General features: G+C 37.7%; 1 long non-coding RNA gene across 5 annotated transcripts; it reads right to left on the bottom strand.

The window, feature by feature from the left end:
* Nucleotides 1-28101: 28101 nt before the first annotated feature.
* LOC141504075 (uncharacterized) lies at nt 28102-60743 on the bottom strand. 5 transcript variants are annotated; one of them, XR_012473199.1, is made up of 8 exons: nt 60437-60743; nt 59122-59243; nt 51673-51808; nt 47936-50284; nt 46720-46769; nt 35159-35372; nt 30000-30113; nt 28102-28748 (listed from the first exon to the last, which is right to left on the bottom strand). It is a non-coding gene; the product is annotated as an uncharacterized LOC141504075 (long non-coding RNA). The 5 variants fall into 5 exon arrangements; XR_012473200.1 differs by lacking the exons at nt 59122-59243; nt 60437-60743 and adding an exon at nt 58954-59052; XR_012473201.1 differs by lacking the exons at nt 59122-59243; nt 60437-60743 and having other exon boundaries at nt 47936-48034; nt 49842-50284; nt 51673-53645.
* Nucleotides 60744-72089: the final 11346 nt, after the last annotated feature.

Below are 72089 nucleotides of genomic sequence, written 5' to 3'. Positions count from 1 at the left end.
TAATTATTGGAAATTTTTTGCCCAACTCTAGGCCAATAAATTTGATAATCTAAGTGAAATGGATGAATATTTACAAAAATATCAGTTGCCCAGGTTAAATGAAGAAGAGATTAAATACCTAAACAAACCTATCTCATCAAACGAAATTCAACAAGCCATTATTGAACTCCCTAAAAAAATCTCCAGGGCCTGATGGATTCACAAGTGAATTCTACCAAACATTTAAGTAACAATTGGTTCCAATCCTATATAAACTCTTTGGAAAAATATGGAAAGATGGAACTCTGCCTAACTCTTTCTATGAAACCAATATGGTACTGTTACCTAAACGAGGAAGAGTTAAAACAGAGAAAGAAAATTATACACCTATTTCCCTGATGAATATAGATGCAAAAATCCTAAATAAAATCTTAGTAAAATGATTGCAGCTAGTCATTACTAGGATAATACATTATGATCAAGAATGCCAGGTTGGTTCAATATTAGGAAAACTGTTAGTATACTCAATTATATCAACAACAAACCTATCAGAATCCATATGATCATATCAATAGATGCTGAAAAAGCTTTTGACAAAATACAGCATCCTTTCCCAGTAAAAACACTAGAGAGTATAGGAATAAATGGACTGTTCTTTAAAATAATTAGTAGCATCTATTTGAAACCATCAACAAGCATTATATTCAATGGGGAGAGGCTAGAGGCAAGCAAAGCAAATAATCCCAATAAGATCAGGGGTGAAACAAGGGTGCCCATTATCACCACTACTATTCAATATCGTATTAGAAATGTTAGCATCAGCAATTACAGAAGAAAAATAAATTGAAGGAATTAGAATTGGGAAGGAAGTGACAAAATTCTCACTCTTTGCAGATGACTTCATGGTCTACCTAGAGAATCCCAAGAAATCATCCAAACAACTACTGGAAACAATTAGCAATTTTAGCAAAGTTTCAGGTTATAAAATAAACCCTCACAAATCCTCAACTTTGCTATATATGTCTAGCAAGAAACAGCAGGAAGAGCTAGAAAGAGAATTCTCATTCAAAGTAACCTCAGACAATATAAAATATTTGTGAATCTATTTGCCAAGACAGAGTCAGAAACTTATGGAAAACAATTATAAAACACTTCTCACGCAAATTAAATCTGTTTTAAATAACTGGGCAAATATCAACTGCTTATGGATAGGTACAGCTAATATAATAAAAATGACAATTCTACCAAAACTAAACTATCTGTTTAGTGCCCTACCAATCAAAATTCCAAAAAATTACTTTAACGAGTTAGAAAAAATTGGAAGTAAATTCATATGGAGAAATAAAAAGTCAAGAATTGCCAGGAGCTTAATGAAACAAGTGCAAAAGATGGTGGCTTAGTCCTACCTGATCTAAAATTATATTATAAAGCATCAGTCATCAAAACTGTTTGGTATTGGCTAAGAAATAGAGTGGTGGACCAGTGGAATAGACTAGGTGTAAAAGCAGGAGATGATTATAGTAATCTGATGTTTGATAAAGCCAAAGAGTCCAGCCATTGGGATAAAAACTCCCTCTTTGATAAAAATTGCTGGGATAATTGGAAGTTAGTATGGAAGAAACTTAGATTAGACCAACACCTCACACCCTTTACCAAGATAAGATCCAAATGGTTACAGGACATAGATATAAAAAAACAATACTATAAGCAAATTAGAAGATCAAGAGTAGTCTACCTGTCAGATCTATGGAAAGGGGAGCAGTTTATGACTAAGGAAGAGTTGGAGAACATCACCAAAAACCAATTAGATGATTTTGATTACATTAAATTAAAAAGCTTTTGTACAAATATAACCAATGTAACCAAGATCAAAAGAAATGTAGTAAATTGGGAAACAATCTTTACAACTAATGATTCTGACAAAAGACTCATTTATACAACATGCAGAGAACTGAGTCATATTTCTAAAACAAAAAGCCATTCCCCAATTGACAAATAGTCAAAGGATATGCAAAGGCATACAGATGCGGACATCAAAGCTATCCATAGCCATATGAAAAATTGCTCTAACTTATTAATTATTAGAGAAATGCAAAATACAGCTTCTCTGAGGTACCACCTCATATCTCTCAGATTGGCCAATATGACCAGGAAGGATAATGATCATTGTTGGAAGGGTTGTGGGAAATCTGGGAAACTACCACACTGTTGTTGGATCTGTGAACTCATCTAACACTTCTGGAAAGCTATTTGGAACTATGCCCAAAGAGCAACAAAAATGTGCATCCCCTTTGACACAGCAATACCACTACTGGGTCTATTCTGAAGAGATGATGAAAAAAGGTAAAAACATTACTTGTACAAAAATATTTATAGTAGGCCTGTTTGTGGTGGCAAAGAATTGGAAATCCATTAAATGTCCTTCAATTGGGGAATGGCTTAGCAAACTGTGGTATATGTATGTCATGGAACACTATTGTTCTATTAGAAACCTGGAGGGATGGGATTTCAGGGAAGCCTGGAGGGATTTGCATGAACTGATTCTGAGTGAGATGATCAGAACCAGAAAAACACTGTACTCCCTAACAGCAACATGGGGGTGATGTTCAACCTTGAAGGACTTGCTCATTCCATTAGTGCAACAATCGGGAACAATATTGGGCTGTCTGCAAAGGAGAATGCCATCTATATCCAGATAAGGAGCTGTGGAGTTTGAACAAAGTGCAAGGAATATTCCCTTTATATTAGGAAAAAAACCATATATCTTATTGTCTGATCTTGTTACCTCTTAGACTTCTCTTCTCTTCTTTAAGGATATGATTTCTTTCTCATCATACCGAATTTGGATCAAGGTACAACATGGAAACAAAGTAAAGACTGACAGAGTGCTTTCTGTGGGGGTTGGGGGAGGGAAGCAAGATTGGGGGGAAATTTGAAAAACTCATATAATATCTTAAATAAAAATATATTTAACTAAAAAGAAAATGTTCTCCATTGAAAGAGAAAGGGGGAGATTATTGGGTGGCATTATATCTACATGAATCTGTATAGCCTATCTAGGGAGGGAGTACTATCTTTGATTTAGACAGCAGGGTGTTAGTAAAGGTAGGAGGAGAGTCTAACTGGCAAAAGTCAATGCCCAGTCTTTTGCTGTGACTGTTGGACTTGCCATAGATCACAGCAGTTTGAGAATTGGCCTTGGGTACCCCTGGGTCTGGCCCAGATTCTCAGTCCCAGTTCAGAGGTGCACTGTGGAACAGGATTATGATCCAGAGGAGAGAGACACCAGTGGCATATGAGTGAGTGAGTTTGGGGTGACTATTGTTTATAACTGACCAGGATATTTGCCTGTGTATTAGCAAATGTCTTGGCATGTCCAGAAGCAGGGTACGTATATTCAGTACTGTACAACTTAGAGATAGGTGACCTCGGACTCATGTGAGATGAATGATGGTAACTGGATCCCTTGTAAAGATGTACAAACTGGGGCATTTGTTAAGGGAAACTAATTATGAGTTAGTATGGACTTGCAAGGAAATTGTGGAAATAGCCATTTGCAAGAAAGATAATTTAAGAAACATCACTAAGCATATTAGCTATTCTTAGGGTTGATCCAATCGCACAAAATCAGTAATTTAGTTTGGATTTTGTAGCCAAGAAGACCCTTCTAAAGACATTAGCATAAAAACTTGCAGTGGAAGGAATTACAACAACTTTGGAAATGTACCTATTACGATGATTATATGACCTATTTAAGAGGGCCCATTGGATGTAAAGAACAACAGTATTATACATTTGTTGGAAACTATATTCCTGGAAGACCAACTAGCACTAGAGGGACATTATTGGATTTGTAGGACTACTGCCTAGACCCAGTTGTCCAAAGAGTTGGTCAGGGAGTTATCTAGACTTAAGGGCCTACTACCTGGGCACAGGATGGGAGTTGGGTCTATAGAACCCCAATTTATATCCCAAATAGGCTAATAAGACTCCAAGCTATAGTTGAAATAATTACCAATCAAACAGTTAGGGCCTTATATTTGCTGGCTGATCAAGCCACACAAACAAGAGAAGTGATTATCCAACACAGACTGGTACTAGACTACCTGATGGCTGAAGAAGGAGGAGTCTGGGGTGAAGTGAACTTGTCAAGCTGCTGCCTAAAGATAAATGACAATGGGCAGGTGGTAAAGAAGATAACCAGGGATATTACAAAGTTGGCACATGTTCCAGTCCAAACCTGGACAAACCTATTTAGTGCCTCTAGGATGAATTGGTTTAATGGTGGAAACAGTGGGATAATCCTATCAGCCATATGTGTGTCTCCCATGTATGATCCAGTTAATAAGTCAAATAGTACAAGATGCTATCAGCAAATTAGTACAGGTGTACAGTTTTAATAAGGAAGAGATAAAGATATGGATAGGGAAAGTCAGTAGTCCTATCAAGTATGAGGATTGTGAATTAATTTGAGGAAGACACTGCTGGTGAAGTGTGAAGACAAAGTTGTTATTAAAAAGAAAAGGGGGGAAGTTGTGAGTAATGTAGGGTGTTGGTCTTCACAGGGTGTGGAGGGGAGACCTTAGGGAATCCATTACAAAGGAGCAAATGGCCCAGCCAATCACAAGACTGGGAGAGTTTTCCTAATCCCATTACAGGGATAGCAAACCAAAAACCGGTTCTCAACCTGTCATGAGTGACCTAGAGATCTTGACCTAATGCAACCTAGTTTGCCAGTTATGTAATTGAATATTAACCCCCACACACACTGTGAATATTGGGATTCATTAGCACATCCTGCATCCTATGATGTGTGTGGGGGGAATCATATTTCGGGGCATGTCATGGAATGGGTAGACCCCTTAGATTGTAACTCAAACTCTGAGAGCCTATGAACATTCAAGAGGGAGGGGAATGAGTTTCTGAAGACCATAAATTACCGAGGTTCCAGGACTAATTAGTGCTTCACGCCTAGTGGTGAGGTACCTGTATCTTGTAAGGTGTATCAAGGTTCGTGAATAAAATGTACAATTTTCTCTCACTCTAGCAGGTTTTTCTTTTCATTCATTTATAACATAACTGCATGCTTGAGAATCTCTTAGGGTCTTCTAGAATACCATCAAGAGATTGAATGGTTTCAAAATTCAGGTTCATTGCAAATGTCCTGTTGGAAAAGTCTACTCCTGGAAAATCCACCTTGGAGCTTCCCAGTCACTTGCTCCCTGATCTTCCCCTTTGGGAACATCACCAGCAATATGCATTTCAAAAAAAACTCAGAGGATTGCTGATCATTGACTCAAATAACAATCATTAACAACCATCCTGGGAAATAGATTCAGCTACAAGGTTGATTTACATTTCCAAAAGGTCTTTAAATAGCAAATTCTAAAATTCAAAAATCAGGACATTCAGCTTAAAATGAGCAAATATTGCCTCTAAACTCACAGTGGTAACAGCAAGAGATTTTCACAGGAAAATCACAGCTCATTTTATCATTGATGTTCTGCTTCAAAGTGTTTTATAACTACAAAATATTTTGGATGTATCAAGATAAAAACCCCAAATAATTCAGATTCTGTAACACATTGTCTCTGGTTAAATGTGTTCAGTTATTAATCATGTTCATAAAGAGAATGTTGTGTTCAGAGTTCATTTAGAGTTTGAGAACAATTTAGAAAAACCTTTATTTCTACAAGTGTTATATTTTCAGATGAAACAAACATAAGACAAATGTTCCTTCAAGAAATATAATGAATATAGCAATTCGACATGGAAATTCCATTTCTTAGAGCAATAGCAAAAGTCAGAAAAAGATTTAACCATAATTCTATAACTTGATGGATTGCCCATTTCACTTTCACCAACTTGTATTCTTTTGTAAAAATCTACTCAATATGGATCTTAAGAAGAAAACAATGAGATTCTTCAGGAATTTAATAGTATTCATGTGATTTAACTATTAGTTTCTATAATAATTTGGATACTTCATGATGTTAACCATATGGATAATTGATGCAACACTGCAATAGCAAGAGGAACTTAAGCCTCCTGAGGCCAGGATTTGTTTCAATATCCAGGCTCTTCTGTCCCTGACTGTCAGGGGTTGACCGGCTATTAGAATCCATGCCATCTATAGCAACAGTGTCCCTGTCTGTCTGTGACTCTCCCTAGGGCTTTCACTTGGGAGTGTTCCCTAATGTAGGGGAAGGAAGCCTTACCCATAGCAAAACTGACCTCTGGCCATCCACATCTGGATTGGGGGAGAGGACAGAAATGTCTACTTGACTAAGAATCAAGAAAATTGTTCATTTGTCCAAGAAGCATCCTCCTTAGTCAGATCAGTAGCCACTTTGGTTGCCTGGTAACCAAAGGACCACAGACTATTGTGGACCTTAGGTAGGCCTCCCTAGGGTGTGCCCTGGGCTTGTCCTTGGCTTCTGCGGGCTCAGTTAGGGGACTCAGATCTTACTGAGGCATGAAGACAATCCATTTTCAGTTGGTTCCCATACAGGTCTCCCAAATTTATAAGGGTTGGCACCTCCGAAATGTTGGGATTCTGTGTTCGATTCTGAGAAAGAATTTGCAAGACCTGGGCTCTCTCCCTGGCATTTTATTGGACACTGTGATGGCAAAGTGGGAAAAGAGTTGGAAGATACTCTAGCACTGAGGGATCTGACATGTTCTCATTCATATAGGGAATCAAGAGGGAAGAAGAGACAACAAATACTTCAGAAAAATAATTACATCTGTTTGAGTTGGGGCTGGACACCACCAAGTGACAGTCAGAAGGGACAGAACTTCTAATTCAGTTATAAACATCGATGTAAAAGAATACTTTTGTATATGAAAGAACTCAAGTATTGCTAATAAATGATTGTCTCTGGGCAGACCAAAGCCCAATTTTCATATAAAAGGTTAAAGGGCAAAGATGACCCTAAGCAGTGGGCACTGATAATAGGAAATGAGAAGGCAAAAATGCTTTTGGAAAAAGACAGAAGGAGGGACTGATGGGCTAGTAATGAAGGCATACTTAGAACTCCTGATGTTAGCTTAGAAAGGGCACTCAGAGTACAATGGAACAATGGGCAGAGGCTCATTGATTCACAGCCCTCACCACTGCCACAGTGGACAGAACACTGGGCTTAGAATCAGGAAGACACATGTTCAAGTGTTCAGATATGACCTCTGATGCTTAGTAGCTATGTGATCCTTAGGTAAGTCACTTAGTTCCATTTGTCTCAGTTGCCCCATTTGTACAAAGAGCTGGAGAAAGACATGGCAAAACACTCCAGGGCCTTTGCGAAGGAAACATCAAAAAGGGTCTGAAAACAAAACATCAACAATTTGAAGGATTTTGTTTAAAACTGAAAAAATCTGTATTCATTAATCATATTGATCTCAGGTTCTTCTCACTTATTTGAATTTTTCAGACGGCTTCATCAAAATATTTTGCCAGAGTGTATAGTTTTTCAAATTTTTGAGAGTAACAGGTATAATAAAGCACTAATTTTTTAAAAAACTTGAAAGAAATTTTCTGGAAATCCATCAAGACCCAGATATTTCTTTCTTTCACATTTTCTTTACAAGCTTTTTTTTTCCTTTTCTGAGTAAAGACAATTTAAGATCAATTCTTGGCCTTCCCTCAGTATGGGTGTTTTGTATTTATGAAGGCATTATTGTATTTATATATTATTCTCAGGATTTTTGGCACAAGATCACTGTACAGAATTTGTTCTGGTTTTTCAATTTTTCACTTTGTCTGCTTTGAGGTTGATTTCACCTTGTTCATTTACCATTTTACTGACTTCAATTTCTTATCTCTTTTTATTCAGATCATCTAAAATTTTATCAATCTATTTTCTATTTTACTAAAGGAGCTTTCATCTATAGCTCTATTTTTTAATTTGGAAATGGTTCCACTTGTCATTTTAATCTCTAATTTTTACACTTTTAATAGGAATATGATTTTCCTGAAGATTGCCTTAACTGAATCCCAGAATGTTCTACTTACGTTTGACTACTGAGATTTACCTGCATTTCTCTCGCAGTTTTACAAGTTATTATTATCTCCTCTTCCATTATAAACACAGGATTATGATTCTTCAATTACTTCAATTTAATATTTCTAAAGGTGGCTATATTCCCAATATTCTCCTCCCTTTTCCCTCAAATTCTGATCCCTTTTTGTGTCTTCTTCCAACCTCTTAAATTTTTCTTATTATTTTCCTTTCTAGCAATTATCTAGTTTCTTACTTTTCTCCCTTTTTTCCTACCACTTAGTCAAATGCAATTCTCTTTTCTCTCCTTTCAATGTGTCCCATTTCTTATTTTTAATATCATTTTCTTCTGTACATCTTTTCGATAGGATTTCTTTTCCTCATTCTTTGCACTAGCCTTCCTCTTCTAATTACCCTAGACTATTATTCTCTCATTCACGACTCCCATACTTCTCTAGTTCCCCTTTCTCTTTGGGTTCATCGTTCCTGAGTTTCTGTACTAAGGAGCAAATTTCATATGGTCTACCTCAGAGGAGATGTGTGTACATATTGCAATGATAGGTGTGCAATTTATGCTTGAGAAAAGCAAAAAATGGTGAATTAAAAGTGACGGAGAAGACACTGCTGGTTGTCGTCAATATCTGACTAGTTTTCTTGGGGTTTTTTAATTTAACTATTTTATTTTTTTTTGTACAACTATGAACAACAGTAGATTTCTACTATCATTTTTTGCAAGTTGTGAATTTAAAATTTTTCTCTCCCTCCCTCCATTCCTTCCTTCTCCCCTGCCCCTGACAGAAAGCAATCTTATATGGGCTTTACATGTAAAATCATACTAAACATAGATTCAAGTTACTTATATTGTGAGAAAAGAATCTAATCAAAATGAAGAAAAAAATAATATTGAAGGAAAAATACAAGAAACACTTTGAAAAATAGAAGATAGAGTTGGTCTGCATTGAAATTCCTCAGATTCTTCTCTGGATTTGAATGGTATTTTGCATTGCAAGTCTATGATTATTATTTTTTTTTTGCAAGGCAAATGGGGTTAAGTGGCTTGCCCAAGGCCACACAGCTAGGTAATTATTAAGTGTCTGAGACTGGATTTGAACCCAGGTACTCCTGACTCCAAGGCCGGTGCTTTGTCCACTACGCCACCTAGCTGCCCCTAAGTCTATGATTATTGTACTGCTGAAATGAAATGTTTATTATTGTTGCTCATTATACAGTATCAGTTTTTTTTCCAAATATTTCCAGGCTATTCTAAATTTCCATCCTTCATGAATTCTTACAGAACAGTAGTATTTCATCATCACATTCATATATATCTAACAATACCATTTCTCAATTTATGAGCATTCCATCAATTTCCAATTATTTGCCACCTTAAAAAGACCTGAAATAGGTATTTTTGCACACAAAGGATTTTTCCACTTTTTTTGTTCTCTTAGTGGTACTGATAGTGATGCAGAGAACCATGGGCATGGGAAATACTGAAATCAATTGGAAACAGATTTTGTAACTCTTTTGTTTGCATTGTTAAAACAATCTTCCTTCTTCCTTTATCTCTCTGTTAAAATGCCCCTACATTCTAATCTAGATTCTGCAATTCAGGTGGCTATTCCTTATGTCTTCTTAACTTGCCTATTACTTTCTTTACTGTTGTAACTTCGTTTAATAAATCTCTATTTTCTTTTTCCACTTGCATTTCCAGGTAAAAAAGAGTGATTCTTCACTGGCAGATAATGGAACAGTGAGCAACAACAGAAGAAAGGGCAGGCCCAATTTTATTACCCTTTGGCCATAATTCCAAATTGCTCTCCAGAAAGGTAGGATCCTTTTACAACTCTATCAATAACGAATCAGTGTCCCAGTCTTCCCAAATCCCCTCCAATATTGATTATTTCTTTTTTAGTCATAGTGGTCAATCTGGTAACTATGAAGTTGTCCCTCAGTGTCCTTTTGATTAGCATTTCTCTAATCATGATGTTTAGAGTATTTTGTCATATGAATAGATACTTTTAATTTCCTAATCAGACCTTTTCAAACTCTTTGAAAATTTATCAGTTGGGGAATGACTTGTATACTTGTAAAATTGACTCAGTTGCTGGGGAAAATGCAGGCTGGTAAAGGTTTCAGCACAAAGTTCCACATTTTCCAGGGAAAATGAAAGAATTCATTTAGTAGACTGTGACCTGGAAGAATTTAGGGAAAAAAAAATGTTTATTTCAGAAGCAGAAGCTAGAGGAGAGGAAAGATAAAAGCATTTGGAAACTGTGGAACCCCTGAGGGGAGGAGCAGTAGGACAGCAAAGGATTTAGGAGGGGGAGAGAGCAAGGGACAGCAGTAGCAGCAGTTGCTCAGGTAGGATGGGGGAGGGGGTGGAAGCATGAGGAGGAGGAGAAGTCAGCAGGAACAGTAGCTCAGAATCACTTGAGGTTCAATTTCTATACATGTATTCAGAGCTGGCTGGGAAAAGGTGGAGGAAAGTGATGGAGGCCAATACACATCAGGAAGGACTGACAGGTTTCCCCTTACCTAGACCCAGTTTCTGTGGGAAAGCCTCAGGAGTGTGTTTGGGAAAGATTAAGACAGTTAAATTTTACCAGGGTCTTTGAGTTTACTGTGAATGACTAGTTTAATTAATGCTTTAGGGGAGCCTTTCTATAAGTTTTCTTGAAAATGATTCCAGGGCTGTTTCCAGGATTGTACCCCTCCTCACATGGCATATCCTGATTTCCACTGTTTGGCTTTCACAACACGGGGTGTTGTTGACCTTCATAGGGTGGAGGGGGCCCTTAGGGAATCTATCACAAAGGGGGAATGGCCCAGCCAATCACAAGACTAGGAGAGTTTTCCTAATCCCATTCCAGGGATAGCAAACCCAAAACTGGTTCTCAACTGGTCAAGAGTGATTTAGAGATCTTGACCTAATGCAACTTAATTTATGCAATTAGGCAATTGAATATCAACCCACACACCCCCTGTGAATTTGGGGGTTGATTAGCATATCATGCATAATTTGATGGGAGGGGAATCATATTAGGGGAATTTAACTCAAAATCTGAGAGCCTATGAAAATCCAAGAGGGAGGGAAAAGAGTTTCTGAAGACTATAAATTACCTGATGTTCCAAGACCACACTTGTGCCTCATGCCAGGTGCGGTACCAGTATCTTGCAAGGTTTGTGAATAAAATGTACAATTTTTTTTCTCACTCTACCAGGGTTTTCTTTTCATTCATTTATAACAATTTGGGTTCTTGTTGTTGCGATCTGCAGAACTCCTTGAAGAAGCCCCAGAAGAGACTGGAGGAAGGAGTGCTCATAGCTTGATTTCAAGCCAGATCCCCGTTTCTTTTCCGGGGTTCCCTCAGGTGGATCTCTGAATGGACCTGTAACCCTGCCATTGATGGGGAGAGTGTCAGAAAGGACCAGAAAGGGAGGGAAACTTCAATTTTTATCTTTCAAGGCTAAGAAGTCCTCATTCTAGACAATTCCAGGGAAAGGAAATCCTACATGGGAGGCCAGGGATCAAAAAAGGTGCCTCAGGGAGGAGAGGAAGAGACCCCCCCATCAAACATCCACGGAGAGTCCTTTGGGTAGAAAATGAGGTAGCTGGGACAGCAAGGATGCTATCCAGGATAAAGAGAAGATTAATTTATTTTATTTAATTTAATCAGATTCTGCTATTTTGAATGGCTACAAATCCCCATCCAAGGACAGTCTGTCTGGAGGCCAAGGTTTGGGTCTGATGAACAGTGGGTATGTGAAGTTTTAAAGATTTTTTGCAAACAATAAGGGACCTTTAAATAAAGAGGAGGTGGAATATGCAGCATGCTGGATCATTGGGGAGGCCCAATTATTTCTAAGTTTGAAAAAGATAAAAAAAATTAGATGGTATGCTCTGGCAATAATGCCTCTGCCCTGTACCTCACCACCTGATTCCCTGTCTACTTCAAGTTCTCAGACTGCTCCTAGAGAGGAGGAGGCTAACAGTGGGGCCCAAGAGGAAAGGGAAACTCTGGAGAGAGGAGAAAAAGAAATGTTTTCTAAATTAAGGAAGGCGATTGGATCCAGTGCTGTGTGAGTGAGTTTGAATGTTTCCGAGGGAGTGTGTGTATTTGATCTATGTCCAGTCTGCTGTGTCTGTTTTAGGCATTTCTGGGTCTGAGGACTCAGCTTAAGTTTTAAAAGTGATAGCTGGGAGTTGAGCCCAGGAGTTTCAGAAGGTGAGGGAGAAGGAAGAAGTGTGCAGTGGCCCCCAGGTGAAAATCAGCCCTTCCCTAAAAGCCAGTGGTAGCTGTGCTAGGTGTGTAGAATTAAAGAGAAGGGAGGGAGATTCTTAAAGACAAAATGCTGTGGTTTGGGAAGAGTTTAGAAGAGTTTAAGAGAAGAAAGAACCTTTAAGGGAAAGATTGAGAAATTATAGGAGGGAAAATTTTTTTTATTCTTAGGAGTGTCTGGAAAACATTCCATGCTTTCTGCCTGGGTTGGGGTAAATACAGGGGTTAAGAGACTCCTTTATAGAAAGGAAATCATATTTAGTGACTATCTGCTGGCCACATGGCCTGAGTGAGGACTCATTGTTTTTAAAGTTTATGAACCAGAGTTTTGGAAAGCACACTGAGGGTTTTAAAAGAGGGATACTAGCATTGCAATATTTTGACAAAATTTGTACAGAATGGGAGGAATTAAATAACCTAGATTGTTAAATTAGTTTGGGATTATAAGCTATTCTAACAGTATTGTAACTTTTGCAAGGGGTTAAGTGGTTTGGGATTTTAAACTTTAATGTAGACTTTATTATAACAACTTTGGGTTAAAGAAAAGTGGTATTGTGTTACTAGAAAGAGAAATACTTATGTTATCAGGGATGTTTACTGATGACTTTTGGGGAAAAGCTCTAATTGGTTTTAATGTTAAGCTTAATAATACTAACAATTGTATTTTTATTTTGGATAGAGCTTTTGGAATGTGAGTGCTGGATTCTCTGTTTACGGTACTCTAAAGTTTTTATCACACTAAACTGTTGGGAAATTTAGTTGTAATTGCATTGGTTTAAATGTATCATGTATGGGGTTGGATTCTGAGAATTCGGGTAAAGAGACAAAAGTGTAAAGATCATGGGACATTCATTTGGCTCTTGTTTGAAGGGAAATGAGATGGTTAAATAGGAATCTTATGATTAACGTATATTAACAATGTATGTTTAATTTTAAAGAAGTCAAATATGTGGACTTCTCTCTTGGTAACTGCAGACAGCTGATGGGGGGGCTCTGAACAAATTGCAATTATGGACCCTATTGTAAGGTAACGTATTGATGAATAAGATGTATCTATCAGTTATGTGATACTCTTTTGTAAATGCAAAGAGATTATATTTGCAATATTTAGTTATCTCTTGTGAATATGTTATTTAAATACTGTATTGTTAAAGCCTAGGATTAATGTGTGATTGCTTTGAAGGGAAATAAGAAAAATATGAAAAAGTATGACCCTTTCTTGGATACATCTATGGGTTCATAAATGATGTAATAATGGAAGGATTGTTTAGTTCAGTATAGTAATCTGCGTGTTACTTTTATTGCTGTTCTGTTATATTGAATTGCATAATGCATGTTGGAAAGTTAAAGCTATCTAAGATGTTCTAAAGGTTTTAAAGAATTCTGAAGAGTAATTTGTATCGGGGCTGCTAGGTGGCGTAGTGGATAGAGCACTGGCCTTGGAGTCAGGAGTACCTGAGTTCAAATCCGACTTCAGACACTTAATAATTACCTAGCTGCGTGGCCTTGGGCAAGCCACTTAACCCCATTGCCTTGCAAAAAACTAAAAAAGAAAAAAGATTAATTTGTATCTTAGGGGGTGGCTAGGTGGTGCAAAGGATAGAGCACTAAGCCCTGGAGTCAGGAGACCTGAGTTCAAATTAAGCCTCAGACACTTGGTGATTGCCTAGCTGTGTGACCTTGGACAAGTCAATTAACCTCAATTGCCTTGCCCAAAATATACATTTGTATGTTTAGGATGGCTAGTAGATAAAAAAGTTAAGCTATAGAAGTTTCTAACCATATATTTGAATTGGAAATATTTTAGATCTATATGTATATTCATAAGCAGTGGTTATTTGCTCTGAAGCAAAAGCATGTAATATGAGAAAGATAAACACAAGATAATTTGAGATTTTTCTGTGCAATCTCCTGGACAAAGGAGGCATTTGTGGTAATATACAAGAGGCTAGAAAGAGGTTTCTCTAGCCAAGGTGCTAGAGAAGATATATAACGATATGCCATCTCTATATAGAGATGGAATACATATGATTTCAGACAATGGGATAGCTCTAGTAAAAAAGTAGGAAATGAGGCCTGTAGGGCCAGTCATAGTTAGAAAGACTCAGGAAGGATACTCAGAACTTCAGGAAGGGGTTTCATTAATTGGGACTCAATTAAGATTATAATTGGAAATTAGTGAATTGTATTCACTGGAAGTTCTAATTAGATAAAACACCTGTTTCAGATCGTGGACCTTTGAATTAATTTTCCTTTATGTCAGATACCAGGATGATCAACAAAGAAAATGCTACTGGGGAAATGTCATGTTCTTGAAGCCAAGGAAGCCAGTGGTCCAAAAATGTTAGGTGGTGGGGATGTGCAGGAAAAGGAGTGACTTCTCAATATGGCTGAGGTTGGATACATTTGACTTGGTTTCCCCAAAATTACATTTTGATAATGTCTCACCTGGAAGAATAAATCTGGCCTAAGACATTTGACTTACCCATGTGACCTGCCTAAACACTGATATTCAGTACTTATATCTATAAAGGAATTTTCCTTTAATATCCTGGATCTTTATAATTAGTTACTAAGCAAACCCGAAAAAGAACTTTTAGGTGAATTGGCTCTACTAGCCAGAGACTTCCTAGGTGTCTGGCTCTGACACCTACTATCAGCTATGTGTTAAGGTGGGAAGTAAGCTTCCTTAGTTTTTGTGTTAGAGGGGAGGGGATATTTAGGTAAGAAGAAGAATGGGAAATTCTTAAGATAATTACAATTACCAATTAATTACAATTACAATTACAAATCCTGCTTGCAATTGGTTTTTTTGTAGATAATTTTTGATTTGATGCAAAATTATACATTTTGCATTTTACAATGTCTTCTGTGTCTTCTTTGGTCATGAAGAGCTCCCATTTCTGTATATCTGTTGCATAAACTATTTCTTGTTCTCATAATTGGGTTATGACATCACCTTTATGTCTGAATTTTGTTTCCATTTGGACCTCATCTTGGTATGTGATATGTTGGTCTAGGCCTGATTTCTGACATACTATCTTCTTATTTTCCAAGAATTTTTTAAATCAGAGAATGGGTTCTGATCCCAAGAGCTGGAGTCTTTGGGTTTCATGAACAGCAATTTTCTATAGACATTTAGTACTGTTTTTTTGCACCTAATCTATGATTGATGGTTTATAATACAATTTTAGATCTGGTATACCTATGCAACTTTCCTTTGCAATTTTTCATTAATTCCCTTGCTAATCTTGACCTTTTCTTTCTCCATATGAATTTAGTTTCCATTTTTTTTCAGCTCAAAGTTTTGCAGGTTTGATTGGTATGGCACTGAAAAGGTAATTTATTTTAGATAGAATCTTCATTTCTATTATGTTGACTTGGCCTACCCATGAATAATTGACATTTGTGCATTTATTTAGATCTTCTTTTATATCTATGAAAAGTGTATTATGGTTATTTTCTTATAGTTTCTGAGTCTGCCTTGGTAATAAGAATCCCAAGTGCTTTATGTTGTCTACAGTTGGTTTGAATGGAATTTCTCTTTTTATGTCAGCTGGGACTTGTGTAAAACTGACTGTGATGCTTTGTATTTGAATTACTTCTTTCTGGCCACTTTCAGGATTTTCTACTTGATACTGGATTATGGCTGCAATATTCCTTGTCATTTTCCTTTTGCTATCCCTTTCAGGAGCTGATTGAGGAATTCTTTCAATGACTGTTTTGTTCTCTGGTTCTAGGCAACAAGGGCCCTTCTCCTTAATGTTTTTTTGAAGAGTGCTCTCCAGGCTCTTTTTTTTTTTAAATCTTGTCTTACTTTCAGGTAGTCCAGTGATTATCTTCCCTGAATCTATTTTCTAGGTCAGTTGTTTTACCAAATTGCTATTTTACATTTCCTTCCAATGTTTGGTTATTTTTTGTTTAACAGACACTTGGTTTCTTTTGTAGTCATTAGCTTCCACTAGTCCCTATTAGTCAAGGTGGTATTTTCTCCATGTAGCTTTTACATATCCTTTTCCACTGGGTCACTCCTATTTTCCAATGAGCTGTTATCTTTTTCCATTTCCCCAATTCATTTTCTTAAGGTTTTCAATTTATTTTCATTAAAGTTATTATATGAGTTTTACAATTTTCCCCCAATCTTGCTTCCCTCCCCCACCCCCCCACAGAAAGCCCTCTGTCAGTCTTTGCTTTGTTTCCATGTTGTACCTTGATCCAAATTGGGTGTGATGAGAGAGAAATCTTATCCTTAAAGAGAAGTCTAAGAGGTAACAAGATCAGACAATAAGATATCTGTTTTTTTCTAAATTAAAGGGAATAGTACTTCCACAGCTCCTTATCTGGATACAGATGGTACTCTCCTTTGCAGACAGCCCAAAATTGTTCCTGATTGTTGCACTGATGGAATGAGCAAGTCCTTCAAGGTTGAACATCACTCCCATGTTGCTGTTAGGGTGTACAGTGTTTTTCTGGTTCTGCTCATCTCACTCAGCATCAGTTCATGCAAATCCCTCCAGGCTTCCCTGAAGTCCCATCCCTCCTGGTTTCTAATAGAACAATAGTGTTCCATGACATACATATACCACAGTTTGCTAAGCCATTCCCCAATTGAAGGACATTTAATGGATTTCCAATTCTTTGCCACCACAAACAGGGCTGCTATGAATATTTTTGTACAAGTAATATTTTTACCCTTTTTCCTCATCTCTTCAGGGTATAGACCCAGTAGTGGTATTGCTGTGTCAAAGGGGATGCACATTTTTGTTGCCCTTTGGGCATAGTTCCAAATAGCTATCCAGAAGGGTTGGATGAGTTCACAGCTCCACCAAAAGTGTAATAGTGTCCCAGATTTCCCACAACCCTTCCAACAATGATCATTATCCTTCCTGCTCATACTGGCCAATCTGAGAGGTGTTAGGTGGTACCTCAGAGAAGCTTTAATTTGCATTTCTCTAATCATTAATGATTTAGCTCATTTTTTCATATGGCTATGGATTACTTTGATCTCCTCATCTGTAAATTGCCTTTGCATATCCTTTGACCATTTTTCAATTGGAGAATGGCTTTTTGTTTTAAAAATATGACTCAGTTCTCTGTATATTTTAGAAATGAGTCCTTTGTCAGAATCATTAGTTGTAAAGACTGTTTCCCAATTTACTACCTTTCTTTTGATCTTGCTTACATTGGTTTTATCTGTGCAAAAACTTTTTAATTTAATGTAATCGAAATCATCTAATTGGTTTTTAGCAATGTTCTCCAACTCTTCCTTAGTCATAAACTATTCACCTTTCCATAGATCTGACAGGCAGTCTAGTCCTTCATCTTCTAATTTGCTTATAGTATTTTTTTTATGTCTATGTCCTAACCATTTGGATCTTATCTTGGTAAAGGGTGTGAGGTGTTGGTCTAATCTCAGTTTCTTCCATATTAACTTCCAATTATCCCAGCAATTTTTATCAAAGAGGGAGTTTTTATCTGAGTGGCCTGACTCTTTGGGTTTATCAAACAGCAGATTACTATAATCCTCTCCTGCTTTTACACCTAGTCTATTCCACTGGTCCACCACTCTATTTCTTAGCCAATACCAAACAATTTTGATGACTGATGCTTTATAATATAATTATAGATTGGGTAGGGCTAAGCCACCTTCTTTTGCACTTGTTTTCATTAAGCTCCTGGAAATTCTTGACTTTTTTTTCTCCATATGAATTTACTTATAATTTTTTCTAACTCTTTAATAATTTTTTGGAATTTTGATTGGTAGGGCACTAAACAGATAGTTTAGTTTTGGTAGAATTGTCATTTTTATTATATTAGCTGTACTTTCCATGAGGAGTTGATATTTGCCCAGTTATTTAAATCTGACTTAATTTGTGTGAGAAGTGTTTTATAATTGTTTTCAAAAAGATTCTGAGTCTGTCTTGGCAAATAGACTCCCAAATATTTTATATTGTCTGAGGTTACTTTGAATGGGGTTTCTCTTTCTAGCTCTTCCTGTTGTTTCTTACTAGACATATATAGAAAAGTTGAGGATTCATGAGGGTTTATTTTATAACCTGCAACTAGGCTAAAATTGCTAATTGTTTCCAGTAGTTTTTTAGATGATTTCTTGGGATTCTCTAGGTAGAACAACATGTCATCTGCAAAGTGTGATAGTTTTGTCTCTTCCTTCCCAATTCTAATTCCTTTAATTTCTTTTTCTTCTGTAATTGCTGATGCTAATATTTCTAATACAATATTGAATAGTAGTGGTGATAATGGGCACCCTTGTTTCACCCCTGATCTTATTGGGAATGACTTTAGCCTCTCCCCATTGAATATAATGCTTGTTGACGGTTTCAGATAGATAATGCTAATTCTTTTAAGGAACAGTCCATTTATTCCTACACTCTCTAGTGTTTTTAATAGGAATGGATGCTGTATTTTGTCAAAAGTTTTTTCAGCATCTATTGATATAATCATATGATTTCTGATAGGTTTGTTGTTGAAATAATTGAGTATACTAACAGTTTTCCTAATATTGAACCAACCCTGCATTCCTCGAATAAATCCTACTTGATCATAATGTATTATCCTAGTGATGACTTGTTGTCATTTTGCTAAGATTGTATTTAGGATTTTTGCATCTATATTCATCAGGGAAATAGGTGTACAATTTTCTTTCTCTGTTTTAACTCTTCCTCATTTAGGTAACAGTACCATATTGATTTCATAGATTGAGTTAGTCAGAGTTCCATCTGTCCCTATTTTTCCAAATAGTTTATATAGGATTGGAACCAATTCTTCCTTAAATGTTTGGTAGAATTCACTTGTGAATCCATCAGGCCCTGGAGATTTTTTTTATGGAGTTCAATAATGTCTTTTTGAATTTCTTTTTCTGAGATAGGGTTGTTTAGGTATTTAATCATTTCTTCATTTAACCTGGGTAATTTATATTTTTGTAAATATTCATCATATAACTTAGATTATCAAATTTATTGGCCTAGAGTTGGGCAAAATAATTTCGAATTATTTCTTTAATTTCCTCCTCATTGGTGGTGAATTCACCTTCCCCAATTCATTTTTAACGGATTTGTTTTCTTCCATCACTTTTTGTTACAAAATTCTAATTTTTTCTTGTATTTCTTTTCCCAATTTTTCCATTTGTTTGTCAAAATGCTTTCTGATCTCTTCTGAGAAATCTTTCTATGCTGAAGACCAATTCTTTCTCCCTTTCGAAAATTCACACATACATATTTCTCTTTCTGCTCTTCATTTCTCAGACAGAATCCTTATCTTCAAGGTCTTTTCAGTGGACTCTGCTGTTCTCTGTCCTTTCTTATTCATTTTGAGATTTGGTAGAACCTAATCCTCTTGTGTTATAGAAGGAGGAATCCCTTGCATATCTTTGCTGTTTAGTCCTAGAGGTATGCTTACTAGCCTGTTAGAAACTCCAGTGGCTTTCTCAGTAGAATCACCAATAAGGGACATCAGAGCCTCCCTCTCTGAACCCTCTGTGCTGGTGATATTATCCACCACTTCTATGGGCCATTGTGAACTCTGGGGAAAGCTGGGACTGTCTCTGGGCTGTCCACTAGGCCTTCTCTAGTCACCTCACTGTATTTTCTAGGCTGGAAATGGCAGAGTTTCTCTCAGGACAGTCAGCAGTGGGGAAATCTCCCATTCTTTCCCTGAGTCTTTGAGAAAGGTGACAATGAATATCTGATGCTATTTCTGAGCTGATTTTGGTGGGGAATGCCATGCTATCCCTCAAGGGAAGGCAGCTGCAATGCTGGAAGGCCATCCAGACTATCCTGACAAAATGGGGGTCTTGGGCACCCGTGTCAGAACTCTCCTAGTGCCCATCACACAGCCTTTGTGTGCAGTGGCCTCCATGACGACTGTTGAGGGTCTCAGGTTAGTCCTCCACCTTGCCCCACCATTGGTCCACTGGGTCTGTGTCTGGACACAGCTGCATTTCCCCCGACTGACCTTGCTTGAAGATGTTCTAGCAAGTTCTTCTGTGGGTTCTATCATTCCAAAATCTGTGAAGGGGCTTGATTCATGATTCAGCAAAGGCTGGGGAAAGCCCAAGGGAGCTTAACAAAGTTCCTAGCTTCTCTTCACCATCTTAGCCAGAAGTCTGGTGACTTGTTTAATTTGTTCATATTTCTTTATCATAAATGAAGACTTTCAGGTTAGAGAGGAAGTGGATATGGATGCTGATACAAAGAAAATGTGGTGACTAAAAGGGAAGAGGAGTCATGACTACTATAGAAAGATGATTCACATTGCTTCGTTTGAATAATGGAGACCATATTTTTGATTTTCCAGTGAAGGAGTTGGAGGGAGGGAGAGAATGTGAAATGGAAAATAATAAAATTAAAAATTCACAGAAAGCAGCAGAAGACAGTTGAGAAGGGGAAACAGCCAAGGCAAATAATTTTGTTACTCTAAGTAGCTAATAAATTGAACAGAGTAAACTAAACATAAGAGAAGTTTACTTTTTTCTAGTCATTGCCTATTAAAAGATTCCTGTTTATTTCAGATAAAAGAAAAATTTAAAAAACAAAAACCACAAAACACTTTCCAAATTTCTATTATTATCTTACACAAAACATGTGAAGATGAACTGCCTAGCATGAAATCCTAATTGATAGCCTTGTTGGGGAAAGTGCAGCCTGTAAAAGATTTTTAAGATTGTGATTTCTTCAGTAGAATATTATAGATTGGAAAATAGGTTACTATGTGTCCCTCCTCTCTTGACAATGCAACTTCTGGCATATTGGTGAAGAGTCAACTGACCCCATCTTATCTGTTGAAGTCTGGATATCCATTCAATTCCTGGGACTGAAGGGATATTCTGGTTTCAGTTTGAATTATATGCTCTTTTCCTTAGATTAAGGTACAAGTCTAGATTGTCAAGAAAACATTCCTCATTAATGAGGATGGGTCAGTGAGGGGGTGGGATCCAGTTAGGATAAATGTGATTCCTGGGTCTTTTGCTTTTGCCTCAATCTCTGCAATTGATTGGGGTCTGTTCCTTTAGAAATGAATAAAACTTTCTCTTCATACCTTGATAGATCTCTGAATTTTGTTTGTGACATTTGTCCCATACAATAATTGCAGGGCTTCATTTAGTAGACTAATTCTGTCCTTGAAAAATGTAGAGACTAAACTGTTTATTTCAGAGCAGAGGGGAAGATGGAGGCAGTTGGAAAGTGTTGGTCCTCTGAGGGGATGAACAGGAGGACAGCAAAGGAATTAAGAGGACTGAAGGGGAAGGTCACCAGCAGCAACAGTTGCTCAGGTAGGATGGGGGAGGGGATAGAATATGGAGGAGGGGAGGGAGGAGGGGAATGGGGAAGGAGGGGTAGGAGGCAGCAGCTGCCTCAGGCTGGCAGGAACAGTGGCTTTCATTTGTAGAGGCTGGAGTTCTATAGGGAACCCACTCATCTAGTAAGAGCTGGATAGAGTAGGCTGGGGAAAGTTGGGGAGATCAGTTCCCATCATGAGAGGGTAAGGGTTTCCCATCACCTAGAGGCAGTTTCTGTGGCAAAGACATCAGGGGTGGGTTTGGGGAAGACTAAGACATTTCTATTCCACTAGGAAATTTGTGTCCCCCAATGGGGATGTTTAGATACCACTGGGATGGAAATTTGAAGCCCAGAGAAAATCTTACTATGAATCACCCAAGTTTAATGATGGCTTTCGGGGAGCTTTTTTGAAAATAATTCCAATCCTATTTTCAGAAATGTACTTCTCCTCACATGATTTATTCTGATTTCATCTGTTTTTCTTTGATAACACCTCTATGTTCTGAAAAGGAAGGGTTTGCTTTGCATGATAGTAGATCCTTGGCTGTATTCTAAGCTCCTTTTGTTCTTCCAAATATCTCATTCCAGGCCCTTCAATCCCTTAATGTTGATGAAGCCAGGTCCTGGGTAATCCTTATTGTGGCTCCTTGATATGTAAATTGTTTATTTCTGGCTGCTTGCAGGATTTTCTCTTTTATCTCATAGTTATGTAATTTGGCCACAACATTCCTTGCTGTTTTCATTTTGGGATCTCTTTCTGGAGGGGATTGATGTATTCTTTCAATAACTACTTTGCCCTCTAGTTCCATGATATCAGGCAAATTTCCATCACTAGATCCTGTAATATTAAGTCCAGGCTTTTTCTCTCTTCATTGTTTTCAGGAAGTCCAATAATTTTCAATAATTGCCCCCCCCACTTATTCTTGATGTCATTGGTGTTGCTGATGAGGTATTTTACATTTGCTTCTATTTTTTCTATTTTTTGATTTTGTTTAACAGTCCCATGAAGTCATTAGTTTCTGCAGACTCCATTCTTTTTTTTAAGGGAGGAGTTTTCTTCATTTACCTTTTGCAACTCCTTTACCACTTGGTCAATTCTACTTTTGAAAGAGCTTTCCATTTGACCAATTGAGGTTTTGAGAGAATTATTTTCTTTTTTTGCTTTTGCCCAGTTGAGGATCTGAGAGAATTATTCTTGTTTTTATTTGTCCAATTGTATTTTCCAATGATTTTCTTTCTTATTGCACGGTATGAATTTCTCTCCCAAATTTTCAAATTGATTTTTAAACTCTTTCCTTATTTCTTTAAGAAGTCTTTCTGTAAGGGGTGGCTAGGTGGTGGAGTGGATAAAGCACCGGTCCTGGAGTCAGGAGAACCTGGGTTCAAATTCATTCTCAGATACTTAATAATTAGCTAGCTGTGTGGCCTTGGGCAAGCCACTTAACCCCATTTGCCCTGCAAAAACCTAAAAAATAATAATATGCTAAAATTTATATTGTTTTCCATGTAAAAAGTACAACAATTATTTGATATTTTTAATTCAGTGAGCTCAAGCTTCCATTCAAAACTCTTTACTAAATAGATTTCAAATTTTTCCTTCACAAGCATGTATACAGTTAGAGAAATATACCCAATACTATTCCCCAAAAGAAGAAACTAGAGTATGACTATTACTATAATAATTTAGAGACAATGTATCATTGTGATGGCAAAACCTCCAGTATTTGTTTTCAAGAATACAAATATCTTTGAAAGGTATAAACTTCCTGTCCATGGGAGAGATAGCAGGGCTCATAGAACTGAGGAAGCTTGTAAGCTGAACCTCTAATGACAACAATATAAATGACAAGAATAAAATTAAATCAAATCTCAAAAGTTGTTATGAATCTTTGTCTTAGAGTTCAGAATATCCTCAGCTTAGTAGTCAGTACTGGGTCGCAATAATGCCCAGTGCTCAGGACCAGGCAAAGTTGTTTCCTTGTCATCATTTCCTTGAGGAAATGTTGCCCCTTGGCCATCAGTGGGATTTAGGGTCTGCTAGTCTCTTGTCTTTGATATTCCCCATTTAATAATACTTGGAGATCTGGGCCTCAAAGTCCATCCACTACCCCAAACTGTGTTATGTCCTCAGGCTGGTGGGAAGGGAAGTTTGGAGATGGGTACAGTTGAGTCTTCATTGTCAAAGCACAGGGAAGATACTGGTTTGTTAGAGCTGGAGCCCATATTTCCATATTTGGTTGCATTGGTTCTCTGTGCTCTTGTTCAGACTGAAACAAGACCTGTGCATCAGGGCCTGGCATGGTCAAAGCCAAACATAGAAGGAACCCTGACCCTGTTGGAGCAGGCAGGTGCTGTTTTCTGGTCATCTATGCAGACTTAATTTGCAGTTGACCCTTAATTTTCACATATTAGAATTTTAGCATTCTGATCTTGTCTTGGTTAATTTGTTTTGTGCTATTTTGGTTGTAGCTGAAATAAAATCTATATTCAAGTCAAGTGTAGCTTCAGTCAAATTCAGGTTCAGGTAGTGGTGTGGCCCAATGATCAAACATAGGTGGAATTACTGCCTGGATATTTATACCTGAGATTTATGTTCTAGTGGTCCATTCCCTCTGTCTTTGTTTCCCATCATTCTGTCAGCTGAGAATTTTGGTTTGTCTCTTCCCCAGTCTTGTAATCAGAGTGGGGTTCTGTTGTGGCTGGCAGGATGTTGCCCTATCTTATGAAATTAAGGTGCTCTTCCAATTATACTTGTGGTAGAGGTCGAGGCTAGTAGTAGGAAAAAATCTGAGGGGAGAATTGAATTGTTTTTTAAAACAGATACAAAATAGATTTCTGGAATGGATCCAAAACACTAAAAGTTTTATTTTAGTTTTTTTTTTTTTTACTTTTTTCAAGGCAATGGGGTTAAGGGACTTGCCCAAGTACACACAGCTAGGCAATTATTAAGTGTCTGAGGCTGGATTTGGACCCAGGTGCTCCTGGCTCAAGGGCCAGTGCTCTGTCTGCCACCCAGCCACCCCGACTATTATTATTATTTTATTTTATTTTATTTTGGGTCTTTTTTTTTCTTTTCTTTTTCTTTTGGTTTTTGCAGGGCAGTGGTTTGGGTGGCTTGCATGTCACATGGCTGGGTGATTGTTGGGTGTACAAGGCCAGATGTGGGCTCGGGTGCTTGTGGCTCCAGGGCTGGTGCACTGTCCATTGTGCCACCTGGCCATACCTACAATTATTACTATTATTCTTTTTATTTTAATTTTTTTCTCACCCCAATATTTTATAATTCAAACGAGTTTATATTTATGGGGGGGTATTTTGTTTACTCTTAAACAATATTTTATTAATGTAAAAAAATTATTTGTACAAAATGAGAATAAATATTAAAGAAAAAAAGAAAAAATAAATAGCCAAACAACAACAACAAAAAAGAAGACAAGATCTCAACTATTCACCAGAGCTGGAGAGGACTTTTTTGGAAACAGATTCAGAAGATGCTGAAGGACATTGGATACCTCCAAGGGAGAAGAGAAGTTGAGAAGGGAGGAGACACAATGGACCCGTCATCTACACCATCTCTCACCTATGAGTACATTGTTTATCTCTAACTTCCCTTTCACTCTGGAAGTGTGACACCCCTACTTATGCCCTTCTCCTTCTGGAAAGGAGAGGAGGCAGAATGAAAATGTTCTATCTCCAAGAGTCTGTTTATTCTATCTAGGGTGTCCTATCTCTGATCTAGACAAGAGGGTGTTAGTAAAGGTGGGAGAAGAGTCTAGATGGCAGAAGTGGCTGTTGGACTTGGCCATAGTTCACAGCAGTTTGAGAATTGGTCTTCAGTACCCCTTGGTCTGAACAAGATTCTCAGTTCTTGATCAGAGGTGCATGGTGGCACAGAATTCTGATGCAGAGGAGAGAGATATGAGTGGCATGAATCAGTTCAGGGTGACTATTGTTTACAACTGACTGGCCAGGATAATTGCCTAGGTAGTAGCAAATGTCTGAACATGTCCAGGAGCGGGGTATATATATTCTAGACTGTACGAATTAAGGGATAGGTGGCCTCAGATTCACGTGAAATTAATGATTGAATCCCTTGTAAAGATGCACAAACTGGGGCCTTTGTTAAGGGAAAATGATTAAGAGTTAGTATGGACTTGCAAGGAAAGTGCTGAAATGGCCATTTGCATGAAAGATAATTTTAAGGAACATCGCTAGGTATATTAGCTATTTTGGGGGTTGATTCAATGACACAAAATCAGGAATTTAGTTTGGATTTTGGAGCCAGGAAGACCTTTCTAAAGACATTGGTATAAAAACTTGCAGTGGAAGGAGGTACAGCAACTTTGGAAATGTACCTATTATCATGATGATTATATGGCCTATTTAAGAGGGCCCTTTGGAAGTAAAGAGGAGGAACAGTATTATCCATTTGTTGGAAACTCTTCAGGGAAGACCAACAAGCACTAGAGGGATATTATTGGACCTAAGGGCCTATTACCTGGGTACAGGATGGGAGTTGGGGCTATGGAAACCTCATTTATATCCTGAATAGACTGAGACTCCAAACTATAATGGAAAAATTACCAACCACAGCTAGGGCCTTGGATTGATGGCTGACCAAACAAGAGAGGCGAGTATTCAACATACATTGGTACTAGACTACCTGTTGGCCAAGAAAGAGGAGGCTGTGGTAAACTGAACTTGTCAAGCTGCTGCCTAAAGATCGATGACAATGGGCAGGTGGTAAAGAAGATAACCAGTGATATTAGAAAGTTGGCAAATGTTCCAGTCCAAACCTGGACAAGCCCATTTACTACCTCTTGGATGAATTGGTTTACTGATTCATGATGAAAACAGTTACTGGGTATCTTACTATTGGCCCTAAGTGGGATAATCCTATTAGCCCTGTGTGTCTCCCATGTATGATCTAGTTAATAACCCATAGTACAAGATTCTATCAGCAAATTAGTACAGGTGTACAGTTCTAATAAGGAAGACATAAAGATATTGATAGGGGAAAGTCAGTAGTCCTATCAAGGATGAGAATTGTGAATTAATTTGAGGAAGACACTGCTGGTGAAATGTGAAGACAAAGTTGTTATTAAAAAGAAAAGGGGGGAGTTGCAATGAATATAGGGGGTTGATCTTCACAGGGTGTGGAGGGGAGCCCTTAGGGAATCCATTACAAAGATGGAATTGCCCAGCCATTCATAAGACTGGAAGAGTTTCCCTAATCCCATTCCAAGGATACCCCAATCTGGTTCTCAACCTGTCAAGAATGATCTAGAGTTCTTGACCTAAAGCAACTGAGCTTGTGCAGTTAGGTAATTGAATATTAACCCACACACACCCCGTGACGATTGGGGTTCATTAGCATATCATGCATGGTATGATGTGTAGGGGGGTTATATTAGGGGCATGTCGTGGAATGAGTGGACCTCTTAGATTGTAACTCAAACTCTAAAATCCTATGAAAATCCAAGAGGGAGAGGAAAGAGTTTCTGGGGACTATAAATTACATGAAGTTCCGAGACCAATTTGTGCCTGATGCCTAGGTGAGGTAACCGTATCTTGTAAGGTGTATCTTGCAAGCTTTATGAATAAAATGTACAATTTTTTCTCAATTCAGCAAGTTTTTCTTTTCATTCATTTATAACACAGATATTATGACTTATAAGAGAATCATAATGTCCTCTATATAAAATCTCATTGGTAGCCTAACTTTTATAACCTTTTTCCTTTCTCTATAAATATGTCCTTAAACTTTGTATCTGGGTTACTATCTTTACAGATGTCATTCACTATAGGTTTCTAGTTTAATATCTTAAGAAAATAAAACTTCATGGGAAAGGATCTTTTAGCTATGATTTTTAAAGTCTTAAGAAAATGAATGTAAAAACAAGTGTACTCTAGGTAGGGGGTGGGATCTTAAATCAGGATGGCCAGAGTCCAAATCTGGTCTCAGACACTCATTGTTGTATGTGCTGGGTAAGTCGCTTAAGCCTCAGTTTCCCCTCATATGAAAAATGACCTGGAGAAGAAAATGGTAAACCACTATAGTACCTTTGACAAGAACACCCCAGCAGGAGGTCATGAAGACTGGGAAATGACTGAACACTAAAATTGTACCTAACCAGAAAATCACATGGTTAAGACCTCTGAGGGAAAGGCAATTTAGCATCTGAGTATAGGCTGGATTGTGCCCTTGACAAGAAAAGGGATGCATCACAAATGGCTGGGTCAAGTCAAATGGTTTCCCTTCCCTTTTTCTTCATCTTTAAGATCAAGGGATTTCCACCCTAGAGGTTTCTAAGGACTCTTCTCAATCTCACTTAGGAAATCACAGGTTTTACAAGAGCTGAGGCAAAGTGAAGTGAAAAGAACAAAGGGATCATTGTGCACAGGAACATCAATATTCTGATGATGCTGATGATCAATTGCAAATGATTCACTATTGTGATAAATACAGTGATCCAAGACAAGTGCAAAGGATTTTCAAAAGAATGCTACCATCAACCTACAGAAAGAGAACTAATGAAATCAGACTGAAGTATAATTTTTTCACTTTATTGTTCTTGGTACTTGGAAAATAGTCCAAACCATAAATATGTTTTACAGGATTTCACAGGTATGGTTGATATGTGCACCTTTACAATGGGTGAGAGAGACACATAGGGTCAGAGAGAATTTGGAACAAAAAATTTTAAGAAAAACTAAAAGAAGTCACTGGTCTAAGAGGTTTTTTTCCAAGGCAAATGGGGTTAAGTGGCTTGCCCAGGGCCACACAGCTAGGTAATTAATAAGTGTCTGAGGCCTGATTTGGACTCAGGTACACCTGACTCCAGGGCAGGTGCTGTATCCACTGTGCCACCTAGCCACCCCTGTCTGAGAGGTTTTAATCATTCCTGGATCCCCATTTCACCCAGCTTATAAAAATCACAGTTTTACTATAAAAACTAAACCATTTAGAAATCTTTTTTTCTCATTTAACAACATCCTCCTGATTTCAGGAGTTAAAGAGTTTCAGTGCTTAATGTAGCTTGAATCCTAAAGAGACTAAGGAAAATTCAGCTGGAAAGATGGGGTAGGTAGGGGGAGGAGGAGGAATAGAAAGTTCATTTGAATAAAAATGAAAATTCTCGCCAGTGGGATATATTCTATTGCTTCTCCACATTTCTCTCCACAAGGATTTCCTGGGGGTGGGAAGGAAACAAAAGAGAAAAAGTATAAAAATGCAGTTAAATAAGAATGTTGCCATTCTGATTTCAGTTTTCCTTTTACCCAAAAGATTCACAGTCCTTTTGATGACTTGGTTGCTTTCTGTTACTTCCATTTGTCTTTAAAGATTCACAGTCCATTCAATGACTTGATTGCTTTTTCCATTACCTCCATTTCTCTTTAAATCTCTCTCCCATGACCTCATCCTTCAGACGATTAACTTTCCCTGCATTCTTTGAACATCTCCTTTTTCCATCCCCTCTCAGGAGTTGTCCCCCATGTTTGGAATACTCTGGCTCCCAACCCACCCACCTCCACCTCTTAGGACTCCCTGCTTACATTCCAGAGCTCTGCTCAAACATTACTTTCTCCAGAAGGGGATTCTTGATACCACACTTCCACATTTGCTTGCCTATCTCTAATCCTTAGCATCACAGCAGATGCTGATACCATGTTTGTTGACTAACAGTTCTATAGTTTCCTTAGGACCAGAGAGCCTCAAACCCACTCAGAACAAAAGTCTGAGGAGAAGAAACAGTCCTAATGACTATAGGAGAGGTGAATTGGCCTAGTGACAGACAAGTAAAGTTTAGAGGGGCATTTCAGTGAGAGCTGAACAGTCACAATTGGATCTTGACACAATATTTTTCTGAACATGTCCTTTTTTTATCTCCCTGAGTCTCTGTTTCCTTAACTATAAAAGAGAGATATTAAATACCAAAAGATTTGATAGAAAAATTTAAAAGCATGTTCTAAAACTTCCCTCCTTTTAAGTTTCCCTGGTAACCAGCAAGAAGCTAACAAAATAGAATCCAAACTGTTTATTTGGTTTATGTTTTTAGGGACAAAACTGTAAGTAACTCAGAACATATTTATCATTTAAAAACTGATTTTTAACTTTAATTGCTTTCTCCACTTATTAAGGATATATTTCTCCTACTCCTCTCTCACACATCAAAAAATTATTTATAGTAAATAAGTAATTAAAATCAATTTGGATATTTATCACATCCAAAATTTTGTTTTTCATTCCTTTCTAGAAATCTTTACCTTGGGTTGCCTAAAAAAAAGAAAGAAAAGAAACAAAGTGAGAGTTGAGTGCAGGTTGCTCTTGAGTCAGACATCTCCTATTCTTGGCCCAGGAGCCTATGGCTATCACATTTTCCCCCTAAGGAAAAAGTTTCTTCTTTAGTACCCCTTCCAAAACTTCCTACAGCATCTCTTACCAACAAGGTCTGGAAGATCAGGAAACAGATCTTTCCAAATTCTGGGATGTCAGTCTCCTGCAGACCAATCCTCAAAAGGCTCCAGGAAGAGCAGAGGTCTCAGGAACTCGATCCCTAGAATATGATAAAAGAAAATGAATACAGAAAGCACACTTCTCTATTGAGAAACCTAAGTCCTGGAGTAAAGAGAAAATTCATCTTGCCTCTTCAGACACCTAAAATCCCACTGAGTCTTTGGACTTGCTGCTCAGGCTGTTTAATACTCTTAAAAGGGTCCCCTTGAAGTCAGAGCTTCCCCTTACCTCTAGGAGACCAGTCATTGTGTTTCCAGGTCCCAAAGTACAAGGGGGAAAAGAGAAAAATAAAAAGTTTCAGCTGACAGGTCATAGACAAGTGTTAGAAAAAGCTTCTTGGTTAAGCATCTTAAAGAAGATGAAGGATTCTTTGAAAGATATTGCCATGTGGAGAAGAATCACAGTAGTAATGGTCAATTTGAAAGGGAGTTAGGCTGAAATAAGTGATTTCTTTAAATACCCTTCTGTGTTAGGAGGAATGTGACTGGTCTTTAAGAAATGGGGAACATCTGGTGTCAGGTAGGGGACACTGAGTACTCCTCAGGAGTGGTCCTTAAGGAGGGGCTGATATCTACCAAAGTTAGAGTAGCAGTCACTGTATACTGTGTGTGCTACAGTCCTAATGGGTATGATCAAGGTCAGGCTCCTGTTAAAGTCAAGAGTACCTTAAGAATTGGGGAATAAAAGAGCCAACACGAAATGGAGAATTTTTTTCAGCAGAAAAAAAGTTAAAAGATTTGCTTCCAATAAAAAAGATTCCCATTTCTCGGAGCCAGTAGTCTTCCTGCTTTTATTGAAAGTACAGAGAAAAACTATCCACTTATTGAGCAGTGCTAAATAGCCCTGACTAGATACTGTAAAGGTAGAAGGCTAGAGCAGAAAATATTATGCTTCAATTGAAGTGAAAGATGAAGGACTAGCAATCCTTACTCAGACACAACAATTGCAAAAATCTAACTCATTAAATGGCATAAGGGGGAAAGGAAATCCTCCTCAAAGCTACCCTAGACAATCACGTAATTTCAATGCACCAAGCAGCATAGAATCCAAATTCTTAGAAGAGAAGCCAAATGCCTTAAAGGTAGACATAGGAAAATTATACTGGGGGTTGGGGCTGAATGGTGCAACCTCCCTCACTATCAGTTCATCTTATCATAAACAAGAAGGAAGTAAAGGAGAGAAATAGACTTTTTGAAAAGTTAGATTTCATAGACCTCAGGAGAAAATTGAATGGGAATAGAAAGGAATATACCTCTTTTCAAAGGTACTGTCACAATAACAGAGTGTATTGGTACCATAAAAGCTCATAATCAAAAGCAGAATGGAAGAAAACTTAAATCCATCCTCAGACGATTATTATGCAAAAAAATTACATGCAAGAAAGGACCATGGAGAGAAAGAAATAAAATTAATTGGTACCTAATTAATTTTAATGAAAGATGGAGTCAAACAGCAAAGTACCAGAAACAAGAATTTCACCAACACTTGGTACCAAACCTAATGAGTTGCAGTCAGAGCAGTTAACAGGGGAATATAACTCTAAATATTGACATGAATTAAAATAGGGAAAGAGGAGATCAATGGACTAGGCAATCAACTGAAAAAATCTATAGAAAGAATAAATTAAAAATCTACTAAATAGTAAATTTGAAATTATGAAAATCAACAGGGAAATTAAAACAAAAAGTAAGAAAAGCTTTGAATGAATAAATAAAACTAGAGTTAGTTTTCAAATAAAACCCACAAAATAGATAAACCTGGTTAATTAAGATTTTTTAAAGTTTTTTCCAAGGCAGTAGGGTTAAATGAGTTGCCCAAGGTCACACAACTAAATAACTCTTATGTCTGGAAGCAGATTTGAACTCAGGTCCTTCTGAATCCACGGCCAATGCTCCATTATGCTGGACCAAGTAACTGCTCCTGTTAATTAACTGTAAAAAGGGAAGAAACACAAATAAATAGCAACAGAAATGAAAAAGGTGAATTCATCACTGAGGAGGAGGTAAGTGAGACAATAATTCAGAATGATTTTGCCTTACTTTAGGCCAAGGAATTTGACAATCTCAGTGAAATGGATGAAGGCTTACAAAAAAGATAAACTAGCTCCGTTAAAAGAAATGGGAATTAAATACTTAAATGCCCCATCTCAGGAAAAGAATTTCAACTCTCATCCATGAAATCTTTAAGAAAAATAGCTTCCAGTCCTGACGAATTCCTGAGTGAATTTGTTCAAATTTTGTTTTTGGTTTTGCTTTTCTTTAGGATTTTTTGCAAAGCAATGGTGATAAGTGGCTGTCCCAAGGCCACACAGCTAGGTAATTATTAAGTGTCTGAGGCCATGATCAAATTTTGAAGGAACAATCTATTCCAATTGGATATAAACTATTTGGAAATATGAGGGATGAGGAGTTCTGAAAAAATTCTTCTGACACCAGTACACTGTGGATATCTAGAACTAAAAGTGTCAAAACAGAGAAAGCAAAATTTTGATCAATTTACCTAATGAATATGGATGTAAATGTTTGAAATAAAAAATTTAGCATATTTTAGGAAAAATTTAATGATTAGAGCAAGTTATGACTAGGATGATATACCATGATCAAAAGAAATTACACCTGGAATGCAAGATTAGTTCAATATTCGGAACTCTATCAGCATCGTTAATTATATCAGTAGCAGACACAGAAAAATCATTGCTATTTCAATACAAGAGGTAAAAATATTTTTTAAAAATTTATTTTTGAATTTTTACATTTTCCCCTAATCTGGCTCCCCCCCCACAGAAGGCAGTGTTTGACTTTACACTCTTTACATGCGATATATTGATCTAAACTGAATGTGATGAGAAATCATATCCCTAAAGAATAAAAAATTAAAATATGAGAGGTAGTACAATCACAGAACTTGATATTATAAGATGGTTGAAATGGGGATCCAGGCATGGTTAAAAGCCTCTGAAATCAGTGATTTTTTTTAGGCTGTTCTCAAAATTTTGTGTTCCAAATTTTCTCTGTCCCTATGTGGCTCTCTCACCCATTGTAAACACACACATGCCACACATACCTGTGAAATTCTGTCAAACATATGCCTGTTTTAGCATTTCCCAATAGAAAGAAAAATTAAATGAATATTATACTTCAATCTGAGGTCATCAGGTCCCTTTCTGGAGGTCAATGGAGGTCAACATTTTTTCAAAAGTCCTTTGCAGTTGTCTTGGATCGCTGTTTTCATCATAATTATGAATCTTTCACAGTTGATCATCAGTATCATCAGAATATTGATGTTACTGTGCACAATGGTCTCTTAGTTTTTCTCACTTCACTTTGCATCAGGTCATGATAGTTCCCGAACATCAGCTTGTGATTTCCTAAGTGAGACTGAGAAGGGTCCTTTGAAACCTCTAGCTTGGAAATGCTCTTATACTAATGATGAAGAAAAAGGCCAGAATACCTTTTTGATTTGTCCCAACAATTTGTGACACATCCCTTTGATTGCCAAGGGTAAAATCCATACTGTATTTATGTGCCAATTTGCCTTTCCCACAGGGTAGGTATTAATCATGTTATTCTCTGGTTAGGTACAGTTTTAGTGTTCAGTCATGTCCCAATCTTCATGACCTCCTGCTGGGGTGATTTACCATGATTTAACATTTTCTTCTCCAGTTCATTTTTCAGATTAGGAAACTGTAAGGGTTAAATGACTTGCCCAGGGTAATACAGCAGTGAATGTCTAAGACAAGATTTGGACTTGGGTCATCCTGACTCAAGATCCAGCCCCTACCTAGAGTACCATGTGTTTACCTTTATTTTCTTTAGACTTTAACTATCACAACAAAAAGTTCCTTTACACATGAAGTTTTATGTTCTTAAGACCAGAAACCTATAGTGGATATCATCACTAAAGATATTAACTAAGAAGCAGAACTTTAAGTATATATTTATAGAGAAAGGAAAAAGGGCTACAAAATATATAGGTAAAAAATGATATTTCATATAGAGGACATTATGATCCTCTATTAAGTAATAACATTTGCTTCCATTTAAAGTTTATAATCCCACTTATTCTGGAGAAGGGAATATTTATGAACAAGCATAAGATGTTTCCTCATCTGAGATGTTTCTTGTTTTTGTGATTTGTTCACCCAGGTGTAGGAATTGATTGGTGCGATTAAAAGTGCTAACAGAAAACTGATTAGGTAATATTGATACAGCCTAAATCAACAGGCTGCAAGGAAGAGGAGGCCTTGACAAGGCAGACTGACATATTTCCCCATGGATACCACATTCTGAATCATAACTCTCAGCCAAAAAAACAGTATTTTCCCTTTTTATCAGAAATGCAATGGCTTAGAAACTTATTTAACTTTGTCACATGTACCTGAATATAGAATGACCATGGAAGGATATCATCTCATTTAAATTTCACAATAGCCCTGGGAGCTAGAGGCTATTATTCTCATTTGACAGATCAGGAAATTTAAAAAAAATAGTGACATGCCCCAGGGTCACACACATCTAGTGTCTTGAGTTTAGACCAGGACTCAAGTCTTCCGAACTCCAGATCAAATTTTCAATCTTCTGCATCATTTAACCTGTAGTTAATTCTTTGCTTAGGAAACACTATCTCTCACATCTATCCTTTGCATTTCCTCTTGCTCAAGTTTGGAATTTATTTTCATTCTCTCTCTCCTGATTGTTAGAGTCAGTCCCTCATTTCCTTCACGAAGTACCTCTCAACCTCCTCCTAGACAAAGTCTTTACTGCTTTCCCCCCATTTCCATCTCACATTAACCTGGCCCATATTATGAGAATACTTTTATTTCTTATGTATTTTCTCCATTATTGTAATGAAAGATTCTTGAAAAACAATTTTTACGTTAGGATCCTGACATTTAGCAAGGTATATGCAAAATAAAAAACCATCATGAATGCATTGTGGCTGATGACCCAATGTCAGATAAGTAGACAAGCATCCAACTCAGGTCTTCTGAGTCTAGATCATTCCTTAGTATAGTGATTTAATGGATGTGTGGAATTTTCATGGAACAGAGGCCTTCTACCAAGAGAAATTAGTAACTCTACTTACGTTTAGGACTTGAGGGAGTTTCCCAAAATCCTGGAGGGTCCTATTGTCCATCAGTGTTAAATCAAGATCTTCCCAGGAACAGCTGGGTGGTACAGTGGATATATCCTGGAATCAGAAGGCTTCTCTTCTTGAGTTCAAATCTTCCCTCAAACATTTATTCGCTCTCTCTTACTCTGGACAAGTTACTAAATCTTCTGAATCTTGGTTTCCTCATCTGTAATATGACATAGAAGTTGAAATGACAAATCATTTCAGAATCCCTCCTGAAAACACGTCCTATATCATCATGAAGAGTCAGGCACAAAGGGACAGCAACAAATTTCCTGACTCTAGAGCTCTCTAGCTAGTAAGACAAGATGACACATAATTTTTGCTTTCATTCCATTTTTCTTTTATTTTGTGTTATTTTTTTTTTATTTAAGGCAATGGGATTAAGTGATTTGCCCAAGGTCACACAGCTAGGCAAGTATTAAGTGTTTGAGGCAGGATTTGAAATCAGGCTCTCTTGACCCTCTCCACTGCACCACCTAGTTCCCCATTTCATTCTATTTTTTCAATTGAAAATTTCAATTTAAAATCTTTTACTTATTTTTCTTCAAAATTTCCCTTTTCCCCAGATGATATTGAACAGCAAAAACACAGAAAATTCCTTGTAATTAACATACAAACAAAACAAATTGTCCCATAGTCAAGAATCCCCAAAATGTCTCCCTCACTACTCCATTCTCTCACCTTTCTTTTAGGAAGACAGATACTATTGTCAGTCCTCAAAAATCATGGTAACTGCTAGTCCTAGTGCTTCAATCTATCTATCTGTTGTCTGATGGTACCACTTTGTTCTCTCTCTGCTCTTTCCACTCTGCATTAGCACATTAGCACAGTGGCACATGCATATCAGTTCAGATTAATCTAAATTTGTATTTCTGTTACATAAAGTAAGTCAATATCTTTCTCTCTATGTGATCTCTTCTCTCAACTGTGACATGGTATGATTCAAATCTCACCTGCCTTATCAGGGATACCTCCTGGAATTATGGAAGTGATGCATTTGAAAGAGTTTGAAAAGCATTAAAATACTACACCAACTGACAGGCATAGAAAATGATTACATCATGTCCCTCTGACTGCCCCTTGCTCCTTCATGGTTGTATTTCCTATATACTCTTCCCTGTGCAATATTTATTTAGGACTTGTTCTTACAAACTAATACCTAAGGTGTTAAGGTAGGACATATTCTTAACTCATATCTCTCATTTATCTACAGAATGTCAAAGGGGTCTCCCAGAAGCCACCTCTGTGAGAAATATTTGAAGACCTCTTCTGGTGACTGCCGATAGGGAAACAACTCTTTGGATTTCTGCAACAGTGCTTCATTCCTTCCACCAACCCTCCTCCATTGTCAATGCCCTTCCCTTACTTCCTCCCATCGCTTCCTCCAGGTCTGCTGGGCAAAGAACAGAGAGAGAAAGAGAGAGAGAGAGAGAGAGAGAGAGAGAGAGAGAGAGAGAGAGAGAGAGAGAGAGAGAGAGAAGCACCCCCAGGAAACCTGTGGACCAGGGCCAAAAATCTTTTCACTAGTTTTTTTTAGGTAAAATATTTCCCGATTCTACCTAGTAGATGCCACCCCTATGCCTTCTCACAAGGGCTTTGACCAGTCCCTGGTCCAAATATTTTCAGCCTGAACAGGAGCACAGGGAACAAATCCCACCAAAAGCAGGAATATGGGCTCCAGCTCTTAACAGTCCATGGTCTCAACTTTAGGGTCTTCAATGGGCTCAGCCAAAGAAGACTCAAGCTCTACTCTCCAAACACTTCATGTCAACACTTCCCATCAGCCTGAGGTTGGGGATAGACCCTGAGACCCTCCAAGAGCAACTCAATGGGAAATATCAAAGGGAACAGACTGGCAGGCCCCAAATCCCACTGATGTTTAAGGTGAAATACTTGCTAGGGTGCTGATGACAAGGAATCAACTTTGACTGGCCCTGAGCACTGTACTGTATCACCACCCAGCACTGCCTACCAAGCTGAGGATCTTCCAGAATTTAATGACCAAGCTTCATAGCAACTCTTCAACATTTGAGTTTTTCTCTTACCATATTGTAACAATTCAGTATAGTTTGTCCACTCCTTTTTCATTTTGAACACATTCCTACAAATTTTGTGATGTTTATCTGAATTGTCTACATGCATCAAAATATTCCATTTCCCAATCTAGTATGTAGATATTCCAATGAACATGGGGGTGGTGGGCGAGAACTGATGAAATGGTTGGTATTCTGTCATGGACATCACAGAGGTGATGTCATGACATGAATGTGAATTGGCTTTGAGATGGGGGATGCTGTACAAATGTCATTGGACTCACTTTCTCCCCCAGAGTCATCTGAGTTCTTGAGCAAGAAAGAAATCAAAACAACTGGAAATTGTCCACGATGTGAAGCAAACATGGTTAAGTGATGTGCCCAAGGTCACACAGCTAGTGTCAAGTTCTGAGGTCAGATTTGAACTTTGGTCCTCTTGACTTCAATGCCAGTGCCACTATGAAACTGTGCTGCAACTCTGATGATTAAATAGAAGAGTGAGAGATTGTAGAGGGACAAATGGGACTCATACAGTCTTGGGGAACAGTCTCAATTAGGGGGCTAGATATGGATGATGTATTCATAAACAAGAAAACAGCCAGATAGGAAATGGGTACTTTTTTAAAAATTCAGAGGGAAGATAGTGTCTAGGAAGAGAATGGCAATTAAGTGGTGGATAGTGTCTAGGAATGGAGATTGTATATAGGAAGAGGACATAGTGCCTCAGAAGAGAATTTCCAAGAAGGGTCATTAAGTGATGCAAAGATTGAGTACTGGGTGTGCAATGAAATATGAATTAAAATCTCAACAGAGACAAGCAGTCTTGCACTAGGTCTTGTTCCATGTGTTATTCAAAAAATCGGAATAATTACAACACCTTATAGTAGTTGGATTGTCAAGTGAAATAACATGGTCAATGCTTTCCAAACTTTACCACCCAGCACAAATGATAGCCAGTAGAAATACAGCAAAGTGGTCAAGAGTTCTTAAAATGGAGAAAATAAGAGGTTGGTGATTAAATGATCATTTGTAGTATGCTGGGAAAACAATTTTCATTGAGTGATGAGGTGAGGCAGATGGCAAATGACTGATGAGTTGGACAGAAATTTGAGGCAACAAATTTGGTCTCTTTTAGGATACTTAATGTGAGAAAAGAGAGTTTTGAATAGTTGAGGAGCATTATTAGGTCTAGGGAAGATTTTTCAGAATTGGGAAGGCCTGGGATATTTGTGAGGAAGAAGATGGGACCTAATGGGAATCAAGAGTTTCGAGATAGAGGGGTGCTGATTGAAACAATAACAGATGAGATCCAGGGAACGTTTTAAATCTCCAGGGATCTGAGACAAAGGGATAGATAGGCACAAAAGACCATAAATTTCAGCTCAGTAAAAATGTGTATTGTGCTATTTTGTAATCTAAATATGTTTTATCCTTGGAAAGCTTCCTACCTTGACAAAATCTTTGTGCAAATAAAACACTGCACAATCAAGGTATTCATTGATGGAGATCACATCTTTGTAAGGCAATTACAGCTTTTTTCTAATAACATTCTATGGCATATTATTTCTTCCATGGCAGTATCTAGCTGCAAGGTGGTTTCAACCAAAAGAGAAGCTTGGCAAAGCTTCATGTTCAAAGGAGCTCATTGGAACATTTTTCTTTTGTGAACTTAATCAACAATCACAAACACCATAAAACAAACTAATCTGTTATTTGAATCTACCATATTTGATAACAAACCATGTCCAATATGGGAGCTACTTTCAAAGAAATTAAAAGGTATTTTTCCTCGTGGAAGACCTTATAATTTGGGGCTAAAATCAGAAGGTAGGAGGACAAGCTAAGGCCCAAAGGGCATAAAAGAACCATAAGGGAAGACATTAAATTCATAGGCATATTCAGTTCAAAAATTCAATACAGAACACAGAAATCATCACAAAATGGGACCAAATTAGATTCCACTGGCTATGGTCAATGAGCAAAATTTATAGTGTAATTGGTAAATTGGTTGCTGTTGTGTGAGGATTAGATTTTGCATGGTTACTGTGCAGTGATCACTTGGTTCTTCTCACTTCGCTCTACCTTAATTCATCTGAGACCTGTGATTTCATGAGATTGGTAGGGTCTTCAGAAACCAGGAATTCTCATGCTAAAGATGAGCAAAAGACCAGAGAAGCAAAATGAGTTGTCCCACCCTTCTGTGAAAATTTCTTTTGATGGTCAATCAATCCTCCACCCAGCTGACAAAGGGACTTTCCCAAAATGTAGATCCCAACCTCTCATTACATAAATATCATTACTATTGTTCAGTCCCGTCCCAATCTTCATAATTCCTTCTGGTTGTTTTTTCATGATAAAGATACTGGAATTTTCTATATTCTCCTCCAGCTCATTTAACAGAAGAGGAAACTGTGGTAAACAGGGTCAAGTGACTTGCCAAGGTGCACAGAGCAACAAGTGTCTGAGGTCAGATTGGAACTCTTGATTCAAGGTCCAGCCCTTATCCTAGAGTACAATTTCCTAACACTAATTTAGACTAAAAAGAAAACAAATAACATAAATACATGTTTTACTCTCTAATATCTAACCTAGATAACTATAGGTGGATGACATCATTAAAAATATCAATCTTGATACAAAACTGTGAGGACATATTTATATAGAACAGACACCGAGCCATAAAATTAAGTTGGGAATCACTGAGATTTCAAATAAATAATCTACAACTCTCTGCACCAAATTCCTATTGATAGGACCACATAGACTGGAGAGAAATTGTTTACAGTCATAGGATGTCTATCTCCACACTTGAGAGAAATATTATCCTGTGATTTGTTGTCATAGGTTAAGAAATGTATTGGTGCTATCACAAAGCTAAGTAGTATTGACACAAGCTAAATCATGAGATTATGAAGAGCAGGCCTTGACATGGCAGATTGACCTTGGCTGCACCAAAGACAATATGAAGTTTTAAAACTCTTAATTAGATGAGAAACATGTTTTCTTTCTTATAACAGATTATGCATGTGTGTATATATATGTATATATACACATATATGTATGTAAAATGTCTTAGAAACAAATCTTGAAAGTTTCTTCCTTTGGATCAAAGAGACACTCAAGAGTGTAGATCAATTAAATAAAAATGTAGGGAGATGATAGGCATATTGGAGGGAAAAGGACATATCTTTGAGACCTAAGGTTGTCAAGAGAGTGGAGCAGGCAATTATAAGGTCCATACCACTACATGATGATGGACGATGCATTGTCAATATCAAATTACAGACATCACAAAGTGTCAGTCCTCTCAGATTAAACATGTACAGATAAGAAAATCTGCCAAATCAGATCAAGTTTCTTATTTTTGGAGCCACCTCATTGTAGTTCTGTGACTTCAAATGTTGTTCCCAAGGTTTTCTTCCAGTCTAGGTTTCTTGTAGATATCTACCTTTCTAGTAAAAGAACTTCTCTACAGCAATTTCTAAAGAGGTGAAAATTTATATTTTCATGATTAGGCAAGGAAATTCTCGAATTCTGATCATGAAGATTTATAAATTGATTTGTCACTTGCCATGTTGATATATACAGAAAGTTCAATTACAGATATTTAAAATCTAGGTTTTTTCTTTTGTTTCTCCCATTTCGAAAATTTAGATTCCAATGAAATTTATGAGGAATTTAATCTAAATGTTGTGATCATTTCAAAACCCTATTTTAACTCCTACTTATTCCAAGGAATGACACAATTAGACCAAAACATCAAGAACTTTTCCATTCGCAACAATTTTAAATGCTTTGATTAGTAAATTAATGACAAATGTTTTTGTATTACCATGGTAATCTTTCCTCAAGCCCTTCCTTCACTCTGGTGGGCTGCACCTCTAGCCAGCTGTGGAGTGGAGCCTTTCCACTATTTTCCAGGTTACCTTGGTCTGGAGAATTGCCTCACTGGATCCCTCTGTGGGTTCTGTCTCTCAAAAATTTAGAGACATAATTTTATGATTTTTGAAATATGGATTGAACACATAGGAAAGGCTATTCTCCTGTGGCCATCTTGGCTCCGACCTGCCCCCCACATCCCCCCCCCCCCAATTGAATGGAAGGGTTTAAAGGAAAAATGGAAGGTATAACAGATTCGGGTTTTGAGAACCATATGAGAGGTATATTTGACCTGAGAGATAGTCATATGTATGTTGACATGTTTTGAAAATTAAATGAGCATTGTAAATCAAAAGTTATTCTTTCTTCCTGGGATTGTGAACTGAATTAAGTGATGGTCAGATGTGATAATTGAGGTAAAATTAAATCCTGAAAGCAGACATTTAATTTTGCAAACTTCTTGCTTGTGCTATGGCCTAGCAAACAAAAAGCTCTAAAAGAAACTGAATGCTTGGAAAACTTTTTTTTGGACTTTCTAAAGAGGAACCAGTAGCTGGTTTTCATCTGAATCTTGAGATTTCAGGGTCTAACGCATGCTACAGCAATAAAAGAATGTAGTGGTTGTACGGCAGCCAGAAACTGCTTAAAGATAACTTTTTTGTTTTGGAGCCAATCTGTGATAAAAAAAAAATATAATGAAAGTATGCAAGCAGTTAGGTGATAGGAATGATTTTCAAAATGCGAAAACTATCTGTAGTTCACATTTTGCTTAATAAGAAGGTAGGAATTTTGTATAAATTTTAGTTCTGAAGGTAAAAAGAGTGCTATATAATAATTTCGTATATGGCATTAAGAAATTAGAAGCTATAACAAAAAATCTTTTCTTTAGATTCTTATTCTGTAAGAAAAAACAAAGACACTTATTTTTAAGTCTTATGGCTATAAAGTGTTTAGCAGGAAAGCAAAAGCTATTAGTTCTCGTTTCAATTTATTTTAAATTTAACGCAATGGAGTTAAAAGTGACTTTCCAAAGGTCACAGAGCTAAGCACTTAATAAGTGACTGTGGCTTTATTTGAACTTAGGTCTTCCTGTCTCCAAGGCTGGTGCTCTATCCACTGTGCCACCTAGCTGCCCCCTCATTATTTCTTGACTGATAATATATGGTCTGATGGTCTGTGCAAGGTAATCTGAGAAAAATGAACTAAGGAGATTATGTAAATAATGTGATTTCTAGCAGTGAATACATTGATAGTGCAGTGAGTAACCTGCATAAAGATTTTGCCAAGAAAGGACACTTTCCTAGGATAGAAAATATTTAAAAACAGTAATAGAAACAGTGCAAACCAAGTCTACAACACATTGCTTATTGTGAAGGAAATGATTATGGTCTCTTTCCATTGTGCCTGTCTACTCCTTTTTGTCATCTCAGATCCCTCAAGAGATTTTGCACATGGCCTGGAACCCATATCCTATCTTTTCAAGCAGATAGCAGCCCCTTTTCCTTTACTCCCCCTTTCTCTTAACTGTTTTTAGTCTCATCTTGTGCTTCATATCATTCTTGTCACAAATGTTCCAAGCCTTCCCTATCCTGAAAAATCTTCACTTAGACCCTCTCATGCTCCTCTTCCTAACATTCAAACTCGTAAAAAAGAACCTATTTACTTATTGCCATGAATTTTTCTCCAACTCATATTTTAGTCATTTACAATCTGTTTCTTCTTGTCACTCAGATAAAATTACTCTCTCAGCATGTTACAAATCATCATTTAATCACCAAATCTGTCCAAGTCCTCAATCCACTTTTTCAATTTTTAGATGTCGGGTGATGCATTCATGATGTCTATCATTATGTCAGGGAGTTAAAGTTTTGGAAAGCACGGTCCATGTTATTTCTCTTGACACTCATAATACCATGAGAAAGGTGTTTTAATTACCCACCCCCACATTTTGAATAAGGAAATGGAACAAGGTCTAGGGTCTTGCCCATAGACACTGAGATTTCAACTCAGATGTTGGATTGCACATCCAGTACTCTTAAATTGTGCAAGATCATTCTCTTCCTAGACAACGTCTCCCCTGAGAATTTTTACAAAATGCTCCTTCTCATTTTCTAACTATGACTGTTTTCTTATTCTTCATGAATACATCATCCATATCATGCCCCCAGTTGAGGTGGTTCCCCAAGAATGTACAAGTCCATGTCCCTCTACATTCTCTCACTTCTCTATTTCATCAGCAAAAGGAAGCTTGGTGAAACTGAGGAGAGTACTGGCATTGAAGTCAAGAGGCCTTGAGTTCAGATTTGTCCTCAGACACTTGACACTATCTGTGTGACCTTGGACAAGTCATTTAACCCTGACTGTCTCAGATCCTGGCCAATGTCCAGTCATCCAGATTTATATCTGGCCACTGGACCCAGATGACTCTGGAGGAGCAAGTATGGTGACATTTTATGACACCCATACACTCAAAATACAATTCTTGGGCAGGTCATGGCATCATCTCCTTGATGTCATGGTCTCAAAAATGGAGGATATAACACCAAAACTTTTCATCAACTCCCTCCATCTAAATTAGAATGATTATGCCTATTACTACATTGGGAGATGGAATATTTTGAGGAATGTGGAGAATTCAAAGTATTCCTGGGAACTGGTTCAAATTGAAAGAGGAATGGGAAAATTCTATTGAGTGACTAGTATACAAATGACAATAAAATTAAATTAAATCTCTAAAGTTATGAATTTTGGTCTTTAGAGTTTGTAATATCCTCAGCTTGGTAGTCAGGACTGGGTGGCAATACAACACAGTGCTCAGGGCCAGTCAAAATTGTTTCCTTATCATTTCCTTGAAGAAGTGTTGCCCCTTGGCCATCATCAGTGGAATTTAGGGTCTTTGATATTCCCCATTTAAAAATATTTGGAGACCTGAACCTTAAGGTCCAACCCAGACCCCAAACTGTGTTATATCTTCAGGGTGGTGGGAAGGGATGCTTGAAGATGGGTACAGTTGAGTCTTCATTGTCTAATCCCAGTGAAGGTTGTGGTCTGTTAGAGCTGGGGTCCATATTTCTGTTTTTGGTTGCATTAGTTCCCACTGCTCTTGTTCAGACTGAAATATCTGGACTCAGAAGACCCGAGTTTGGTGCTTGGCTGCTTATCTAACATCTGGTCATCAGCCACAATGCATTCATGATTGTTTTTTATTTCCCATATAGCTTGCTAAATGGGAATGGCTAAAAAATTGTTTTTCAAGGATCTTACATTACAATAGGGGAAAAGGTAAATAGATAGAAAACTATTTTCCTAATATAGGCAAACTTAATACAAGATGGAAATGGGGGAACAGAGAGCCTCAACCCAACTGCAAAAATCAGTAATGACTTTGTCTAGGAGGAGTTTGAGAGGTACATCGTGAAGGAAATCTGGGTCTGAGTCCAACAGGCAGGAGAGAGAATGAAAATAAAGTCCAGAATTGAGTAAGAGGCAATGCAAAGCACAGACATGAGTGATAGTGTTTCCTAAGCACAGAATTAGCTACAGGCTAAAGGTTGCAGAAGATCCAGCATTTGATTTGAAGTTAGGAAGACTTGAGTCTTGGTCCAAACTCAAGACACTAGATGTGTGTGACTCTGGGGCATGTCACTCTTTTTCTTAAATTTCCTCATCTGTCAAATTTGATTAATAGTTTCTAGCTCCCAGGAGTACAATGAAAATTAAATGAGATGATATCTTTGGTAGTTATTTCTATAGTCAGGTCCATGTGACAAAGTTAAATAAGTTTCTAAACCGTTGCATTTCTGATAAGTGAAAATACTGATTTTTTCAGCTATCTAAGAGTTATAAATCAGAATGTGGTATCTGTGGGGAAATATGTCAATCTGCCTTGTCAAGGACTTCTTTTCTCTGTAGCTTGTTGATTTAGCCTGTATTAATATTACCTAATCGGTTTTGTAATAGTACCAATCATTTCCTTTACCTGGGTGAACAAAGCACAAAATAAGAAACATCTTGGAGGAGAGATCCATCCTATGCTTATTTTTAAATATTCTCTTCCCCAGTGGAAGTGGATTCTTATCAATATTAATTGGAAGCAATTATTATGACTTATAAGAGCATCACAGTGTCCTCTGTATGAAATCTCATTGGTTGCCTAACTTTTTTATAGCCCTTTTTTCCTTTCTCTATAAATATGCCCTCAAAATTTTGTACCTGGCTTAATATCTTTACTGATGTCATCCACTATAGGTTTCTGGTTTAAGATCTTAAGAAAATAAAACTTCATGTGTAAAGGATCTTTTCTTTATGATATTTAAAGTCTTAAGAACATGAAGGTAAACGCACGGTATTCTAGGTAGGGGCTGGACCTTGAATCAGGATGACCCAGGACCAAATCTGGTCTCAGACATTCACTGCTTCATGACCCTGGGTAAGTCACCTAACACTCAGTTTCCCCTCATATTGAAAATGAGCTAGAGAACAAAATGGTGTCTTTATCAAGAACACCACAGCAGGAGGTCATGAAGATTGGGATATGATGAAACAATAATCCTGTACCTAAACAGAAAATAACATGGTTATGATGTACTCTGTGTGAAAGGCAATTTGGCAGCTGAGTACCTTTCACAACCAAAGGGATGTGTCACAAATGGTTGGGGCAAGTCTAATGCTTTCCCTGGCCTTTTTCTTCATCTTTAAGATAAGAGCATTTCCAGGCTAGATGTTTCTAAGCACCCTTCTCAATCTCACTTAGGAAATCACAGGTTTTAGAAGAGCTGAGGCAAAGTGAAGTGAAAAGAACTAAGATCATTGTGCCCAGTAACATCAATATTCTGATGATGCTGATGATCAGTTGTGAATGATTCACTATTGTGATAAATACAGTGATCCAAGACAAGTATAAAGGAATTTTGGAAATGTGCTACCATCAACCTACAGAAAGAGAACTGATGAAGTCAGAATGAAGCATAATGTTTTTCACTTGATTTTTCTTGCTTTTGGGAAATGGCCAAACCAGAAATATGTTTTACAGCATTTCCCAGGTGTGGTAGATATGTATGCCTTTACACAATGGGTGAGAGAGACACATAGGCACAGAGAGAATTTGGAATGCAAAATTTTAAGAAAAATAAAAAAAATCACTGTTCTGAGAGGTTTTCATCATCCATGGATCCCCATTTCACCCAACTTATAAAACCACAGTTCCACTGTAAAAAATAAACCATTTAGGGGTGGCTAAGTGGAGCAGTGGATAATTGCACTGGCCCTGGAGTCAGGAGTACCTGGGTTCAAATCTGGTCTCAGACTCTTAATAAATGCCTAGCTGTGTGGCCTTGGACAAGCCACTTAACCCCATTTGCATTGCAAAAAAAAACTAAACCATTTAGAAATCTTTTTTTCTCATTTAACTATATCCTCTTGATTTCAGGAGTTAAAGAGTTTCAACACCTAGATATTGTCGATTAACATCTTGACTCCTAAAGAGACTAAGGTATTTGCCCCAAAGTCAGTTATGGAAAATTAAGCTATAAAGATGGGGTAGTGTAGAGGGAGGAGGAGGAATAGAAAGATCTTTTGAATGAAAATGAAAATTCTCACCAGTGGGAAATATTCGAGTGCTTGTCCACATTTCTCTCCACAAGAATTTCCTGAGGGTGAGAAGAAAACAAAAACAAAAACAAAAAACTGTAGAAATGCACTTAACTAAGAATGTCCACATTCTGAGTTCAGATTTGCTTTTAACCTAAAGATTCATAGTCCTATTAATGACTTTGTTGCTTTCCAATACCTCCATTTACCTTTAAATCTTTCCCATGGCCTCATCCTTGAAATAATTAACTTTCCCTATATTCTTTGAACATCTTCTATTTCCATCCCCTCTCAGTGGCTGTCCCCCATGTTTGGAATACTCTGTCCCCCAAGCCACCCACCTCCACCTCTTATGACTCTCTGCTTGCATTCCTGCAGCTCTGCTCAAACACTACTTTCTGCGGAAGGGGTTTCCTGATAACTCACCTCCATGTCTGCCTGCCTATTTCTAATCTTTAGCATCAGGGCAGATGCTAATACCATGTTTGTTGACTAACAGTACTACAGTTTCCTTAGGACCAGAGGGCCTCAGCCAAACTCGGAATAAAAGTTTGAGGAGAAGAAACAGACCCAATGACCATAGGAGAAGTAGACTGGCCTAGTGACAGACAAGTAAAGTTTAGAGGGGAATTTACATGAGAGCTGAACAGTCACAATTGAATCCTGACAGTGTTATAATGAACATGTACTTTTTTGTCTCCATGACTCTCTGTTTCCGTAAGTATGAAAAAGAGAGTTTAAACACCAAAAGATTTGATAGAAAAATTTAAAAGCATGTGTAACCTTTCCCTTCTTTTGAGTATCCCTGGAAGCCAGCAAGAAGCTGAAGAAATACATCCCAATTTTTTTTTTGCTTTATGTCTTTTAGGGACAAAATTGTAAGTAATTCAGAACATATTCAACATTTTTAAAAACTGCTTTTTATTTATCTTTAATTCCTTTCTCCATTTATTAAGCCTATATTTCCTCCTTCTCTTCTCTTGTTTCAAAAATTTATGGTAAATAAGTAATTAAAATCATTTTGAATAAAGATCACATCCAAAATTTTGTTTTTCATTCTACAAATCATTTACTTGGGTTGCCTAAAAAAAGCAGAACCTGAGAGGTGAGTGTAGGTCACATCTCATATTGTTGGCCCAGGAGCCTTTGCCTATCACATTGCCTCCTAAAAAAAAGGTTTCCTGTTTAAAACCCCTTCTAAAACCATGCCTAAAGGAGCTCTCACCAGGAAGAACGGCTGGGAAATCAGGAAACAGATATTTCCCAATTCTGGTGGGTCAGTCTCCTGCAGACCAAGCCTCAAAAGGCCTCAGGAACTTGATCCCTACAGTATAATAAAAGAAAATGGGTTCGGAATGCAGCACTTCTCTATTGAGAAAACTAAGTCCTGGAATGGAGAGAAAATTCAGTTTTCCCCTTCAGACACCCAAAATCGGACTGAGTCTTTGGACCTACTGCACAGGATTTTAATACTCTTAAGAGGATTATGACATCATAATGTCATATAATTGTCATAATTGTCATACTGTCATAATTGAAGTCAGAGCTTCCCCTTATATCTAGGAGACCAATCATTGTGTTTCCAGGTCCCAAAGTACAAGGGGGAAAAGAGAAAAATTAAAAGTTTCAGCAGACAGGTCACAGACAAGTGATAGAGAAAGCTCCTTGGTTAAGCATTTTAGAGAGGATGAAGGATTCTTTGACAGATATTGCGATGTGGAGAAGAATCACAGTAGTAATGGTCAAGTTGAAAGGGAGTTAAATAGGCTTCTACGCTAGGTAATGTGACTGGTCTTTAAGGAATGGGGAACATCTGGTGTCAGGTAGGGAACACTGAGTACTCGTCAGGAGTGGTCCTTAAGGAGGGGTTGACATCTGCCAAATGTGGAGTAGCAGTCACTGTATACTGTGTGTGCTGCAGCACTAATGGGTGTGTTCAAAGTCAGGCTACTGTTAAAGTCCAGAGTGCCTTAAGAATTGGGGAATAAACAAGCCAAAATGAAATGGAGATTTTTTTTTCACCAGAGGAAAGAAAAAATTAAAAGATTTGCTTCCAATAAAAAAAAAATTCCCGTTTCTCTGAGCCAGTAGTCACTCCGCTTTAATTGAAAATATACAGAAAATCTAACCACTTATTGAGCAGTGCTGGTACCTGGGTCATTTAAACTTCTCTGACTTGATGCTGTAAAGGTAGAAGCCTAGAGCAGAACATATATTTCAATTGAAGTGAAAGATGAAGGACTAGCAATCCTTACTCAGACACAGCAATTGCAAAAATCTCACTCATTAAATGGGATAAGCGGGGGAAACAAAATCCTCCTCAAAGCTACTGTAGAAATTCTTAGAAGAGAAGCTAAATGAGCTACAGGTAGACATAGAAAAACCATACTGGGCATTTGGGGGCACTAGTGCAACCTCCCTTACTATTAGTTCATCTTATCATAAACAAAAAGGAAGTGAAGGAGAGAAATAGAATTTTTGAAAATTTATATTTCATAGACCTCAGGAGAAAATTGAATGGTAATAGAAAGGAATATACTTCTTTTCGATTGTAGTGGCACAAAAACTGAGTGTATTTGTACCTTAAAACCTAATAATCAAAAGAAGAATGGAAGAAAACTTAAATTCATCCTTGACTGATTATGATGCAATAGAAGTCACATGCAAGAAAGGAACATGGAGGGACAGCTAGGTTGCACAGTGGATAAAGCACCAGCCCTGGAGTCAGGAGTACCTGGGTTCAAATCCAGTCTCAGACACTTAATAATTACCTAGCTGTGTGGCCTTGAGCAAGCCACTTTAACCCTGTTTGCCTTAAGAAAAACCTAAAAAAAATAAACTCTCTACGTTAAAAGAAAACCACCAATTCCTCAGACCAGAGGAGCCCAGGGATGGTATCCACAGCTCTCCTGCCCCGGAACACTTTCCCCTGCTCTGTCGGCAAGCTCCCAGGGGACAGCAACAACACCAGTGCCTCTGCTCCCTAGTTAACTCAAGCCCCTGCCATCTAGTCTAGCCCCACTGCTGATCCAGCAGGTCTGGCTCTTGGGCCCTCAGACTCCTGGCTCCACTTCAACTGCTAATCTGGCTGATCCAGAGCTGATCCACCCTCTGAGCCCAGACTCACCCACCTGAATTTGGCCAATGCAGCTTCCGGAGACAAATCATGAGAGAGATGTTTGGCTTTTCGTTCTGGGTTCTGTGGGTCAGATTTCTGGGAATAGTTTTTTTTTTTTTTTTTTCATATGGTTGAGGGGAAAGATCAGGGGGGTTATAGAATTGTGACGGTCTTCTCTCCGCCATCATTTTTTGAAAATATCCAAGAGGAGGTTTTTGGCCCTGGTCCACAGGGCCTTTTCAGTCTTTGCCTGCTCAGCAGGCAAAGAGGTAGGGATGGGAGGAAGTAAGGGAAAGGGATTGGGAAGGGAGCGAGGTTTGTAGGAGGAATGAAGTGAGGGCTTTGGGTCTAGATCTCCTTGGGAAAACCCCAAGTCTTCATTAAATATTGGCCTTAGCCGATAGGCTCTTCTTATATACCCCAGGAATTGGGATTCCTGATGATAATCTTGATATCCTGTAGATAAATGAGAGAGGTGAGTTATCTCCATAAGGATCTGAAAATAAGAATATGACCTATTTTAAGACCTTACACATCCAATAATAAAAATAAATCTTAAATACATATTGCAATGAGAAGAGTATGTAGGAAAAACAAACATGAAGGAGCAATTGGTGGCTCTTTTGCCTTCCGGTATACTATATTCTAAGCCCTACAAGCTTCCAAAGTAGTTGCCGCTAAGTCCTGTGTGATCCTCACTGCAGCTCCATGATTTTGAACTGTGTCCTTATGACTTCTTGTAATATTTTCTTTAGCTTGGGAGTTCTGGAACTTGGCTATAATAATCCTAGGGGTTGGTTTTTTGGGATCTCTTTCTCGGGGGGATCGGTGGATTCTCTCCATTTCTATTTTGCCCTCTGCTTCTAGAATATCAGGGCAATTTTCCTGTTAGTAATTCTTTGAAAATGATGTCAAGGCTGTTTTCTTGATCATGACTTTCAGGTATTCCATTAATTTTTAAATTCTCTTTCCTAAGTCTGTTTTCCATATCAGTTGTTTTTTTCAATGAGATTTCACAATTTCTTCTCATTTTTCATTTTTTTGGTTTTTAAGTATTGATTCCTGATTTGTGGTAAATTCATCAATCTCCTTGAATTCTATTCTTTGTCTGAAGGATTTGTTCTCCTCAGAGAGTTTTCTTATCTCTTTTTCCATCTGGCCAATTTTGCTTTTTAAAGCATTCTTCTCCTCAATAACTTTTTGAACTGTTTTATCCATTTGACCTAAGTTGGCTTTTAGCATGCTATTTTCTTCAGCATTTTTTTGGATTTCCTTCACTAGGCTGATAACTTCATTTTCATGTTTTCCCTGCATCTCTCTCCTTTCTTTTCCCAGTTTTTCTTCTAAATCCCTCATTTGATTTTCAAAGTCTTTTTTGAGCTCTCTCATAGCCTGAGCCCAATTTCTATTTTTCCTGGAGTCTTTAGATGCAGGAGCCTGTGCTTCCTCATCTTCAGATTGAGTATATTGATCCTTCTTGGGATCATAGATAATGTATTTCTCAATGGTGTTTCTCTTGTTTCTTTGCTTGCTCATTTTCCCAGTCTAAGCCTGTTTTAGGGGTGCTTCCTGAGCTTTTGGGACACTCCCACAAGGGTCTCAGTGTGTGAGGTTCTGTCCTCCCTCCTGGTCTGTGAATGACCATAAGCACCTCCCTCTGCCACAGGGCGGAGGTGGGGGGGCCCCTGTTGTTCTATGGGGGGGCCTAGACTGGGATCAGGATCTGAATATGGTCAGAGCCCCAGCGTCCTGTTCCAGGGGCAGAGGACAGAGCTGGGCAGTCTCTCTCTCTTCATTCCCCTCCCTAGGTTCAATGGGCTCATGCCCAGGGGGCTCCTGCTTACCAGCTCTGCCTGTTTCTCTTTGCTCGATCTGCAATGCAGTGGCCAAGTTGCTCTCTGTGTGGTCTGAGGGCTGGGCTTCAGCTTGCTCTGGCAGAGGTACCCCGGCTGTTCCCCCAATTTGTGCCCGGTGCTTCAACTGAAGTGAAAGATGAGGGACTAGCAATCCTTACTCAGACACAGCAATTGCGAAAATCTCACTCATTAAATGGGATAAGTGGGGGAAACAAAATCCTCCTCAAAGCTACTGTAGAAATTCTTAGAAGAGAAGCTAAATGAGCTACAGGTAGACATAGAAAAACCATACTGGGCATTTGGGGGCACTAGTGCAACCTCCCTTACTATTAGTTCATCTTATCATAAACAAAAAGTAAGTAAAGGAGAGAAATAAAATTTTTGAAAATTTGCATTTCATAGACCTCTGGAGAAAATTGAATGGGAATAGAAAGGAATACACCTCTTTTTGATGGTACTGTCACAAAAACAGAGTGTATTGGTATGTACAAACCTAATAATCAAAAGAAGAATGGAAGAAAACTTAAACCCATCGTTGGCTGATTATGATGCAATAAAAGTCACAATTCAAGAAAGGACCATGGAGAGATAGACATAAAATTAACTCATAACTAATTAATTTTAATGAATGATGGAATCGAACAACAGAGCACCAGAAACAAGAATTCCACCAAGACATGATACCAAACCTAATGGGTTGCAGTCTAAGCAGTTAATGGGTATATAACTCTAAATTTTACATGAATTAAAGGATATCAATAGACTAGGCAATTAACTGAAAAAAAATCTAGAAGAAGAACAAATTAAAAATTAACTAAATACTAAATTTGAAATTATTAAAATCAACAGAGAAATTAAAACAAAAGCCATAAAATCGCTGAATGAATAAATAGAAACGGAACTGGTTTTCAAATAAAAGCTACAAAATAGATAAACCTGGTTAATTAGATGGTTTTTTAAGTATTTTGCAAAATAGTGGGGTTAAGTGACTTGCCCAAGGTCACACAGCTAAATAACTATTGTGTGTCTGAGAGAAGATTTGAAATCAGGCCCTCCTGAATCCAGGGCTAGGGCTCAATTATGCTGGATCATGTAATTGCTCCAGTTAATTAGCTGTAAAAAAGGAAGAAACCCAAATGAATAGTAGCAAATGAAAAAGGTGAATGCACCGCTACGGAGCAGGTAATTGAGATAATTCAGAACAATTTTGCCTTACTATAGGCCAAGGAATTTGACAATCTCAGGGAAATGGATGAAGGCTTAAAAAAAGATGAAATCTCCAGATTAAAAGAAGTGGAAATTAAATACTTAAATGCCCCATCTCAGAAAAAGAAACTGAACTCCCATCATTAAGAAAAAAATGTCTTGTAGTCCTGATAGATTCCTGAGTGAATTTGATCAAATTTTGTTTTTGTTTTTGTTTTTAGGGGATTTTTTGCAAGGCAATGGCATTAAGTGGCTTTTCCAAGGTCAAACAGCTCGGTAATTATTAAGTGTCTGAGGCCGTGAGATTTTGAAGGAACAATCAGTTCCAATTGGATGTAAACTATTTGGAAATATAAGGGACAAGGAATTCTGCAACAATTCTTCTGACACCAAAGCACTGTGGACATCTAGAGCTGAAAGTGTCAAAACAGAGAAATCAGTTTTTGGTCAATTTACCTAATGAGTATGGATGCAAATGTTTTAAATACAAATTTAGCAATTTTTAGGAAAAATTTAATGATTAGAACAAGTTATGAATAAGATGATATACCATGATCAAAAGAAATTATACCTGGAATGCAAGGTTAGTTCAATATTGGGAACTCTATAAGTATACTTAACTATATCAATAGCAGACATAGAGAAATCATTGCTATTTCAATACAAGAGGAAAAAAGTTTTTTAAAAAATTTATTCATTTTTGAATTTTTACATTTTTCCCCTAATCATGCTTCCCTCCCGCTACCCCCCCACAGAAGGCAGCGTATTAGTCTTTGCACTATTTACATGCTATATATATATATATATATATATATATATATATATATATATATATATATACTAAATTGAATGTGATGAGAAATCATATTCTTAAAGTATAAAAAAAAAGAAAATACAAGGGGTAGTAAAATTATAGAAGATAACTTTTTTAAAGTTAAAGATAATAATCTTTGGTCTCTCTTCAAACTCCACAATTCTTTCTCTGGATACAGATGATATTCTGCATTTCATATCCCATTAATTTGTCCCTGATTTTTGCAGTGGTGAAATGAGAAAGTCCATTAAGTTTGATCCTTAACCCCATGTTGCTGTTATCCCGTCCAATATTCTTCCAATTCTTCATCCAGCTCACCATCGGTTCATGCAAATTCCTCCATGCTTCTCTATAGAACCATCCTTCCTGGTTTTTGATAGAACTATAATATTTTATAACATTCATATACCATTTGGATCTTATCTTGGTAAAGGGTGTGAGGTGTTGGTCTAATCTCAGTTTCTTCCATACTAACTTCCAATTATCCCAGCAGTTTTTATCAAAGAGGGAGTTTTTATCCCAATGGCTGGACTCTTTGTGTTTATCAAACAGCAGATTACTATAATTGTCTCCTGCTATTGCACCTAGTCTATTCCACTGGTCCACCACTCTATTTCTTAGCCAATACCAAACAGTTTTGATGACTGATGCTTTCTTTTGCAAGCAATTTGGGATTGTCAAACTCTATTGTAACACCTTTGGGTTAAAGAAAAGTGGTATCAGGTTACTAAGAATAGAAATACCTTGGTTACCACGGAAGTTTACTAATTTCTTTTGAAAAAAATTCTAATTGGTTTTAATGTTAAGTTTAATAATGCTAATAACTGTATTTTTATTTTGCATAGAGTTTTTGGAATGTGAGTGCTGGATTCTCTATAAGTTTTCATCGAAGTTTTATCTAAAGTTTTTATGAAACAACTGTTGGGAAGTTAGTTGAATTGTAATTACATTGGAGTTTTAAATGTGTCATATGTATGAGATTAGATTCTGAGAACTTGGGGAAAGAGATGAAAGCGTAAAGATCATGGGATATTCATTTTGCTCTTGTTCTAAGGGAAATGAGATGTTTAAATAAGAATTTTATGATTAATGTATATTAACAACGCATGTTTAATTTTAAAGAAGTCAAGAATGTGGACTTCTCGCTTATTGCAGACAGTTGATGGGGGGCTCTGGACAAATTGCAATTGTGGGCCTTTTTGTAAGGTAACATTGATGAATAAGATGTTTTTATCAGTTGTGTGATATTCTTTTGTAACTGCAAAGAGATTATATTTGCAACATTTAGCTATACTATTGTGAATATGTTATTTAAATACTGTATTGTTAAAGCCTGGGATTGATGTGATTGCTTTGAAGGGCAATAAGGAAAATATGAAAAATTATGACCCTTTCTGGGATAGATCTGTGGGTTCATGTATAATGTAATAATGGAGGGATTGCTTTGTACAATCTAGTAATTTCTGTGTTACTCTGTTACTCTTATTGCGGTTCTGTTATAATGAAATTAATAATGCATGTTGGAAATTTAAAGCTGCCTAAGAGGTTTTAATGGTTTTAAAGAATTCTGAAAAGTAATTTGTATGTTAGGGGGTGGCTAGGTGGCCCAGTGGATAGAGCACTGGCCTTGGAGTCAGGAGACCTGGGTTCAGGTCAGGCCTCAGATACTTTGTGATTGTCCTTGCCAAAACAAAAATAGCCATTTGTATGCCGAGGATGGCTAGTAGGTAAACAATATTTTAGATCTATATGTATATTCCAGAGCGGTAATTGTTTGCTTTGAAGCAAAAGCACCATACGATACAGGAAAGATAAACACAAGATAATTTGATATTTCTCTGTGCAATCTCCTCAACAAAGGAGGTATTTGTTGGGAGATATAACCGATTAGAAGGAGGTTTCTCTAGACAAGGGGAATCTGATATACCATCATTATATATAGATAGAGTAGATATGATTTCAGACAAAGGGATATCTCTAGTAAGAGTTAGGACACAGGCCTGTAGGGCCAGTCATAGTTAGAATACCAGATTTTAGGCAAAGACGTAGGAAGGATAATATGAGCTTTAGCTAGGAGTTTCATTAATTCGGGCTCCATTAAGCGTATAATTGGAATTCAGTGAACTGTATTCACTGGAAGTTCTAACTGGGTAAAACAACCATTTTAGATCACAGGACTTTTAATTGATTTTCTCTTATGTCAGATACCAGGATGGTCAACAAAAAAGAAATGCTACTGGGTAAATGTTATGTTCTTGGAGCCAAGGAAGCCAATGGGCCAAGGATGTCAGGTGACTGGGATGGGCAGCCGAAGGGGCAGCTTCTCAGTATAGCTGAGGTTGGATCCCTTTGTCCTGATTTCCCCAAAATGACATTTGCATAATATCTCACCTGGAAGAATAAATCGGGCCTAAGACATTTGACTTACCCACATGACCTGCCTGGACACTGACATTCAATATTTATATCTGTAAAGGAATTTTCCTTTAATGTCCTGCATCTTTATAGTTAATTACTAAGCAAACTAGAAAAGGAAGGTTTAGGTGAATTGGATCTAATAGCCAGAGACAGGTGAGGTGCCTGGCTCTGACACCTGCTATTAGCTACATGCTAAGGTAGGAATTAAATTTCCCTAGATTTTGTATTAGAGGGGATATCTAGGTAAGAAGAATGGGAAATTCTTGGGATAATTACAGTTACAAGTTCTAGTTCAAGGAAATGAGTGAGTTAGATAAGTATATCAGGAAAAGGAATATTTGGGAATATTTGAGAAAAAAATTTCATTTTGGTTAAGGATGTTTGAGTCATTATTGTAATGAGAGCAAAGGTTAAAATTGTTTTATTTTAAGCCAGATGCTGGGTAGTCTTAGAACAAAGATGACTGTTGAATGCATGTGTATGGAGAAACCTCCCAGTGAGAATGATCACATTGACTCAAACTTGTGACGTTGCTCATGTAGTACAATACTAATAGAAGTTAAAAGTGTTAAAAGTGAAGTATATGTGTCAATATGGCAGTAAGGCAAAATTTCAAATGTAATAAGCTCCAGAATCTCATTGTTTCGTGATGGAAGACATGTGTTTTGAACTGAATAAGTGTTAAGCAGTTTCTTTACCAGAAGACAAGTAGTCACCAGAGCTGGAGAGGACTTTTTGGAAGAGATTCAGAGGATGCTGAAGGACATTGGATGCCTCCAAGGGGGAAGAGAAGAGAAGGAAAAGAGAGGGGAGGAGGGACACTGAACCAGTTCATCTCCACCATCTCTCACCTATTTATACATTGTTTATCTGAAACTTCCCCATTACTCTGTAAGTGTGACACCCCTACTTATGCCCTTCTCCTTATGGAACGGAAGAGGGGAGGCAGGGGAAAATGTTCTCCATTGAGAGAAAAAGAGAGATTAGTGGGTGGCATTATCCCTGGGTCTGACCTAGATTCTCAGCCCCTCATCAGAGGTGCACTATGGCACAGGATTCCTGATCCAGAGGACAGAAACAGCAGTGGCATATGACTGAGTCAGTTCAGGGTGACTATTGTTTATAACTGACTGGCCAGGATATTTATCCGGGCAGTAGAAAGTGTCTGAATATGTCCAGCTAAAAGGGTCCCTGGCAAGTAAGGAGGTGATCAGGGAGTTGTTCTTTAGACTTAAGGGCCAACTCAGAAATTTGAAGAAATCTTATCAAAATAAAAGGAAGGATTGAGTTGGACAAAGTCTGAGATTTCTTCAGTAGAATATTATAGATTGGAGAACAGTTAACTATATGCCCCTCTTTCCTTAACAAAGCAACCCCTGGGTTATTGGTGAAGAGTTAACTGGCCCCACTTTATCTGTTGAAGTCCAGATGACAATTCAATCCCTGGGGCTAAAGAGATAATCTGGTTTCAGTTTGAATTTTATAGTCTTTTCCCTAGATTATCTTGCTGGTCTGGATTGCAAATCCACATTGCTCATCAAAAAGGGTGAGTCAGTGAGGGGCAGGAATCTAGTTAGGATAAATGTGATTCTTGGGCCTTTTGCTTTTGCCTCAATTTCTGTAATCGATTGTGCCCCATCCTCAAGAAATGAATAAAGCACCATCTTCCAGAGAAAGGATTAAATCTTTCTCTTCATACCTTGAGAGATTTCCGAAATTTATTTAAGTCGCATTTGTCCCACACAAATGGGTATCCAAAATAGAAATGGACACATGTGGTACATGAAATGAGGGCCTCTAATCTTCTATGTCCCTGAAAGGCCAGCTATTGTCAAGGTCAAAGAACCTGTCGGATCCTCCCCCACATGGGTTCAAACTCCTTATCAAACTCCCCTTCCCCACAATTTGGTAGGTAGACAATCCTTTGAAAGATATAACATAGATGTGTGAATCTGACACTTAGACTGGGATCGATTCATTCACTGATCCACCTTTTAATTCTGGGGTCCCTTGATTTCCTCTTGCCTGTCCATCCCCTTCCTCTGTAGAGAGAAATTCCTCCTGCTTCCATGTAATATATAACATAGCTAGATTTACATTTGTAAGCCAAGATTCCTACAATTCTACCACTTGAACTCTTTTGCTCCTTTTTTACTATTTATTTCTCTATAAGATATAAACTGCTTTGCTCAGTTTCCCATAACTAAGGAAGAAGTGGAATCTAATCATTTATCACAATCAGCAAATCAACCAAAGATGACACCAGAAGCAGTGTTGTAAACCCAGTCTCCCACTTCTGTAATGGAACGAAGGAAGTGCATTCTCTTATCTCTTCTCTTGAAAAGTGATAGTAATTATTGGACAGTAAGCCAATATTGTTTTCAGGCACTTATCTGGTTCTGTCAAGTTCAAAGATAAGAGACAAAAGATAGAAGATAGAAAAATTGAAAAGATACAAGGTGGCAAAAGTTTAGAAATTTTGCAAGGAACAAATTATGGAAACATAAAACAGGCATATTGACCCGAGGAACAGAATATAGAGGTGTTACCAAAGGCAAATAGAGGAAATCAGAATAAATCATGTGAGAAGTATAGTCCTGAAAACAAGAATGAAATTATTTCCAAAAATGCTCCCTGAATGCATTCATTATACTAGAATGATTTATAAGCTTTTCTCTGGGTTTCAAATTTCCATCATTGTTATCTAAATATCCTCATTGGGAGACACAAAGTCCCTAGTGGAATACAAATGTCTTAAGTCTTTTCCAAACCCACTCCTGAGGTCTTGGCACAGAAATTGGTTCTAGGTGATGGAAAATGACCTCCCCCACCTTTCCCCAGTCCACTCTATGCAGTTCTTAACAAGACATCTGGGTCTCCTATAGAAATCCAGCCTCTACAAATGGAAGCCACTGTTCCTGCCAACCTGATGCCTCCCCACCTCCTTCCCCATTGCCCTTCCTCCCCCTCCTTGTATTCCATCCCCTCCCCCATCCTACCTGAGCAACTGTTGCTGCTGATGTCAGCTCTCTTAGTTCCTTTGCTGTCCGGCTGGAGTATCAACAGTTTCCAACTGTCTCCATCTTCCTCTCTGCTCTACTCTGTTCTGCTCTGCTCTGCTCTGAAATAAACAGTTTAGTCCCTAAATTTTTCCAGGTCAGAATTAGTCTACTAAATGAATTCTTCCACATTTTCCCAAAGCAGTGAAACTATTTTGTGGGACAAATGCCACTTAAATAAATTTCAGAGATCTTTCAAAGTATAAAGAGAAAGTTTTATTACTTTCTCGAGGAACAGACCCCAATCAATTACAGAGACTGAGGCAAAAGCAAAAGACCCAAGAATCACATTTATCTTAACTAGATCCCGCCCCCTCACTGACCCATCCTCATCAATGAGGAATGTGGTCTTTACAATCCAGATTTGTCTAAGGAAAAGAGCATATAACTCAAATCAAAGCAAGAATATCCCTTCAGCTCGAGGAATTGAATGGATATTCATACTTTCTTCTACTGACAAGTTTTTTTTTATACCAATGTCTTTAGAAAGGTCTTCCTGGTTCCCAAATTGATCAAAATAAATTCCTCTTTTTGTACTATTGAACCAACCCCAAGAATAGCTAATATACCTAGTGATGCTCCTTAAATTGAGATAATAATGCCACCCAATAATCTCCCTCTTTCTCAGTGGGTAACATTTTCATAACCCTGGTGAAATCTCAGACTTTCCCACTCACTATTAATATTAAAAATCATTTGCAGGCTGTACTTTCCCCAACAAGGCTATCACTTAGGATTTCATACTAGGAAATTTCATTGTGACATGTTTTGTTTAAGATAATAATGGACATTTGGAAAGTGTTTAGTGAATTCAGTTCTTTAAATTTTCTCTTATCTGAAATAAAGAGGAATCTTTCAGCAGGCAATGATTAGAAAAACGTGAATTTCTCTAATGTATAGTTTACTCTCTTAAATTGATTAGCTATTTAGAGTAACAAAATTGTCTGCCTTGGCTGTTTCCACTTCTCATTTGTCTTCTGCTCTGTTCTGTGAATTTTTAATTATTTTATTTTCCATCTCAAATTCTCTCCCTCCCCCCACCCCCTTCATGGAAAAGTCAAAAATATCTCATTATTCAAATGAAGCAATGTGAATCATCTTTCTGTACTAGTCATAACTCCTCTTCCCTATTAGTTGCCTCTTTTTCTTTTCATCACCATCCACATCCAATTCCTCTCTATCCTGATAGTTGAAGACTATGATAAAGAAATATGAAGACTATGATAAAGAAATATGAATAAATAAAACAAGTTACCAGACATCTGGCTAAGATGGTGGGGAGAAGCCAGGAACTGTGTTAAGCTCCCATGGGCTTCCCCCAGCCTTTGCTGAATCATGAATCAAGCCTCTTCAAAGATGTTGGAGCAACAGAACCCACAGAAGAACATGCTGGAACATCTTGCAGCAAGGTCTGTTGGGGGAAATGTAGATGTGTCCAGAAGCAGACCAAGGGGACCAATGGTGGGGCAAGGTGGAGGACTAAACTGAGAACCTCGACTGTGGTCGTGGAGGCCTCTGCACACAGAGGCTGTGTGATGGGCACTGGGAGGGTTCCAGCACAGGTGCCCAAGACCTCCATTTGGTCAGGATATTCTGGATTGTCTTCCAGCAGAGAAGCTGCCTTTCCTGGATGGAGGGCATGGCATTCTCCAGCAAAATCAGCTCAGAAATAACCCAGGGAAGGGATGGCTGACTCCCTCAGTTCTGACTGTCCAGAGAGAGCCTCTGGCATTTCCAGCCTGGACAACCTAGTGAGGTGACTGGAAGGGCTACTGGACAGCCCAGGGACAGCCCCAGCTTTTCCCAGAGTTCACAATGAATGGCCCATGGAAAGGGTGGATAATATCCCCAGAACAGAGGGTCCAGAGAGAGATAGAGAACCTCTGATGTCTCTTCTTGGTGATTCCACCAAGAAAGCCACTGCAGGTTCTTACATCAGTGGCTGAAGGCTAGTAAGCAAGTCTCTAGGGCTCAAAACACCAAAGATCTGCCAGGGATTCCTCCTCCTCTAATGCAAGAGGATTAGGTTAGATTAGGCAACAAATCTCAAAATGAATAAGAAAGGAGAGAAAAGCAGAGTGCATTGAAATGACCTTGAAGACAAGGAATTTATCTGAGAAATGAAAGGCAGAAAAATAAATATATGTGAGGCTTTCAAAGAGAATATGAATTGATCTCCAGCCCAGAAAGATTTCTCATAAGAACTGAGAAAGTATTTTGACAATCAAAGGGAAGAGAAATACAAGAAAAAAATTGGCATTTTGCAACACAAAGTGATGGAAGAATACAAATCCTTTAAAAATGAATTGGGGAAATGTAAAAAGATAACAGCTCCTTTGAAAAGAGTTGTGACCCAATGGAAAAGGATATGTAAAACTACATGAAGAAAATACCACCTTGACTAATAGACGGGAACTAGTGGAATCTAATGACTACAAAAGAGACCAAGAATCTATTAAACAAAAATAAAAACAAAAAAAAAATGGAATGAAATGTAAAATAGCACATTGGTAAAACAACTGACCTAGAAAATAGATCCAGGAATGATAATTTCACAATCACTGGACTACCTGAATGTAAGACATGATTAAGTGAAAAAGAGCCTGGAGAGCACTCTTCACAAAACATCAAGGAGAAGTGGCCTGGTAACCTGGAACCAGAGAGCAAAATAGTCATTGAAAGAATTCCTCAAATCACCTCCTGAAAGAGATAGCAAAAGGAAAATGCCAAGAATATTGTAACGATACTCCACTATCAAGTTGAAAATCCTGAAAGTGGCCAGAAAGAAGTAATTCAAATACAAAGCATTACAGTCTATTTTACATAAGACCTAGCTGACATAGAGAAATTCCATTCTAACTAACTGTAGACAACATAAAGCACTTGGGATTATTATTACCAAGGCAGACTCAGAAACTATAAGCAAACAACCATAAAACCCTTCTCACAGATATAAAAACAGATCTAAATAAATGCACAAATGTCAGTTATTCATGGGTAGGAAAAACCAATATAATTGAAATGAATATTTTACCTAAATTAAATTACCTTTTCAGTGCCATACCAAACAAACTTCCAAAACCTCACTTGATTAAGCTGAAAAAAATGGAAATGAAATTCATATGGAGAAATAAAAGTTCAAGATTAGCAATGGAATTAATGAAAAATTACAAAGGTAGTCAGAATAATAAAAACAGATCTGGAATTATATTACAAATCATCAATTATAGATTAGGTGCAAAAGAAATAGTAGTAAATGTCTACAGTAAACTGTTGTTTGAGAAAGCCAAGGACTCCAGCTCTTGGGATAAGAACTCATTCTTTGATAAAAATTGCTTGGAAAACAAGAAAACAGTAGGTCAGAAACTAGGCCTAGACCAACATCGTCTACCATGGAAACAGGATTTAGACATAAAAGGTGATATCATAAGGCAATTAGGAGAACAAGAAATAGTTTATACATCAGATCTACAGAAATGGGAGCTCTTTCTGACCAACGAAGACACAGAAGACACTATGAAATGCAAAGTGTCTAATTTTACATTAAATCAAAAAATATTCACCAAAATAAAAACAATGCAACCAGGATTGGTCATTGATTTTTGTACTGCCGAAATGAAAATATCCATCTGGTTTTTCTTTTCTTTTTTGCAACTAGTTTTTCTGACAAAGGACTCACTTGTAAAATATTTAGTGAACTAAATCATATAAAAATACAAGTCATTCCTGACTTGATAAAAGGTCTGTTATAAATGAATGAATGAAAAGAAAAACCTGCTAGAATGAGAGAAAATTGTACATTTTATTCACTAACCTTGCAAGATACACCTTTCAAGGTATGGGTACTTCATCTAGGCATGAAGCAGGAATTAGTCTTCAAAGTCAGCTAATTTATGGTCTTTAGAAAATCTTTCCCCTCCCTCTTGGATGTTCATAAGTCCTCAGAGTTTGGGTTGCCATCTAAGAGGTCCACCCATTCCATGACATGCCCCTAATTTGATCCCCACCCCACATCATCAGATGCATGATATGCCAAAGAATCCCAATGGTCAAAGGGGGTGTTTTGGTTAATATTCAATTACCTACTTGTGCAAACTCAGTAGCATTAATTCAAGATCTATATGTCACTCTTTCCTGGTTGAGAACTGGTTTGGGGTTTGCTATCCATCAATGGCATTAGGAAAACTCTTCCAGGCTTGTGATTGGCTGGGCCATTCCTCCTTTGCAGTGGATTCCCTAAGGGCTCCCCCTCCACACCTAGTGAAGTCCAACACCAACATTCCTCACAAGGTCAAACGATATGGAAAAGCAATTCTTAGATGAAGAAATAAAAGCTTTATATAAGCATATGAAATTTTGTTATAAACCATAATTGATGAGAGATATGCAAATTAAAGTATCTCTGAAGTATCACCTCACACTCCTCAGATTGGTCAATATAACTAGAAAGGAAAATGATCAATGTTGGAGGGGATGTGATGAAACTGGGACACTAATGCATTGAGGGTAGAGTTGTGGACTGTTCCAACTTTTCTGGAGAGTAATTTGTAATGATGTCCAATGGGGGAAAAAACTCTGCACACCCTTTGCTCCAGCAATGCCACAAATAGATCGGTATCCTAAAGTGATCATGATAAGGCATAAAAATCCCACATGTACAAAAATATTCACTGCAACTCTCCTTGTAGTGGCAAAGAATTGGAGAATGAGGTGATGCCCATCAATTGGGGAATAGACGAAGAAACTGTGGTATACGTATGTTAAAGAACAGTATTGTTCTATAAGAAAGAATGAGGCATAGGATTTCAGAAAAGCCTGGAAAGACTTACATGAATTGCTACTGACTTAGAAGAGTGGAAGCAGAAGCATATTGTAGATCAAAATGGAACACGAGGGTGATAATCAACTGTAACTTATTCATTCTATCAGAAGAGAAAAGGGATTAGAAAAATGGGTTGGGGATAAGATAGAGGATGGAATCCAAGAAAGATGGTGTAAGGTGGTTGGTAGGTGTAAAATACTTTTGAAGAAGACCAGAGTGAAAGGAGAGAGAGAGAGAGAGAGAGAGAGAGAGAGAGAGAGAGAGAGAGAGAGAGAGAGAGAGACAGAGAGACAGAAGAGACAGAGAGGGAGAGAGAGAGAGAGAGAGAGAGAGAGAGAGAGAGAGAGAGAGAGAGAGAGAGAGAGAGAGAGAGAGAATGGAATAAACGGGAATGACAGGAATAGGTTGGAGGGAAATACACTTTGTAATAATAACTGTGGGCATACAATATTGAAACAAGTTTTTATAATATAGAACTTATTTCTGTAACACAATTTATAAAAATTTAAAAGTCATTTCTCATTTGATAAGTGATCAAGAGATTTGACCAGTTTTCAGTTGCAAAGTGATCTAATTACATCAGGTAAAAATGTCTTAACACTGGTAGGAGAAATAGGGGTCAGGACAATTCTGAGGTACTGCCCTATACCTACTGAATTGCCTAATAGGAAAGAAAGAGAAAATGACAAATGTTAGATGGGACATTGGTGCATTGTTTGATGAGTTGTAAATTGATTGGTTCTACTTGGGCACTGTGCCCAAAGGATTATAAATCCCTGCCCACCCTCCAGGGTCTAGGGATATCCCTGTTAGAACTATATTCCAGAAGAGTTGAAATATGGGAAGAAAAAAGTATCTATATATAGAGAGATATTTAAAGGAGCTCTTTTCTGGTTGAAGGGACCTGGAGATTTTCAGGATAAAAATAGTTAGGGGTATGGCAGAATAAATTTTGATAAAAGTTTGAGATGGAAATACTGTTCTGTTATGGAAATTGATGAATTGGATGCTCTCAGGAAAAACTTCCATGGTCAGATGGAATGGTAAATCTATACAAAAAGTAACAGCCAATATTGTGTGATAATCAGCTGTGAAGGACTTAGCTTTTGTCAGCAGTACTGTGACCCAAGAGAACTCTGAAGGATTTACTACAAAGAGTAATATTCATGCCATTAAACAGATGGTATAGGAATTCAGATTGAAGTATACTTTTTGTGAATTGATTTTTCTTGAGGCTTTTCTTTTCTTAGGGCAAGGTGGAACATTCTGTTTTCTTTTTATAACATCACTATGGTGGAATTGTTTTTGTTCCAGACTTCAGATTTTTAACCTACATCAAGTAATTTGCTTTCCTAATGAGGTGGAGTCTACTGGGAGGAAAGCAGGGAATTTGGAACTCAAGATTTTGAAAGTGAATGTCCATACTTGTTTTGACATGTAATGGGGGTGAAGGGGAATAAAATGAAATAGAATTTAAATAAATTAAGAAAATAAAGGCAGAGTAGTCTGAAATATGGTTAAACTGCATATGAAAAGTGATTATAAAGGACTTTTGTCAAATGAATTTTGAAAGTCTTGAGAAATGAATAGAAAGTGTTAAAAGTAAAAATGGAATGGATAACATGTTTGTATTTTCTGAACCTTATGAGAGGTATCTTTAACCTGAGACATAGTCAGTTGTATTTTCAAGAAAGCATTAGCATGTTTTGAAAATTAAGTAAGCACTATAAATCAAATGCAATTTATTTTTCATTCTGGGACTGAGGAATGCATATTTGCATTGAATTTAGTGATGATCAGATGTTGTCACTGAAGTAAAAGTGAATCCTAACTTTTGACATCTACTTTTGCAAATTTCTTGCTGTGCTGTTGCCTAGGAAACAATGAACCCAAGAAATATTGAATGCTTGGAAAACTCTCCCTTTATTCTTTTGGTCTTTCTACAGATTAATTTGGAATTAATTATTCTGAATCTTGAGATTTCAGGTTCTAACCCATCCTAGAGCAATGAAAGAAGTTAGTACTTTAAACTTCAACCAGAAAGAGCAACAAGAATATTTTTTGTAGCCAGTCTGTAGTAAAAATATGAAATTTTGTGAGCAGCTCGGTGACAGGAATGATTTTCAAAACTGGAAAACTATGTAGTACATCTTTTATTTTATGAAGATGACACTAATGATATAGGCACGTTGTTTTACTATTACCCATATTTTAGTTATGTCAGCAAGAGGAATAGGGCTACATAATAATTTCATATTTGTCATTAAGAAATTATTTAGCTATACTAAATAATCTTTGCTTTAGGTTTTATTCTGAAAGAGAAAAGGGCCTATATTTTTGGGTCATATGGCTATAAAGAGTTTGTCAGGAAAGCAAATTTAATTTCTTTATTATCTCTTGATTGATAACTTTCAGTACATGATCTGATCTGCATAAAATAATCTTAGAAAACTGAATTAAGGTGTTACTTAATGTGATTTTTAGGAGTGAATACCTTGATGGTGCAGTGAGTAACCTGCATAAAGATTTTGTGAAGGTAGCACTCTTTACTAGCATAGAATATATTTAGCTTAAACAATAAAAGTATCAAAGAGTAGAACCAATGTACTTTGTTCCTGCCTACCACCCCTTTGTGTGTCTGATCCCTCCAGAGATTTTGCACATGGCTTGGAACCCATCTCTTATCTCTTCAAGCAGATAGCTACTCCTTTCTCTTAACTCTTTAGTCTCTCATCTTTTAGCTTATATGAACCTTGTGACAAATGTGCCAAGAATTCCCTGTCTTGAAATATCTTCACTAGACCCTCTCATGCTCCCCAACTATTTCATCTATATTTCATACCAACCTTCAAACTCCTAAATAAACTGCATTTGTTGCTTTGAAATTCTCTCCAACTCCTCTTTTAGTTCCTTCACAATTTGGTTCATCTCTGAGCTAAAATTATTCCCTCAGCATGTCATGAAGGATCATTTAATCAGTGAATCTGTTCACTTTCTCTCAATTTTTAGATGCTGGCCTCTTTGCAATATTTATGTTGTTTATCCATTATGTTGTGTGTCAATGTTTGGAAAGCATAGTCTATATAATTTCCCTTGACCCTCATAATACTATGAGAAAGGTGTTTAATTATCCCCATTTTTTGAACAAGGAAATAAATGGGAAGAGGCCAAGTGACTTGCTTAAGTCATGCTGTTTCAGATTTTAACTCAGATATCTGATTGCATATCCAGTACTCTTAACCTTCACACACATTATCAGTTTTGACTATTCTTTTCTTGGACACTATCTCCCCTCTGAGTTTTGTGAAAGTGCTCTCTCCGCTTTCCAGTCTATGGCTGCTTTTCCATTCTTGAATACATTGCCATATCAAGCCCCCTGAGGTTGTTCCCCAAGACCATACGAGTCCCTCTTGTCCCTCTACAAGCTCTCACTTTTCTATTTCCTCATCAGACTGAAGCCTGGTTTTACCATGGCACGGTCATTGAAGTCAAAAGAACATGAGTTCAAATATGCCCTCAGAACGTGACACTAGCTGTGTGACCTTCGGCAAGTCACTTCAGTGGTTTGTCTCACATCATGGACAATATGCAGTCATCTTGATTTTTATCAGGCCACTGGACTCAGATGGCTCTGGAGGAGAAAGTGTCATTTGGACAGCACCCCCTCACTCAAATGCAATTCAAATCCATGTCATGAGCCCACTCCCACAATGCTTATTATAATATCTGTGCAAATGACATGTTTTATGGAATGGAATATTTTCATGAATGTAGGGAATACAGAGAAACACCATAATATTTATAAGAACTGGTTCAAAGAGAAAAAAATGGGAAAACTTTGATGTGATAATTGAGGTAAAATTAAATCCTAACAGTAGACATCTAATTTTCCAAATTTCTTGCTTGTGCTTCTGTCTAGGAAATAATGAGCTCCGGATACATTGAATGCTTGGAAAACTTTTTTTTTTGGATTTTCTACAGACTAATATGAAAGTGATAATCAGCTGGTTTTTATCTGAGTCTTATATGGAAAATTTTAAATACCCCAAAATATTTGTGGGATGTGGTTCAAATCGAAAAAACAAATGGGAAAACTCTACTGAATGACTACAGCACAAATGATAAAATTAAATTAATCTCAAAATTTGTTATGAATCTTGATCTTTAGAGTTTGGAATATCCTCAGCTTGTTAGTCAGGGCTGGGTGGCAATAAAACGCAGTGCTCAGGGTCACTCAAAAGTTGTTTCCTTGTAATCATTTCCTTGAGGATATGTTGCCCTTTAGCCATCATTAGTGGGATTTAGAGTCTGCTGGTCTCTTCCCTTTGATATTCCCCATTTAATAATCCTTGGAGACCTGGGTCCCAAGGTCCAACTGTGTTATATCATCAGGCTGGTGGGAAGGGATGTTTGAAGATGGGTATATTTGAGTCTTCATTGTCTAAGAACAGTGAAGATACTGGTCTGCTAGTGCTGGGGACAAGATATCTATTTTTGGTGGCATTGGTTCCCTGTACACTTCTTTAGACTGAAACAAGACCTGTGCAACATGGCCTCGTGTAATCAAAGCCAAGCAACGAAGGAACCCTGACCCTGTGGGAGCAGGCAAGTGTTGTTTTCTGGTCATCTGTGCTGATTGAATTTGCAGTTGACCCTTAATTTTCACCTATTAGAATTTTGGCATGCTGATCTCATGGTTGCCAACTTGTTTTGTGCTGTTTTGTTTGTAGCTGAAATAAAATCTATATTCAGGTCATGTGTAGCTACAGTCAAGTTCAGGTTCAGGTAGTGGTGTGGCCCAATCATCAAAAATAGGTGGAATTGCTGCCTGCCTATTTATACCTGAGATTTATTTTCTGGTGGTCTATTCCCTCTGTCTATGTTTCTCAATGTTCTGTCTACTGAGAATTCTGGTTTGTTACTTTCCCAGTCTTGTACTCACAGCTGTGTATCATTATGGCTGGCAGCATGTTGCCATATCTTATGAAATTAAGGTGCTCTTCCACCTCTTGTGACCTCAGGTCCGGTAACAGGAAAATTTTGAGTGGACAATTGAACTTTTTTTTAAACAGACAAAATGAGTTTTTTAGACCTGGATCCAAAACTCTAAAAGTTTTTAATGAGTCTTCCCTAGTTTTTTTTAAAGCATCTATCCCAACAGACATGGAGGAATGGATGAGAGGAAGGAAGGGAATGTCATTTGGAATGGATGAGGGTCAGTGAAAGGAATGTAGTAAGGGTAATGTCAAAGGTTTATACCGGGATCTCTGAAAAGATTCCTCACCAGTTGGTGACATCCTTTGTGTTGGTCTTTGAATACAAACCATCTGGGTCTCTTTGACATCTCTTTGACATCCTCTATAGCCTCCATTTGATAAAGTGGCCCAAGATGAGACATGTCTTGGCGATCAGCCTCACTGAGAACCTTTTGCTTAAGGCAGACAATAGTGCCCCATAGCCCTCCCCATTGGATGCTCCTCTGTTGCTCACTGTATTGTTGTTCAAAGTAGGCTTATGAACCCCAAGTATTAGTGCTTGGACTATCCTCAGTCTGATATTCAGGGCTGGCTGGGGATGCAATGCTGGGCTCGGGCTCAGGCTCAGGCAAAGATGTTTCTTTGTCATCAACACCTAGAGGAAGTGTTGACCCTTTGCATTTGGGGTCTCCTGGTGGGAGGGAAGTGAAAGTGAGGTTCAATCTACATTGAATATCTTAAGTTGAGACTCTATTTCTGTTCCCCGAGATGAAAGTATTTGAGTAACACAACCTGATGAAAGGTCCCATCTAAGCGGGGAGAGGTCAGGACTGGGAGATAGTGCTTGTATAGTGATTTATTTATGAAAGAAAAGATTTTTGGCCCTGGTGCACAAGGGTGTTGCAGCTTGCTTCAACTTGGGGCCCACAGAGATGACCTCCCTCCTGAAGGGGAACTGAGAATAAGGAGTCAAGCCACCACTACCTTTTGCTTCCAGCTCAATTTTAATACTTCTTAGCTTCTACATATTGTTAGGTCTTGCGGGGTAGAACAAAGAAAATGAGGGAATGGGGATGCATAAGCAGTGTATATGCAGCATCTTGAATTATAGGATAAGGGGGGTACATTGGGGCGAGTTGATAAAACATAGCTGTGTCCTTGGGCTGTGGGGCAGAATGACCAGCTCCCAAGGACTCTGGTGCACCTTAACTCTTAGGGCAGCATGGCAGCTCCTGAGACTGTCCATGTGGCGGGGCCATTAGAAATAGCCTGTGTTCCCACACAGGGGCTGTTTGATGTTGCTGGGTATTAGTTGCCTTGCAGGCCTAGAGGAATAAAGTAAGGGAAAGGCATTTGGAATAGAGGGGGATTGGTGAGAGAAATGAGGTGAGGGTTATTATTGGGAAACCCCAAAGTGTTCTTTCTCTATTGGAGATAACCCAATGAGGTCTTCGAATATTTCACATGGGGGTGGCTTCAGAGAGATCACTTTAACATCCTGTAGATATATGAGAGAGTTGAGTTATTTCTCTAAGCATCTGAAAGTAAGACTATGACCTACCTTTACACCTTAGGCACCTAATAATAAGAACATGTCCTAAATACATATTGTACAGAGAAGATATAGGAAACACAATTACGAAGGAGCAGTTGGTCGCCCAAGGGATGTGATCTAATCGCTGTCTATACCTGGCAGTTGGGGTAGTAACATTTAAAGCTTTTCAAAGACTTTCATATGCTTCACTTCTATAGTTACATGGTGTCTCCCTGATAAAGCAAGGGAGATCTCACATATACCATGTCACAGATCTCAAGAGAAGAGATCCCATGGAGAGGAAAATATTGAGTTACTGTATGTAATAGAGACACAAATTTAGAGAAATCTGAGAAGATATATATGAGCTAATGTGCTGATGCACAGTGGAAGGAGCAGTACTAGAACAAATTGGTACCATCAGACAACTTTGATAAATTGAAGTCTAGGACTAATACAGTTACCAACCCTGATTCCCACGGACTGACAACTGAGTCCAGATCTTTCCATAGTACCATGATTTCATGGATGTGCAGAATTTTCACAGAACAGAGGCCTTCTAGTAACAGAAATTACACTTTAGCTAAGGGCTTGAGGGAGAGAGGGTCCTATTGTTAGTAAGTGTTTGGGGCATAATTAAATCAACATCTTCCTAGGAACAGCTGGGTAGTGCAATTGATTCCTGTCAGAAAGGTGAGAGAATGGTATAGTGAGGGAGACATTTTTGGGAACCTTGACTATGTGACAATTTGTTTTGTTTGACTGCACTTTCCTTGCAAGGGATTTTTCATGTTTTTGCTTATCAGCTGGGAAAAGGGGAAATTTGGAAGGAAAATAAGTAAAGGATTTTAAATTGAAAATGGCATGAAATGGGTCAGCTATGTGGTGCAGAGGAGAGAGCATTGACCCTCCAGTCAGGAGGACCTGATTTCAAATCTGGCCTCAAGAAACTTAATGGTTGCCTAATTGTATGACCTTGGACCAGTCACTTAATATCATGGCCTTAAATAAAAAAATAAAAAAAAAACAAAATAAAAGAAAAATAGAATGAAAGTAAAAATTACTTGTCATCTCATCTAGCTAGAGAACTCTGGAGTCAAGAAGTTTGTTGCTATTGTTATTGACTCTTCATGACCTCATTGGAGGTTTTTTTGAGCAGAGATTCTGAAATGATTTGTCATTTCATTTTCTATGTCATTTTATAGATGAGGAAACTAAGAGACCCAGGATTAAGTAACTAGACCAGTGTCAAAGAGCTAATAAACATGAGTGTAGATTTGAACTCAGGAAGAGTTTTCCTGACTTCAGTTCTATCAATTGCACCACCCAGCTATTCCTAGGAAGATCTTAAATAAGACCTTAAATAATTGTGCCCCTAACACAAACAATAGGACCCTCTCTCCCTCAAGCCCTTAGCTAAAGTGTTATTTTTGCTAAAAGGCCTCTGTTCTGTGAAAATTCTGCACATCCACGAAATTATGGTACTATGGAAAGATCTGGATTCAGAAGACCCCAGTTTGATGCTTGGCTGGTTATCTGACCTTGGGTCCTCAACTACAATGCATTCGTGTTGGGT

This window comes from Macrotis lagotis, unplaced genomic scaffold (assembly GCF_037893015.1).
Source record: "Macrotis lagotis isolate mMagLag1 unplaced genomic scaffold, bilby.v1.9.chrom.fasta BILBYCTG078, whole genome shotgun sequence".
Classification (NCBI taxonomy): domain Eukaryota; kingdom Metazoa; phylum Chordata; class Mammalia; order Peramelemorphia; family Peramelidae; genus Macrotis; species Macrotis lagotis.
This window is presented reverse-complemented; position numbering and strand designations above follow the sequence as displayed.